The 72089-nt window shown below is 38.7% G+C and overlaps 1 long non-coding RNA gene across 5 annotated transcripts; it reads left to right on the top strand.

Annotated features, from left to right (window-relative positions):
• Positions 1-32000: 32000 nt before the first annotated feature.
• On the top strand, positions 32001-70624 carry LOC141372994 (uncharacterized). 5 transcript variants are annotated; one of them, XR_012378579.1, is made up of 4 exons: positions 32001-32173; positions 54090-54240; positions 69603-69717; positions 70390-70624. It is a non-coding gene; the product is annotated as an uncharacterized lncRNA (long non-coding RNA). The 5 variants fall into 5 exon arrangements; XR_012378580.1 differs by lacking the exon at positions 32001-32173 and adding an exon at positions 32181-32341; XR_012378582.1 differs by lacking the exon at positions 54090-54240.
• Positions 70625-72089: the final 1465 nt, after the last annotated feature.

Genomic DNA, 72089 nt, shown 5'->3' with positions numbered 1-72089 from the left:
TATTAATGAAAACTATTGATTTTTTTCTTAGCATTAAAAGAAACAATGCTCTGGAATGAGTCTGACACCAATCATGTAACTGTAGGTAAGTGTCCAGCAAAAAAAGGCTCACTGAGTTGAACTATGTGGATTTTAAGAGAGAAGAGAACGTATCATTAAGGCCAACCGATATTTTAAGCTCAGTGTCAACCTCTGAGAGGCTTCTGCCCTAATATTAAGAAAATAGATATATGAAACCCTCAGAATTAAAAGTGTTTACTGACAGCATTGGGAATACGTATGCTAGACTCCTAATAGGAAAACGAAATGTTGAACATATTTTGCCTTGTTTAAAAGTCATGGAAGAATGCAGTAGGTTATGTTTTAGGATGTGTCTCATCCAAAATACACTTCCTTAGGACCATACCTCACCAACAGGCCCTTCTGAAGCTGAGGGCTTAGGTGACTACATTTCTGTAGTGTAGTCTGTAGGCTATTGCTAATGGAACTGTGGCAGGCACCTAGGTCAGCTTGGTGGGGGATACTGACTACGGTAAGACCCAGATGGCTCTTTGGGGGGAAACTGGATCTCAAGGTGGCAGAGGAAAGGGGCTGCAGCTGTGTATGGCAAGCTAAAGCCAAGGGCAAATCCGGAATCAGAGGGAAGCAGTAACCACAAGTAGTAATAACAGCAACAGCAACAATAATAATCATGGCTAATGCTTAGGAAATGCTTCTGTGCCAAGCACCAGACTCGTCCTAGCAGCTGGGAAATATCACTGTCTTGATGATAAAAGAGGAAACCAAGACTTGAATGTGATCACTTTCCTAGGGTCACGCAGCTGGTGAGTGGCACAGCCAGGATGTAACTCAGGTAAGGCAATTCTCAAGCTAGTTCCTGAAGTCTCCAGGAGTGCTCTTCTGCCTCTTAGGAAGTCCAGGGAGCAGCTGCAGTGAGGAGAGTGGGAGGGATGTGCAGAAGCTGACCAATGAGGCACAGGGGAGCAAGGAGAAAGGGCGGAGCAATGGCCCCATTCTTGAGAACTTGTGGGCTTCCAGCTGCAGTCTGCATGTGACTTTTCTGTGTTTGGTGGAAGATCTAAATTTTACATAATCCTGTCCTCCCTGCCTTTATGAAGAACTAGTTTCACAGGGATCCTCTGTTCCTTGAAATCAAAGAATGCTAAACTAGAATGAAGAAGTATCTTAAGGGAGGATGAGGTCGGGAGGACATCTCTTATGTAGAGGTTAGGGCAGAGAGAATTTTCATGACTCTCTGGTTGTGATACTATTTTTCAGGCATCTCAGGTTTAGGAAGATGAGTACCTGCAGTTCATTAAGGAAATATCTTATCAAGGAAAACTCCACAAGAGGATACTAGGCTGCTGAGCAAGCTTAGACATTCTCAGCAATATACTCAGTGTCTTGAATTACAGCTGTTGAATCTGGTTCCTTAAAATGTTTTCTTTTAGGACCTTTGCCCCAATTATTTTAATGGAATTATTTGTCCATTTTTCAAAGGTTTTACCCGCCACGAGGTCCCTCATGCCACTCATCTCCTTTCTTTGATGTGAAACACGATTTATAAGGGCTGGGTGATATTGTGACTCAGAGTAAGAAATATATATTTGATCTTTGTCCTAAGTGATGAGAGCAAAAAAGATGTCTTTTGTTATGTTAAATAGGTGACTTTTTTGGCAAACACCTAAGGATAGAGACTGGTTGCTCGGGAAACAACCTTGTGATTCTGAGGGTTGGAATATTCAGTCCCCCCCGCCCAATCCCAACCTCAAGGGAGAGGAGGGGGCTGGTGATCGAGTTCAATCTCCAATGGTCAACAATTTAATCAATCATGCTTGTATAATTAGATCTGCATAAAGAAAATCAAAAGGTTGGGGTTCTGAGCGTTTCTGGGTTGGTGAACACATGGAGATGTGAGGAGAGTGACCTATTAGGAGAAGATATGGAAGCTCCACACCCTTTCCCCATAACCTGCCCTGTGCATCTCTCCATCTGGTTGTTTTTGAATTATATCCTTTTATAATAAACCAGTGATCTAGTAAGTAAAATATTTCTCTGAGTGCTATGAGCCACTCTAGCAAATCAATAGAACCCAAGGAGGGGGTTATCTGAACCCCCAATCTACAACCAGTTGGTTAGAAGCACAGGTGACAACCCGGACTTGTGATTGGTGTCGAAGTCTGTGTGTGTGTGTGTGTGTGAAAGAGAGAGAGAGAGAGAGAGAGAGCAGTCTTGTGGACCGAGCCCTTAACCTGTGGGATCTAATGCTATCTCCAGGTGGATAGTGTCAGAATTGAGTTGAATTATAAAAATCCACACATTGTAATTGGACCAGACTGCCACTCTCCTTAAGAATAAAAAATTGGACTCCTAAACAACGTGCTTGGAATCCTAAACTTTTATGAGGCAGCTGTCCTATTGTGGAAACAAAATGAGCTGGCAACCTCGGTTAGTCATTTGTGTTTTCCGGGGAGGAGCAGACTAGGGGATCATCCAGGAGCCCAAGAGCAGACACACTAGGAGTGAGCTTTTCTCTCTGATGCTACGATGGAGGTCAGCCCGACAGACACAGAAGCACCCAGGAGGGGAGGTGCTCAAACGAGATGGGAAGCCGGCCACTGTGCAAATTTCAGAGTTGTGGGCACATGGGGGTCAGTCTTTAGTTTTCAGGGACTTGAGAGATGGCTCCGTTTTTGTTTTTTCAATTATACTGAAACACACCAGCAAGGGAAAAATCCACTCTGGCTCACCTATTTGTTTATTCTGCTCTCTTGTGATTTCCCAAAGGGCTTTATTATTACTGTATGATTTTAGCTCTTTGATCCCCTGAAGAAGGTTCGGGAACTGACAACCTTTCCTTCTAATCTTACCTTAGCATTCTTTCTGAGTTGAGCCACTGAAGACTTTCTGTGTGAGGCTGAAAAATATTTAAGCAAGCAAAATATTTAAGTTCCAGCCAGTTTAACATGGCATCAGATCTGTTGCTAGGCAGGGCATTTTAATACACGAGCATCAGCCTGGGTTGCCAGGTTGGCACCAAGTCATAGGTTATCTCACCTGTCCTCCTAGTTAATCTTGTTCTGTTAATGGGTGCGATTTCCCCACGGTAGAGACTCAATGTTCTTGGCACCTGGACAGCGCCCTATGGCTTGACTCAGAGGTGTATAAGAACTTGTCAAGAACTTGGTTGTTGCCAGTCGAGGCTGCAGGCACTCCCTGACCAGTGAGTGGTCCCAGATCCACTGGAATGTGCACACAAGTGGACTGTGAAAGACTCACTCCAGGAAAGCAGCCTTGGAAGAAAGGGAGGGACTTCGGGAATTCCATTGGTCCTCAGAACATACCTCACAGCTTTTATGGCATCTTTATGGTTCTTTTCCTTTCCCAGGGGAAGCATGCGTTTTCACATTTGCCTGGTGCCCTGGATGTGACATCCCAGCTTAAGCACTACTACGTTCCTGCCCATCTGAAGAAGCTTGCTTCTGTAACGGGAACTTGATTCATAGCAGACTTCCGGAACACCTAGTCTAACCAGTACATTGGTTATGTGAGAGGGCTGGAGAGCCAGATTTACGGCCCCCCATAATTATGTGGATGGAGCAGCTCCTAATTACGCTAACGTGTATTTACGAATTTTCTTGTTGCCTTGATGGGTAATCTTTACCTTTGGAGGGTGGTGGGCCTCACCTAGCAATTCCACACTGCTGGAAAGCCTGGGGATTTGCTGTTACCTCTTCTAGAGGTGGTCTGCCAGTGTTGGAAAAATCCATTATTATTATTCTTGGCCTCATTTATAATCCACAACGTGCCTCGCAGAAAACTCACCTGTTAATAAAGTTTTATTTTTTGATTTAGGGTAAAAAAAGAATATAGAAAGTTTGAAGCCTGTTTTTGAATTGTGTTGAAAAGTCAGATCATTGCTAAAACTTTGAAAAGAGTTTTTATCAGATGGGGGGGCGGATAGAAACTGGAAACTGACCAGCCCAGCCTGGCACACAGTAGGCCAAGAGAGTGGTCCTGCCCAGTCTTTTCTGTTGGAAGTTTTTAGCCATTCTTCTAAAGGAGGCATTGCAGAATCAGAATCAGTTTCTAGATCTTTCCATAGAAACCACTAAAAGTAAGACCTTTCAACGCTTTACATTAGGAGTACTTAAACCTAACATAATAAAACTCCTTTTTTTTTTCTTTTTTACATATTTTGCCTATTATGGCAAAAGTTATGGGAACTGTATCAGGATAAAGGCATACACTCAAAGACCCGGAATTTGTTGTTTCTCAAAATATCTTCGAGGAGGGAGTTTATGGGAAGCCTGCACATGGTCACAGACTCATGACGTCACAGAACAAGAATCATGGTCATTCTGGGCCACTCCCCAGTTGGGAAAGGCATCACTCCTGTCACATTTGAGTGACAGCTATTTGACTAGAGCACAGATGATCAATATATTCATACCTATGGAAATGTGCATGTCCATTAAAATCTTTGGGTGTACTTATTTTTGTTTAAAAACTTTTTTAGTTTACTTTTTTAAAAAACAAAAGGTGTTTTTCTCTGTGTCCCCTAGGCTAACTATACGTCCCCTTCAAGTACCGTGATTGACTCAGGACTAACCCCAATTCTAATGTATCTCCCACTAGGTTCTGCACTGATCAAGAGCACTGGGTTTAACTCTTCAGTTACTTCTTTTATTAGATGTGCAAGCTTGAGCATTATTCAGCCACCTTAGCCTTTGTTTCTTTTCTTCATCTATAAAATGGTGACAATATTTGTATTCATTCTCTGTTGTAGGTTTTTTTGGTGAAGCTTTAAATGACAGTAGAGAGCTTAGTATGGTGCCTGGCATATAGAGAGAGTCCTAAAATTATTACTGTTATTATTATTGTAATGCCAGTATCTAGCGTGGTTGTTGACTCACATGAGACTCAAAATGCTTTTAAAAATTGATTTATTGTGGTTACACTGAGTCGTGCTTATCTAGCTCTCTGCTCACTCTGTGCTTTGATCTACAGGGCTGAATGTGGCTGGAGAAGAGTAACAACTGTGTTGACTGGCTTCACTTTACATTCCTGACCCTTAATCTCAAGTGGGCACTTCACACTGCCCGGCACTCATACTGGGACTCTAACTCAGTCATCCTCTTACTCACGGAGGTGAGTAGTTCATACTTTCTTCTCCAGCGTCAAACGTCCCCCATTACCACTCTTAGCCGATAATCATGCTTCTATTTCGATGGGAAAGGAAAAAAAAAAAAAAGATGCTCCCATCAACCCCACACCTTCTCCCCTTCTAGAAGCCTATATGTTCTATATTCTGCCCTATAACCATGGAGGGTGCTGTGTCCTTGGCTGAAACCACCCCCTTCACTAAGCACTATAATCTGCCCCCCTTGCTCACTCGAGCACATTGCTCTAGCATTCTCCTCTCTCGGCATCATTGATTTTTCTCTTTCTACTGATTATTGTCATTATAGTACAGATATTTTATTTTTTCTCCCACCCTTAAATATCTTATTTTGACTTTCTTCTGACCTTCTTTTCTCTTTCAATTATAACCCCATCTCTCTCATTCCCTTTAGTGCGAAGCTCCATGAAAGAGTTGACCATATAAGCTGTCTTCAGTTTCTCTTCTCAGTCTCCTCTTGCTGATTCCCCAACCTCTAGATGTTAGAGAACCTCAGGATTCAGACTACACATCTCTTTTCTTCGCTATCTACACTCACCTCTTATGTCCTTCCTAGTCAACCCTGGGAACCAGCAAAGTCAACTTCACCTGGTAAGTTGTTAGAAATGTCCCACCCCAGACTTGCTGAATCAGAGTCTGAATTTAACAAGATCCAAAAGTGATCTGTTGCACTTTATTTAATATCTAGGATCACCCCAAGTGAGCCTGTCTAATGGCTTTAAATGGCATGTATTTGATAAGTTGACTCCCCAATTTGTATCTCGAGCAAAGAATCTCCAGTGAAATTCAAACTCATTCACCCAACTGCCTATCAACTTTTCCTCATGGGTGTTTTATAGTCATTACCAACTTAACCTGTCCAAAACTGAGCTCTGATCTTCCCACTAAAGCTGCTTCTCCAGTCTATTCCCTCTCTTCATTAATCATGACTCCATTCTTTTCATTGCTCAGGTCGAAATCCTTGGAACTGTTCTTGCCTCTTTCCCATATCTGGTCTGTCAGCAATCCCATCAACTCTACATTTTCAATGTAGTCAGAATGTAATCATTCTCATCGCCCCGCTATCTTGGACCAACCCTGCTTATACTCCTTCCACTAGGCTATGCTGAATAGGACAGCCAGAACACATTTTAATAGATTATGCCCCTTCCAACATTCCCACCTTACCTTAAGGTATGACCCATGAGACCCCACGTGGTCTGTTTCCCCCACTACCTCTACTATATTCTTCTACTATTTTTCTCTTTATTTGACTAAGCTCCAACCTCATGGCCTTTTTCCCTGTTCCTCAAACTCAGCGGGCACACTCATGCCTCAGGGCCTTTTTGTACTTTCAGTTCTCTCTGCCTGAATGCTCTTCCTCCAGATATCAGTGTAGCTCCCACCCTCCCTCCCTCCCTCCCTCCCTTCAAGCCTCTACTCAAAAGTCACCTTCTCCTGAAGCTTTTCCTGGCCTTGCTACCTACAGTCTTAGCCTCAACCCCCTCTCTCCACTAGACCCCCTTTCCCTTACTTATGTACTCATTTATCTATTAGCAAATCTAACATTCTTTCCTCTCTCTCTTTCTCTCTGTATTAAAGTTCTCCAGAGGAACAGTACCAGTAGGATTTGTATGGATATAGAGGAAAAGATTTATTATGAGTGGTTGGCTCACGGTTATGGAGCTTAAGTAGTTCCTTGGTCTGCCATCTGCAAGCTGGAGGCCCAGGGAAGCTGGTGGTGTAAGCCCAGTCTAAGCCCAAAGGTCTGAGAACCAGAGGAATCAATGGTGTAAACCCCAGTCTGAGTCTGAAGGTCCAGGAACCAGGAGCTCTGATTCCTGAGACGAGAAGATGGATGGCCCAGCTCAAGCAAAGAGAAAGCAGATTTACCCTTCCTCTGCCATTTTGTTTTATTCAGGCCCTCATTGGATTGGATGATGCCCACTCACACTGATGTGGGTGATCTTTACTCAGTCTATGGATTCAAATGCTAATCTCTTCTGGAGACATCCTCACAGACACACCCAAAATTAACATTTTATCATCTATCTGGATATCCCTTAACCCAGTCAAATTAACACATAAAATTAACCATCTCTCTCTTTCTCTCTAGATACAGATACAGATACACATATAAAGTTTCTGGGCTTTTATCATGTTCCACTGGTTTTGTCAGTATTTGTGAAAATATGTTGTTTTTATTACTACAGGTTTATGGTAACTCTGTTCTTCTTTGACATTGGAATTAGCTTTTCTTTCTTTCTTTCTTTTCTTTTTTTTTTAATTTATGTCAGAGAGAGAGAGAGAGAGCACAAGCAGGGGGAGCGGCAGGCAGAGAGAGAAGCAGGATCCCGGCTCCGCAGGGAGCCCGATGCGGGATTCCTAATCCCAGGACCCTGGGATCATGACCTAAGTGGAAGGCAGATGCTTAACCAACTGAGCCACCCAAGTGCCTTGGAAGTAGCTTTTCTTGTCCCTTTGCTGTTTCATACACATTTTAGAATCTGTTTCTTGAGGTCCATGAAAAATTTTGCCAGCATTTGGGTTGAAATTACATTGAACGGATTTATTAACTTAGGGAGAATTAACATCCTTATTACATTCAAATTTCGTGTGCGTGAAATGGAATTTCTGTTTATTTAGGTCTCCTTTAATATTGTTTAATAAAAGCTTTATATTCTCTCTTAATGTCATGCAGTTTTGTTATGTTTATTTCTATGTAGTATATTTTTTAATGTAGACGTTACATATGAATTCTTTAATGATATTTTTTCTTTGGGGGTGATTTTTAGATTTACAGAAAAGTTGTAAAGATAGTACAGAAAATTCTCATATACTCCTTACTCAGTTTCAGTTTCTACTAAGTGTTATCACCTCTCATTATTGTGGAATGTTTGTCCAAGCTAATAAATCAACATTGGTAAAATATTATTAACTATACTCCAAACTTTATTTGAATTTCCCCAGTTCTTCTACTCATGTCCTTTTTCTGTTCCAGAGTCATCCAGGATTCCACATCACATTCACTTGTCATGTTCCCTTAGTCTCCTTTGAGCTGAGACAATTTCTCAGTCTTTCCTTATTTTTCATGACATTGACAGTTTTAAGGAATATTAGATATTTTGTAGAGCATCTTTCAGTGTGGGTGTGGCTATTTTTCTCATAATGAAACTGGGGTTATGGATTTAGGGAAGACTAGCACAGAGGTTACATGAGCTTTCTCATTGCATCATAGCACGGCATGCCTGCTAACCACGTGACATTGCTGGTGCTTTTCACCTGATCTCTTGGTTAACATATACATTTTATTCAGTTTTTTAAAGATTTATTTATTTGACAGAGAGAGAGAGAACAAGCAGGGGGATCATCAGGCGGAGGGAGAGGGAAAAGCAGGCTCCTCTCTGAGCAGAGAGCCCGAAATGGGGCTCGAGGATCATGACCCAAGTGGAAGGCAGACACTTAACTGACTGAGCCACCAAGGCACTTCCATTTTATTAATTTTATCTTGGCTTTTTGTTTGTGGGTTTTGTTTTTTGTCTTTTTTTTATCTTTTTAGAAAGTGAAGTCCATAATTTCAATCTTTTTTGTTCACTGATGATTCTCTGGTACTAGAACAGAGTCTGATGGATAGTAGGCATTCAGTAAATATTTGCTGGATTTTTTCTTTTCCTGTTTTGTATTTATGATTCGTAATATTCAATAAAATGTCAAACATTTCACATGAATATAAGACATAGGAAGTCATCATAACTGATAGTTGATCAATTGCTCCAATATGTTAATAGAAGTGGGTTAAATTAAACAAAAACAAACCAAAATGCCAATGGACAGCACACCAAAATCTCAAGACACAAATTAGAATATTATTAAGATAAACTAGGTATATTTTAAATATCTTATTTTCATAGAAGTACAATGAAGCTATTCTCATTCTTGACATCTTGAGATTAAAAAAAAATAATAAAAAAGAAAGTCTATTGAATGACTCAGACAATACCCTAAGTGTGTTATTCAAAAGCCAAGCATGACTATATAGTTTAAATTGGATACCACTAGTTTCATTTCTCAGCCTTCTCTCCCCTCTGGCTGCGCTCCTGGCCTATGTACACAAGTGTTCTTCCCTTAGTGTGCCTTTCCTTATCTTCTCCCTTTTGTTTTCAATCCTCCAACCCTCTTCTTGAACACGCCTCTTCCCATCCTCATTTCTTCACATGACTGATACCTACTCAGACGAATGGCACTTCCTCCAAGATGACTTCCCTAAAACCCCTAGACAAGGTCAGGCGCCTCCTGAATTCACTTGCTTAGGGTCATCACTAGATTGGAATCTTGTTCACTGTTTAACTGTTGAACAAATGATTTGCTTATTATCTTGAGTAAGGATCTTGTATGTTGTGCCAAATACCAAATGTCAAGTAAATTGCCAGGACCCCAAAGATTTATTTATAATAAGTAAGCTTATGCGTTGTTTGGATTAAAACCAATTGTCTCACCATGCCACCTGATAGCAGCTTTGATATTATGTATAATTTTTTATTTTTTAAAGATTTTATTTATTTATTTGACAGAGAGAGACACAGCAAGAGAGGGAACACAAGCAGGGGTAGTGAGGGAAGGAGAAGCAGTCTTCCCACCAAGCAGAGCCCGATGTGGGGCTTGATCCCAGGACACTGGGATCATGACCTGAGCTGAAGGCAGACGCTTAACGACTGAGCCACCCAGGCACCCCATGTATAATTTTTTAAAGCAGCATCTAATTTTGTAATGAAAAAAGACTTCAGGGATCAAGATGTGTATGTGGTCAAATTGTATCTTCATACTTAGCTCATTGGATCTAGTCTCTTGGTGTCTGGAAACATTCTTATCCAGATCCTTTTTCATTATCCAGTACATTTATGGCTATAATGTAAAATTGGTCAATATTTTCTGTCTTAAACAATCTAACAACTTAGGCAAAAAGATTTTTATCCAGGATCAAATATTTTTTACCTCAGTCTCTGCATAATGCATATGTTACACTATGACTGTTCAAAAGAGTGTTATAATATATTGTTATGAACTGAATGTCTGTGGCCCCCCAAAATGCATATATTGAAGACCTAACCATCAGTGTGATGGTTTGGAGGCAAGGGCTTTGGGAGGTAATTTGGTTAAGATGAAGTCATGGGGATGGGCCCTTCGTGTTGGGATTGGTACCCTTATAAGAAGAGGAAGGCAGAGATCTCTCTGCACATGCACAGAAAGCTATGTGAACACACAGCTGGATAGCAGCTCTCTCCAAGCCAGATAGCTCTTGCCAGAACCCAGTCCTGACAGCACCTTAATCTTGGACTTCCCAGCCTGCAGAACTGTGAGAAATAAACGTCTCTTGTTTAAGCCAACCAGTCTATGGTATTTTTTATAGTAGCCTGAGATGACTAAGACACATATTATATGTTCTTCAAGGTGCTGAAGAATGTCCTTCAATATTTCTAGAAAAATGTAGCTGATGTAATTATTTGAAGAATAATATGGGCATACTGAAGATTCTGTCAGTAACTGGGGAAAGTTTTATTTACTTGAGTGTTCCATTATTTATCATTTTTGCCCACATACATAATTCCCTTAGATGGCAATAGGTCAGAAGGTGAAGTGTTGAAAGGATGGCCTCACCATGCCACCTGATAGCAGCTTTTATTTATTTATTTTTTATTTTTAGATTTATTTATTTATTTGACAGAGAGAGAGAGACAGCGAGAGAGGGAACACAAGCAGGGGGAGTGGGAGAGGGAGAAGCAGGCTCCCCGCTGAACAGGGAGCCCAATGCGGGGTTCGATCCCAGTACCGTGGGATCATGACCTGAGCCAAAGGCAGCCGCTTAACCAACTGAGCCACCCAGGCACCCCAGCAGCTTTTATTTTTAAAAATTCCTATGCATGTAGTATTATATGGAAACTCTTGGGAAAATTTATTTTAATGTAAATTACTAGTCAATATTTTTCAGGGTCAGTATTGCCCAAAGTTACCCAGATTAGTAAGAAATTGACAACAACAACTTACTATAAAAGGGTAATGTTTAATAAATAATAGAGATAAAAAAGAATTACATTAAAGTTATTTTCTTATAACTTTTCCCATACCTCGGCCCTACCACCACCAAGGAACCAAATGTTTCACTATGTCCTTCAAGCAATCTTGCACATTTAGATGGTATCTTGAAGATTTTATTTCCTCTTGATAGCTCAAAAGATGTTCAAAAGTGGTTTCAAGTGTCCTGTGTATTTGGCATATGTTTTAAAATTGAAACGGAAAGAAATAATTTTAAACCAACTATTGATGTCCCTTTTGTTGAGGAAGAAGTCTCCAGCTTCCACCTGGGATTAGTATGTGAGACTTGGAGAGTATATTCATCCACAGTGCTTAGTTAACTTAGGTATTCGAGATCAACGTTCAGATATTACTCAGTTCACACAAGGGGAGACATACTCTTGAGGAGACTTACTCTTATATTACCTGGAATTTTTTTTTTTTTTTTTTTTTTTGCAGTTGTATCAGTTAGGTTGGGCTGGGTAATGTTATGATAGCAGCAAAAAAGATTCAATGACTTTACATAACAAAAATTCATTCTTCCCCATATTCATTCTTAATGTATGTCTGCACCCTATGGTTATTCAGGGACCAAGAATCATGGTAAAGGGAAAAGAACTTGGTAAATGATGCAATTGCTCCTAATGCTTTCATGCAAAATTTATATGTGCCACTTCTCTTCACATTTTATTGACCAAAGCAAGAAAAATGACCATCTTTTAGGTTAAAGGATACAGAAGCATGGAAGTTCAATTGTATCATGTATCCAGAAGGGCAACGGGAATGTTTGCAAAAGTTCATATATGGCATTACAACAATGTCTGAGAAAAACTCTCTTGTGTTCCTTCTCTACACTCACAGCAATATATATAGGTGTTCTCTTTTCCAAATGTACGGGGGTTTTCCCCACACCAAGCAATTCTTAAATTTTCCAGACAGAAACCCTGGGTGTCTTATAACTCAATTCTGACACTGTCTACATGAAGATAGGGTCAGATCCCACAGGGTAAGGGCTCAGTCCCACAGGACTGCCATCTCTTGTACCCACTTCAGATGCCAATTGCAAATCCAGGTTGTTACTTGTGTTTCTGACCAATCAGCTCTCAGTTGGAGGTTCGACAACCCACTCCCGGGATTCCATTAATTTGCTATAGAGGCTCACAGCACTCAGGAAAACATTTTACTTACTAGATTAGCAGTTTATTATGAAAGAATATAACTTCAGAGCAGCCAGATGGAAGAGATTCACAGGGTAATGTATGGAGAAAAGAAGTGGAGCTTTCGTGCCTTTTCCAGGCATGTTACTGTCCCAGCAACTCCATGTGTTCACCAGCCTGGACACTCTCTGAACCTGTAGTTCAGGGATTTTTATGAAGGCTTCATCATGTAGGCAGGATTTATTGAATTGTTGCCCCTTCCTGATCAAGTCGATCTCCAGCCCCTCTCCCCTTCCCGAAGGTTGGGAGGTGGGGCTGAAAGTTTCAACCTCATCATAGGGTTGGTTTCCCTTGACAACAAACTCCAATCCTTAGGGGCTTTTCTAAAGTCACCTCATTAACATAAACGCAGGTGTGGTTGAAAGGAACTTGTTATGAATAACAAAATGACACCTGTCTCACTGTTATTGCTCAGGAGCTATTTCAGGAATAGAGGACAAAAACTAAATATAACAAAAGGTGCCCCTGTTGCTCTAATTACTTAGGAGATTCCAAGGGTTTGGGGAGCTGTGAGTCAGGAACAGGAATGAAAACCAAATATATATTTCTTATAAATTATAATATCACAAAAAATAACAGAAAATTAGAACTGGTATAGGGGAAGGAGACAATGTATCAGGTTGTTTTTTTTGAAAAACCTCTTTTTGTTGAATCCCAGGAGATAAAGCTTAGATAAATCTTAGACCCACTGCAGAGCATCTGCAGTTAAGGAAAGCTGAGTAGTGGATTGAGGTAGAATTCTGTGGGACACCAATGTTTGGATGAGCAAAGGAAGCAATGAGGGAGACTGAAGAGAACATATATGAAAACTGGAAAACCAGAAGAGTTTGAGCCAATATAATAGAAAATTTGCAGAAATAAGGAGTAGTTGGTGTCAAATGCAACAGAACACTTCAGGAAACTAAGGTCTGAAAGAAACCATTAGCGTAGGCACCATGGAGGTCTTTGGTGGAATAACCACATAGGACCTCAGTGGACCTCAAATTCTGCCACAATTCTGAGTTAATTGTTCTTCTCTCCAATCATACTCTTCCTCTTGCATTTTCTATTTTAATTTTTGGCATCTGGCCACCAAAGCTAGAAAGCCAAGAATAATTATATGCTTCTAGAACACCCACATCCACTCAATTTCATGCACATTTATATTCCTGAATATTTCTCAGATCCTGCTCTTCTATCCATCTGCACCCCACAGCCCAAATTAAGGCCCTCATTAGCATTTGCCTGGACTATTTTATGATCTCCTATGCAGTCTCTTTGCCTCTGGTCCTGTTCCTGTACATCCATCTGTATTGGTTATCTATAGCTGCATATCAAATTATCCTAAAGTTTGTGACTTAAAACAACAGTAAACATTTATCTCTCACAGCTCCTGTGGGTCAGGAATTCAGGAGAAGCTTAGCTGTGTAGTTCTGTCAGGGGGGTCTCTTACGAAGTTGTAGTCAGGGTGTTGTCTGGGGTTGCAGTTTTCTGAAAGCTTGACTGGGGCTGGAGGATCCACTTGCAAGGTAGCTCTTGCACATGGTTTACTGGTATGGGTTGCTGGTGGGAGACCTCAGTTTCTCTCTGGTAGTCCTCCCCATAGAGTGGCTTGAATCACCTCATGGCCTAGCAATTCACCTTCCACCAGGGCAAGTAATACAGGCAGAGGCTGTAATTATTTTTATGATCTGGCCTCAAAAGTCACATGTTTTCGTGTGCACCGTACTCTGTTGATTACGCAAAATCTGTTGGAGAGAGGAGACCACACAGGCCATGACAATCAGAAGGTGTGGAGAGTTTAGGTAACTACCCCATGTTATTGCTGCCTTGGTATCCATTTTGTGGCCAAGAGACCTGCAGGGATCTTAAACTGACACCAGCAATTCCCATGAGCACATGTCCTAGACAGCAACCCCAGAGTCACAAGCAAATCTAAGTTCCTGATAGGACTTCCCCAACAGCCCTCATGATCAGCAGTCTCCCCCCTTCCTTTCAGTGTTTGTATATCTTATGTACCACTTAGATAAGACCCTCATGGGACTTAACAAAACTCCACTCTTTTGGTTTAAATTAAACAATCTGGTCCTAGCCTGGAAACCCCAAGAACTCCACCCATGGATCCTAATAAAGCCATCTGCCCCAGGTCCTGCTTTTCTCTCTGTCTGCACTCTGCCTTGACCTCCCCATGTGGTTCCTTAAGGCATGCAGTGTACTTTCTCCAGCACCTGAGATGAATAAACTTCTCTATTTCAATTTCTCCTGTGGTCTGTTGTTGAATTTTGGCTCACCATCCTCTACCCTGTGCTTTACTTAACAAATGTTAACTTAACAGCATCCTAACAGAAGGCCAGGATCATCCAGATCATCTTGGAGGCTGCCTACCTCCCCACATCCTCCTCATTGCTATCAGAGTGTGATCACTTAAATCTGTACATGACAACTGAAAGTGGAAGTGGTACAGGTGCAGTGGGGGTAGGGACACTACTCAGAATGGTGGAGGTTTGGCCCAGTTGCAGGGAATGGGAAAAGAGGCACTCAGATTACTGTGAACAAGCAAGAAGTTTATTGAATGGCATTGAGAGTTCAGCTGAAGACCATTGAGATTCTAGCTGTAGTAGCTACAATCTGATTATTCAGACATTTTCTTTAGCAATGCTAAACATTCTAGCTGTGGAAGTATGGAACACAGATTTTGGGTGTGTTGTGGTATTGGAACTTTAGCAGGCACATGCTGTATAAGAAGGGTAGGTAGCTGGGAGTTGGATTGTTGATGTAGAATTCAAGTCATCTGCTCTGGTGCCAAGACTAGGTATGGAAATAAGTGAATTGAAGAAGAAACTGAGAAGTTGAGAGAAAATGGAGTTATCAGGAAGAACTGGGGTAACTGGGGGACCTAAAAGAGACACAGAGAACTAAAAGTAGATTTAAAGGCATCAGTGAATGTGAAATACTTCAAAAGATAGGGGAGAAATCAGAGTCGGCATTGGAGTTTAAGGTGCCACATTAGGATGATCTGGCTTATATAACATGTCCATGATATGGCCATGGATGTAGGATGTAGAAGGTAGAGTGTTGAAAAAGTCATCTCTGTGGACATTGATGGATGTCAGTGTTATTCAGTATGATAGAAGAACATGGAATAGAGAAGTAAGCTATAAGTAGGGTACCAGGATATAAGTTAAACATCAAGTGGCTGGTAGGGGCCAGCAATTAGGAACATAGAAGGCAGAGTAGTCAGATGCCATGGAGGTTTGTATGCAAAGTTGGAGGAACAAGAGTTTAGAAGAAGCACTGAGCAGCTGTGAGAATCCTAATACCATCTTGTGGCCACATGGTTGACTGATGGCATTGATATTTGGCCAGGCTCTGTTAATGTAGAGCAAGGAAAAATTAACATCTTTCACTTCAGGTTTTCTGGGAAGAGAGATTGTAACTTTGTGAAGTCTACCCTTACTTAAGAAAAGAAGTCATTCTGAGCAGGTGTGTTTAGGTTGTGTGTGTGCTTGTAGGAGAATTTAATTACCATGAAACAGGAATTTCAGAAAGTGTAGTTGAAAAATGTTGAAGAAAGAAAAGGGGTGGGAAGGTGGGCTGGTGAAAAGGATATAGCACTGAGATATCTGAAGGTGAGAGCATGGGAAAACAGAGGAGAAAAAGCTTGCATTTCAGACAGTGACATGCAGGGGCAGGATTTCACACAAGGTGGAAATAACTGTCCTTGTGGTTTCAAATGAAATCTGGCATGACATTTTGGCAGAGACGCAGCAGAACTGACTTTGAGATTGTGAATTTGTGACAACAGCATTTAAGTGGAATATCTCTGATGGGTGGGGTGGGGAGAGGAGGGTCTGAAAATTTCCAGGTGAGTCCTAGAGGACTCAGCTTCAGGTTTCCAAGAGAGGAGAAACTCTCTCCTATCTAGAAAGGTACTGGAAGGTCAGGGAGCTGAGGAAAATTTCAATCAATGGGCAAGGAGTGTGGGTTTAAATCTGAATATGGCCTGCAGTCCAGTTAACTAGATTGTACAATGTTAATTTCCTGGTTTTGATATTGTGCTATAGTTACATAAGATTTTTACCATTGGAGGAAGCTGAGTGAAGGGTACACAGGACTCTCTGTATTATTTTTTATAACTGTGAATTGATAATTATTTCAAAATAAAAAAGTTAACAAAAAAGGAGGAGGTAAGGCATAGTCTGAGGAGATCTAAGCCCCACAAGGGAGGAAATGTAGAGCAATAGACATTGTGGGACCCAGTGGAAGGCTATGGGTGATTGAGGGAGATGTCGTCGTGATTTTTTCCCAAATGACTGGAGACTAGAGGAATCTCATTCAAATGTCTGAAGATAGGACACATAGGAAGCTGATTCTAAATTCATTAAATGTAGAACCGAAGGTCCTTGGGGACAGTGACTTTTTGCCTACTTGGGCAACTGCTGAATTTCGAACACTTAAGACAGTGGGTATTTGGTGCATATAGGTGCTCTTTGGTTGAATGACTGAATTATATCTCAGGAACTAAGATACTGTGGTCTAGGTTCTGGAGGGTTATTTATGTATTTACGCATGTTTTCCAAAAACTTAAATTTACCTAACATGACCATTATTCTTTTAAGAGAGATGAATAAATGACTTTTGGAACCCATCCTCAATATTTTAGAGAAATAACTGAAAAGAATTCATGTGGGCAATAAGATTTTTCTTAAAAAGTAAAGGAGATGCCCTCTCTTTATGGGGCTTTAGTGTTTCTAACAAGGTCGTTAATAAAACTTCAACTTCTCATTTAAAAGAGAAAACCCACACAATTCTATCTAGAAACCTATGCCCTAACAACCTCTTAGCTCTTTAATGGGAGGATAAAAATAACAGCTGCTATTTATTGAGCACTTGTACGGCCTGGCATTGTGATAAACAATTACATACATCATTTTATTTAATTTTCTCAGCAACCCTCTGCAGTTATTAGCTTTGTTTTAAAGTTAAGAAAATGAGACACAGAAAGGTTGTATAGCCTTTACGTAGCTGAAATGTGGAGGAGCTGGGGTTTAGATACAGTCTGATTCCAAAGCCAGGGCTTTGAAAAAAATTTTTTCCTATTAAGGTATAATTTACATACAGAATAACTCATCACTTTAAGTGTCCAGTTCTGTGAGTTTTGACTAATGCATACAGTAGGGTAATTACCATCGCAATCAAGATGTAGATATTTCCACCACTCCAAAAAGTTTTCTCAAGCCCCTTTGTAGGCAACCTCTCCTTCCACATCCAACCCCTAGAAACCACTGATCTATTCTGTCTCTATAGTTTTGCTTTTTTGGGGGTGTCGCATAAATGAAGTCATAGAGTACATAGCTTTTTAAGTCTGGCTTCTTTCACTTAACATAAGGCATATGTAAGCTTTCTCCATGTTGAGTCAATAATTGTTTCTTTCCATTGCTGAATTTCCATTGCTGAATCCACTGTATGAATGTATCATGGTTTACGCATCTGTTCACTAGTTGAAGGACAGTTGAGTTACTTCTAGTTTTCAGCCCTTACAAACAAAGCTGTAATAAACACTCATGTTTAGGATTTGTGTGAACATAGTTTTCATTTCTCTAAGGTAGGATTGGGAGTGGATTGCTGGCTCATATGGTCAGTGTGTGTTTAATTTCATAAGAAAGCCTGCACTTATGACCACCACAGTGATTCAAGTCATTCTTCTATAACTGTTCTGGAAAGAGCTAATCAGATCAGTATTAGACAGGTTGGAGGCAGAAGGATTAAAGACTGAACTCCAGAAACCTGGTATAAATCTTGTATCTTATTATATTGTGCCTCATTCTAAGGAGTAATATTAGAAGAATCAATACCCCATGGGTGTTTCATAAAATTAAATAGAAAATATATTGATGAAGCTTCCTGAATGATGCATCTCTGCTGACCCCAGTTCCCCTGCTTGAAGGGTGGTCTGCTTAGTGAATAAATTTACATGATGTAACTGCTCATGAAGGGGTTGTCTGGCACAGGACATGAGGAAAAAGTGTCATTCCTGCAGAACATTTCTTTTCATGACATGCGACAAGACTATGTTTATAGTTGTTCTCTTTTCAATGATATTTCCTTTCTGCCCTTTAACAAATTAAATAAAAATAATAAATTAGATGTGATTATATAAAACAAAAAATCCAAAGAAAATTAAAATGAAAATGATTATGAAAGAAATGATTATGAAGAGTGATTATGGAAAAAGGAAAGGGGAAATAATATAAAGTGATAGAAAACTAGAAAAAATAAAACAAGAAAGAAAACAAACAATTCAAGAGTACAATGAATATATGTTATTGTTTTAAGCAGAAAAAGATTGATAGGTTATTTTTAGGGACTCTAGGAGGTTCAGGAACAAGGCCAGATTTTATTTTTATTGCAATAATGAAACAGAGCAAGCTGAAAGTTTACTATGTCTGTATTATTTTGACCTTTTGCCATACTTACCTTCTTCAAGACTTGAGAATTCTTGCAGGTACTCTCAGGGTAGAGCTCCTCCAGTCTGAGCACCAGGCAAAGAAAAGACTCCTGACTTCTTCTAGAATATTCTATTCACCTTTACTATTTCTCCCATTTTAAGGTGTCTGTGTTGCAGACATAATGTGTCCACTTAGAATTTGTTAAACTAGGCCTCACATCCTACCTACTTTGGCCTCTTTGCATTTTCACATTCACCTGAGAATATAATCACAAGGTATCAGAATAAACATACTGCTTCTTGATCTGAATGGAAGGTTGTGGCAGTCCACAGATTTTTGAGTCAGATAAATGTGGATTTAATGTCTAGCTCCTCCAGTTAAATACACTGTAGTTTTGATTTAGGCCTTGGTAATATGGAGTAGAGATCCACCCAGGCTAGCTCAAACCCAGAGAGTTTATAGTAGAGATTTGCAGGGAGTCAAATCTCAGGAGAAAGCCAGAGGCAAACTCCACATGGTGCTGGGTCTTGTTGAGGCTGGCACTGAAGCTGTGTTGGATTTGGACCAGCTCAAGAGACCCTCTGGTTTGTGAACCTACCATTTTGTGATTAATGTGGCTCTGGTCCATTCCCCAGGTCTATTCTAATTACCTCTCTGATTTCTCATTGATTAAAATTGTCTTTGTTCCCATTTCAATTTTTCTAAAAAGAATGATCAGGTTGGCCCAAGTCATTTCGTTTTTAATACCAGTCCCTAAGTCAGGTTGCTTTCCTTTTATCCATCCTTGGTCTAATCATCTATGGCCAGACAAAAAGGGCCAGGGAGGAAACGGATCATGTGACACAAAATATGGCCGTATAGACTGCAGTGGCTCTAAGGGTGTTTGATAGAAAAGTTGTGGCAAATATATTTGTTACCCTGAGTCTCAGTTTTCTCATCTGTAAAATAAACATATTGACTTCTGGTTTCTGTTATGGCTTATAATCAACTTGAAAGTTACCACGTGGTCATAACAAATAGAAAGCTGAACAAACTGAAAAATTAACAACTCCTTTCAGTTCTGTAAAAAAAAAAGGGGGGGTCACATGGCAAACTGCTGCCCCTAAAATTGGACAGGCAGATACAGAGAATCACACCTAATCAGAGTAGACAAGTCACAGACTGGCAGAAAACATTTGCAGAAAATATATCAAAAACATACAAAGAACTCTTAAAACTCAACAAAAAGAAAACAATCTGGTTAAAAATTAGGGGAAAACTTTAATATGTACTCCACTGAAGAAGATATACAGATGGCAAATAAGCATATGAAAAATGTTCCATGTCATATGTCATGAAAAAGAAAAGCAATTAAAACAGCAACAAGAAACCACCACACACTTATTAGAATGGCCAGAATCCAGAACTCTGACGGCACCAAATGTTGATGAGGATATGGAGTAACAGGAACTCTCATTCGTTGCTCTGAGAATGCAAAATGGTACAGACAGTTTGAAAGACGGTTTGATACTTTTTTACAAAACTGAACATACTCTTACCATATGATCCAGAAATCACTCTCCTTGGTATTTACCAAAAGGAGTTGAAAACCAATGTCCACACAGAAACCTGCACATGGGTATTTATCGCAGCTTTATTTACAATTGCTAAAACTCGGAAGCAACCAAGATATCCTTTGATAGGTGAATGGGTAAATAAACTGTGGCACATCCAGACAATGGACTATTACTCTGTTTTACAGAGAGAAAGAAAGAGAGAAAGAGAGAAAACAAGCTATCAAGCCATGAAAAGACTGGAGGAAACTTAAATGCACACTACTAAGTGAAAGAGGCCAGTCTGAAAAAGCTACATACTGTATGATTCCAACTATATGACATTCTGGAAAAGGCAAAATTATGGGGACAGTACAAAGATCAGTGGTTGCCAGGGGTTAAGGAGGAGGGAGGGATGAATAGGTAGAGCATGAAGATTTTTAGAGCAATAAAACCACTCTGTATGATACCAGAAGGACACGTACATACATGTCCTTATACATTTGTACAAACCCATAGAATGTACACACCAAAAGTAAACACTAATGTAAACTATGGACTTAGGTAATAATGATCTGTCAATGTAAGTTCATCAGTTGTAACAAATGTACCACTCTGGTGGGGGATGTTGATAATGGGAGAGGCTGTGCATGTGTGGGCGCAAGGGGTAGATGGGGAATTTCTGTCTTCTCTTCAATTTTGCTGTGAACTAAAACTGCTCTAAAAAATAAAGTCTATTAAAAAAATTCCTAAGCAAATCGAAAACAAACAAACATACTATCCCACTATGTATGGCTGCAAAATGACGAGCACTTTCCTAACTTCTCTGTTCCTCAACTTCTTCATTTATAAACATTACTTAAAGTATTGATGATGGTTACTATTGAGTAAATATCTGTCAACAACTTGGAGTTGTGCCATTTAAAGTTTACCTGTTATTGTTATTTCTTTTCAGGATTGTTGTGAAAATTAAATGAGATAAATTAAGCAAAAGCACCGAGTATACAGTACATGCACCATTGATGTATGCTTCCAAATGCACTGCCTGCCTGCAAACCTGGGTCTTACACTCTGCTTTCAAGGGAACTCAGGCACCTAGTATGTGCCATCACTGTGCCTTCATGGAAGAGAAATTGAAGAAATGAAAACCCAAGAGAAATGCATAGTGCTCTACTCCAGACAGAGACACTGGTGACAGAATGAAATGTTGTAGTCTTAGTTATAGCTTTGTTTCTTTTTTAAATACAAGACTTCTTCATCTTCAAGACTTGACCTTAGGATTAATAGCTCATAACTCTAGGTGCCAACAAGTATAATGGCTTCTACTATTAACAGAGTACAGTCTCCTTTGGTGCAAATATTGGAAGAGTCCCCAGTAGAGCTTATATGAATAGATTTCAATATACTGGCAAAGAGAAGAAATGTCCACACATGAAAGGTATATGGTGGGCAAAGTGGGGCTGGGAGAATGAGAAAATTCTAACTTCTCTCCTAATAAGTTAAAGTTAAAAAAAAATCTTAGAATTTTGCCAAGTCCCCAAATCAGTGATACTCACTTAGTAAACTCTGTTGATTTGAAATTGATCTGAGAGTGTTCCTGTTTCTGCACAGCCAGTGGTGAATCCATGTGTTACTCTAAACAGTCAGTAGAAGTATCTGTCAAAGACCCCTATATCAAATGACTCAGAAATAGCCAAGGGCTTAGGACAAGCTCTAAATACAGAGGCCTATGTTAGAATGTCAGGCTCTGGCAGGCAGTACATCACAGAGTCATCGGGTTCCTTCTCACTCAGTGCCACAGTCACAGTTGGGAGAAGTCCTTGGGGGCTTGAGTTGGGTGCTGCAAGATGAATTATCATCAGAGGCCCTCTGGCTTCCCAAACAAACTGACCTGTGCGTAAGGCTTAAGGCATGCATCAGAATCTAAGCAGGACGTTTCACTGCTAGAATACATCCCTCCTTGAGGGCCATACTGGAAGCTGCCCTTCCAATGTTAGCAATCCCACTGCCTTCTTATTTAATGTGGGATGTTCCCATTCCCAAGCAGGTCAATCATGCCTGTTCTTGGGCTCCCAACCAGAAGAAGACAGCAATGAAAACTGGAAAACCAGCCCTTCAGTAAAAGAAAACTCACGTCTTATCCTGCCCCCACTGACATCTCTTCTTCCTGACCCACACGGGTTGAGGCCTCTGTGTCCCAGTAGAACTAAGAGTCTCATGTATTTGCCTCCAATTCTGATCTTGGGACCATTTGGTAATTTATTTATTTTTCTTAAAGATTTTATTTATTTATTTGACAGAGCGAACACAAGTAGGCAGAGCGGCAGGCAGAGGGAGAGGGAGAAGCAGGTTCCCTGCTGAGCAGAGAGCCTGACATGGGGCTCCATCCCAGGACCCCAGGATCATGACCTGAGTCAAAGGCAGATGCTTAACTGACTGAGCCACCCAGGTCCTCCACCATTTGGTAATTTAGAAGTCAGAGTCCTCGTTCAGCAGACTCGGGAGTATCTCCCTCTGATAGCTCCTTTTGGGTGGACTCATCCATTAAATGAAACTCAAAGTACCTGAGTAAGCTGAGCAGGGTCCCCAGTCTGAGCAGCTGGTGTCTGCCATCACTGTCTCACTGTCCCCTACCTGGCCTTCTCCTCCTTCATCAGCTGGAGCAATGTCCCCTTACTGCTTACAGGACATTCTACCCACAGGCCTGGCAGGTCTTTGGATGCGTGTTGTTGAACTCTATGGGAAGAGGTCTTGCAGAGAGGACACATGGGGCCATAAACCAGCCGCTGCTTTCCCAGCCAAGATTGTTTCCACTTGGCAAGGTGATCACCTTCCCAAAGCTTTACAGCCAGAGCATTGTTTATGGTTTCAGAGAACACCTATACCTCTGCTTTGCCTGGCCTGCCAAGCCCTGCCCTTCCCACCCCAGCCCCTAGTCCCAGCCCAGGCAGCCAGAGAGTCAGGTCTGTGGTAGGAGCACCAGACTCCTCCATAACTACCCCAGCATGGGAGAAAAGGGTGTCATGAGAACCCACCTTCAAGAAACTTGTTTTGAATTTCTATTTTTAGCCAAATTCGTATTTTAACTGTGTCCCATTTTCTTTTCTTTCTTTCTTCTTTTTTTTTTAAACCTTAATCAACACTGTATTTATTCACTACTACTGAATTCCTGTTATAGACAAAGATCTCAGCTAGGCCCTATGGATAATATAAATATGGACAAGGTAGATATAGTGCCCTAGGAACTCGTTAACTGACGTTTCTGAAAAATTAAATAAAAATGCAACTTTTTCCACATTGATAAACCTGATTTGGAGCCTGATTTATTAGGCTGGACTAGAGTTTGAGGTTGACTATGAATCAAGCATGTTCTTGAACACCAAAATTAATCTTCTATGAGGAAAGAGAAGTTTTGGCACTACAAGGCCAACTGAATTATACAAAATAAATTATAAGTTGTCTGATTTTTATTCATTTAAACAGAAAAATATTACCAGAATTTTGGAAAGGGAGAAATAATGCATAAACAGGAAAATATTAAGGGGACAAAAAAATTATAGTGGGGAAAAGGGATGCATGGAATTTTCAAGACTTTGAACTCTCCGATGATAGATTAAGGTCTCTTGACATAAAAAGGAATCTTACCTAGAGCAAACTAAGCCAATTTAACAATGAAAAAGATAATTACAATGTCTAAGTAGAAAAGGCTTCTTTGTACTGTCCAGTCCCCTCACGTTTTCCCAGCGTGTGCAGGCCTGACCCAGTGCATTCAGACCCAAGGTAGTGGTCTGTCCTTCCACACTTACTCCCACCTGCATCTTGGCTTACAGTCACCAAGGTGGGTCAGAACTGACTGATGTGGCATTCTCCTTGTCAGATTCCCCCTACTCTTCTGTGTTTTTCTAGATTCTTCCATTCCCTCTTGGGATGAGCCGTGGGCTCTATGTATTGATTCCTATTCACAAAGAAAGGAACCGCCTGTGTCTCCCTGCTGAGACTGACCTCACAAATGTTTACTCATGAGGCTGCATGGGCAGGACTCCAGCATCCTTCTATTGCTTGTTTGTATGGGATAGTCCAGAATGTCCTTTTTTGACAAGAACATTACTCATGCTTTTCATCTCCCTGACGTAAATTCTGCCAATTTAACGATCACTTGTATGAGTTGGTACTGAGCACTCCTACACATTTTGGTCCCAGCCCCTAGTCTCTTGTGCCTTTTGCCATAGAACATTTTTTTTAAAGTAGTGGTAAGTGTACTTCTCCTCCTGTCTCTATCTGTAGCAAAACTGAACTTGAGCTTGACTTGTGAAGTTGGAAAGAATAACAAGTCTCATTTAATCACTTGTGATTTAAACACACACACACACACACACACACACACACACACACAGAAAAGAAGCCAAATGTATCGTGCATTTATCTCTCTGGGGTTGACAGGTTGCAGTGATGATCTCAGCATGATGACATTTTACAAATAACACATGACCTCCATTTCCTGAGACACTGCAGCTTTGTGATTTATTATCCAGCACGGTCTCTCTCACCTGTTATTACTCTCTCTTTTGAGAAGAAATTTCATTTTTAAGACATGTGATGCATAAAATTAAGAGCAGCAACTTTCATTTTTTCTTTTATGTGTCGGTTAGAGGTCTTTAGATGCCTGAGGCATCATGATTTCAGAGTGTGGCATCAGGAGAGCCGGAAGGGGAAGGATGAAGCCCAGCATGGTGCCTGGAGCTCCACTTTCCACTCCTCAGTGTGAAAACTGCTGAGCAGGGCTCTGCACACCTCCTCCCCAGGCCTTAGCAGGAGATGCAGGTCAAGAGTTCAGATGCCAGGAGCGCCTGGGTGGCTCAGTCGGTTGAGCGTCAGACTCTTGGTCTCAGCTCAGGTCATGATCTCAGGGTCATGAGATTTGCGCTCAAGGTCATGAGATTGAGCCCAGGAGTCGGGAGTTGGGCTCCATGCTCAGCAGGGAGTCTGCTTGGGATTCTCTTGTCTCCTTCTCTCTCTACCCCTCCCCCTGCTCTTTCTCTCAATAAATAAAATCTTAAAAAAAAAAAGGGTTCAGGCACTGAATGTTTTTCCAAGGAATAAACACACTACTGTTATCACCTCAACTTTCGACTGGGTAACACAGAAGAGTAGGGGGAATCTGACTCTTCTGTGGAGGAAATGGTAACTGGAAATCTTAGCAACAGGGGATTGTTCAACTAGATGTGGTATCTTTGCTTGGTGGACTATTATGCAAGCTTTTAAAGGGAAAATTTGAAGACTATGAAGTAACCTGGGAAATATTAGTAATAAAATTTTAGTATAAAAGTCAGAATGCCCAATTTTATCAAACTATGATTGCAGCAAGTGGGAAGGCATATGGGGTAAAAAAGGAAAAATGGGCAATTTGTTATATATCTGGAACTGGGCATTTTGTTTCTTTTCATATACTTGTAATATTTGGTATAGTACAATTGCTTTGCTTTTTAAAATGGAGCCTAGGCATGAATGAGTGTATCATTACATACTTGATTTTTTTTAAAGCAGTGTTTTTGATAGAAGGGCAAAATCCCTGAACAATGTAATCCCTTTCCACTTCTTATTTCCCTCTTTTTTTTTTTTAATCTCCAGAACCTGTGAGCAAGTATGATGCATTGTAACTCCACATAATTTATAAGAGAATCTTTTAAGTGCAACCATAACAGATCAAAACTACTATATTAAATTTTTTCATTAAAACAAACAAAAAGAATGTTTCATGTTCCTTTAAATAGTATTGATTTTTTAAAAATAGATTTTACTTTTTTAGAGCAGCTTCAGATTTATAGAATAATTGTGAAGATAGTATAGAGAGTTCTGATGTATCCTATAACCAGTTTTCCCTATTATTAACATCGTACATTAACATGGTTACAATTATAACAATGTTACAATTATCAAACTAATATTGATACATTATTATTAACTGTAGTTCATATTTCCTTAGTTCATACTCCTTTAGTTTTATTCATATTTCCTTCGTTTTATTCTTACTTCCTTTGTTTTTACCTAGTATCCTTTTTCTGTTCCAGGATCCCATCCAGGATATCACATTATATTTAGTTAGCTTGTCTCCTTAGGCTGTCATGGCTGTGACAGTGACCTTGATTTTTTTTTTTTTTTTTTAGGATATTGGCCAGGTATTTTTTAGAATGTTCCTCAAAGGTGATTTGTCTGATGTCTGTCTAGTGATTACTCTGGGATTATGCGTTTTTTGGGGAAAGACCACAAAGGTAAAGTGTCATTTTTACCACATCATATCAAGGGTATGTACTATCAACATGACTTATACTGTTGTTGGTAACCTTGATCACCTGGCTGAGACAGTGAAAGATCTTTTTAAAGCATTGAGTGTCTGCCAAGAAAAAAGAGTTAAAATAAACTTGGCAAAAAAATACATAAATAAACAAATATGGCAAGACTCTACTCTGTGACTCCCAGACATTATTAAATAAGAAAACATCGTTCTTCACGTGGGTCTCCCTTCCTACCTTCCCCGTATACACTGCCTCCATCACCTCAGCTCTCCTTGCTGTGGCACCTTTCTTTTCTTTTATTTATGCCTCAGTGAGATACTTATATTTATATCCTTTCAGAGAAGACAATACCATACTCCTCCAGAACGATTTGGAGGCTCCAATCTTGAATTTTGTGCTGTGAGGACACAAACCCAGTTTTTATGTAAAGGTGGAGATTATGCATACAAAGTCATCTTTCCTTCACCCTGGCAGAACAAATAAATTTCATAGACTTGTCAAATCAAAACCATGCTTTCAGTGATGAGTGCCAACCATGGGCGCCTCCACAGGTCTACAGGGGATGAGGCGTATGGTGAAAGGGGTCACTGGGAACAGGTGCTTTTAAGCAGCCTCAAACTGTCATTTCTCCCCATATCTGTCTGACCCACTGAGAATACTTAATAAAATGTTAAATAAATAACTGCATATTTTCACAATGAGTCAAGATGATATTAGAAATGAAGTGTCCTAGAGTTATTGGTCACTGTCAGTCCTGCTGCAGGCCTTTCTAAGGAAGGTGCTCCCTTTTATAATCCTTGCTCTGTGAAGTCTTAAGTCATTCTAGGAGCTGCACCCCACACACGCTCGGAGATTGGATGAGCTTGACCCAAGGAGAGCTCGTTCATAGATTTACCATCAGGGGCTGGCATGCAGAGATGAGCTGGACCAACTGGAGTCCTCCCCTTGGAAATATGGAGTAAGAAACGAGGAATGAATTCCTAGGAAGCAATTTTACTGGGGTTGTCGAGTCGCCACAGGCCTGAGGAAGTCAAAGGCGTGTGCAAGATGAAGTTATGAAGCGTCATAGAGAAGAGAGAAAAAGGGGGTAGAGGAAGAATGACCTTGAGAGAGACTGACTCAAAGAGAAGCCCTGAGAGGGTATGACTTTGATCCATTCTGATTTGTTTGAATACTTTCAGGTAATACCATCCTTCTTCCCGGATGTCAAGTGAGCCTCTGTTTTTTGAAGTTCGAAGAGCACTACCCAAGACAGTAAAGTTCTATAGACCTCTGCTCACCAACAAATTTCTGAAAGATATTTTCAAATTTGAATAATTCTCCTTGCAAAAAAATATTTTTAATGTCTTATGACTGTGTATCCTGCCGTCAAAATTTTCATTTACTGTTTCTCGAGAGGCTTTTTAGACACAGTGCAGGACAGAAGAAAAAATGGAAACCGAACAGTATTCACATCCCACCTTCCCCAAGGCTAACCTGGGGCTCTTTTTCCAGGTCACACTCATACTCTTCTGCCTCCTGGAGGGAGCCCATTGCAAAAGCTCTGAAGTCCATTCTTACAAACGCACATAATGATACATAAATCTCCTTTTTCCTGGACGCTACTGGGCTGCTACCCGTAGTCATAGTATAGGCATGCATCTTTCCCATCACTAATGATGTTTTTATAAGATCAGTTATGTTATGTGCTTGTTGAGAAATAACACTGTATTTGTTTTTTTATAACTGCAAAAACGTGACCAAGGAATGTATTAAAACACGCCACAAGTAGAATGCTATGCATAGCAACAGATTTATAAAACACTAATTAAAAGATGATTGCTAGTCTGACCAACAAAATATTTACAAATACTATTTGAATAATTATGCTTTCTTTGAACATCATCTCGGTTTCTTTTTCATAGTAATTTATTTGTTCCTTTTAAAGTAAACTTACTGATACTTTTTTGGCATTCAATTTTCTCATTTGGGAAAAAATTTTAAAAATCAACTTATTTAAAAGTATAATTGTGGAGTCTTCAATGAATTTTAAAAAAACAACTCTTCTTTTTAGTAATGGACAAAGGTTGACACTTCTTGTGCTTCATGAATTTATTGAGTATGAAATTTGAAAATATTTTATTAGGTCATAGCTTCGCCTGCGAAGTAGAATTATATAATTGTATTAGAATTAGATTTATATAATTATAGTAATTGTATAATTGCATGGAATTAGAGTTTTTCTTAAGATCAATAACATATAAACAAATAGGGGCGAAGTGTGGTTGGCATTGAAATGGATTTTTAATTCAATTTTGCTTTTAAGTAAAGCCTGACAAAGGACCAGACCAAGATGTCAAACAGATGGAGGGAGAAACTGGTAAAAGTAGATTATTAAGGGGCACCTGGGTGGCTCAGTTGTTAGGCATCCGCCTTCGGCTCGGGTCATGATCCCAGGGTCCTGGAATTGAGCCCCACATCTGGCTCTCTGCTCCGCGGGAAGCCTGCTTCTCCCTCTCCCTCTCCCCCTGCTTGTGTTCTCTCTCTCGCTGTGTCTCTATCAAATAAATAAACAAAATCTTAAAAAAAAAAAAAGTAGATTATTAAGGTGAATTTTTTTCCATGTTTGAGGTCGAGGCTTTACTTAAACTGAAAACAAACTTCATATTTTAACCACTAAAGTCTAAAAGAGTATTATTACATCTAAAAGCACAAAACATTTATATATTTTACTAGGATGAGTCCTGGGATGGCTGGTAGTGTTGAGTGAAACATTTACTTAACATTGCACATGGATTAAGAAATGTAGGGGGAGTAGAATAGCAGCAAAGGAAGGTAGGGCTAGGTGTGTGAAATTTACAAACCATCAAAAGCAACAGCCATTATGTATTCACTGCTTTAATTATGTATTCAATAGTTCCCTTATAGAGAGATTGTAAACATTTAACTTGAGTTATTCTTGTGACTCCAATAACAGGGTCTGATAACAGCTCAAACTCCTTTCATCCAGAGAATGCCTTAGTCTATATTTGCTTTGCTACACAAAGACTGACAGACATTTTATTTATAGGGGTGTGTGTAAGCCTACCTATTTCAATTGGTGAGGGTTACACCTGCTGGATATTGAAGTACTAAGTGAATAGAACCAAGCTCTATAGTTCCTTCCTTACATATATAAATAATCATATTACCAAAACAAACCTCTGTCCTCAGCTGTTATGCACACCCATTGTATTTCCAGGCATTGTAATTTATGTTCATTTCATCTGTGCCATTTTCTTGGAAGCTGCTAATGGGTTAAAAGTATGTCTTCTTTCCTTGGAAGCTGCCCGCAGTGCTCGAGATAATATTGCGCCCACAGAGATGGTTCAGTGAGCACTGTGGTCCCTTGAGAGATGATTAAGCTGTTTCTAGCCTTATAAGAATATGAGAAGAATGATAATTTTTTAAAACTTGTTTCAGATCAAGAGGTTGGTAGGTTGCTTTTGTTCCTACTTTGTGTAAGATGCATTATTTATGGCTCTTACCTCAGCAGCTTCTTTCCTATTTGCAACATTTAATTCTTGTAGCCATTCCTTCAAATTATAAAAGTGATGAAAATCATTATGAATATTTCCGTGAAAAACAAGATAAAAAGTCTTGCAAAACTTTACTTATGCACAAATAGCACTTGTGTTTTCTTCTTTAGTGCTTCTTAGACTTTTCCACCCAAGTAGCCCCAAATGGCAGGAGGTCATGAACACAAACCCAGAAACCCTCAATCTTTATGTAGAACTTGAAGCAAGCTGCTATAAGCTCAACACTTCTCGGACATCTTCTATTTTATCTTATTGATTTTTCTTTCTGCTTTATAATAAATATTCACATTTGATTTAATATAATTTCCTTCAAATCTTCACATAAATGTGGATACTCCCACGAGGTATATTTTGTACTTCTTGTGAACTGTTGGCTGAAGTTTCATGTTGGTGTGCATATCCAGTTTAAGGACAGCAGAAGACGGACTCTTTCGCCACGTTTTAAAGAATAAGTTATTTTACTTATGCTTTAAAGCATTAACTACATGTGGTTTTAAATATATAAACAATAATCAAGTTTATGGCATCCTATAATAAAAGCTTATGACTGAATTTTTGTTGAGAAATACGTGATTTGTTTTTATAAGCTTTGCCTAGAAGTTTATTAGAAATAACAATAATTTAAAAAATCATCATAAGAGCAGCACTATGAGTGACTAAGGGCGGGCTCTGGGGGCAGGTTTGAGTCCTGGCTTTACCATTTACCTATCATGTGACCTGCACATGTCACTTCACCTCTTGTGCTTAGTTTCCTCACCTATAAAATGGGATCAACAATACTACTTACAATGTCAGGTCGTAAGAATGACTCAATGGGTAAATATATGTAAGGCACTTTGAATGTTGTCTAGTGCTGTAAAACCATTGGAAAAAATTTATATGTATAAGTGAAGTTGATAATATATTGAGATTTGTTTTATAAAAGGTGTGGCATCAATGCAAGGTTAACTTCGGAGGACTGGTGGGTGGAACTCGGGCCCTGCCCTCCCGTATGAGTTAGAACACCAAAAGTTGACCTGTTGTACCCCTCCTCCCACCATCGAACTGCCACAACAGCTCACAGCAGGCTACCTCCCCTAACTCTGGCTCAAAAGATAAGCCATGAAGCCATTGGAAAGAGGCCATCCATCATGACATCACTTGATATAATTATTCTTTAGAAACTCGGTCCTCTGCCTGAGGTGGAAGTGTGCTGGGCAGGGCTGTCAGGAAACACAGCTGAACTGGCTTTGTCTTTCTGGCGCTGTCTTGTCTCTGCAGATTATTGTTTCAGGGTATACATTTTTTTGTTTGTTCCCACATTTGGACTAGGAACCTTTAACCTTTTCAAAAAGACAATGATGAAGATGCTCGTTGACATTGACCTCAGAGACCACCTCTCAGTGGAACCACTGGCAATTGCTTTTTTTTTTTTTTTTCCATCACCTTGGTCCTTTATGATAAACCTTATGTGAATATTTTTCATTGTGTTGAGAGCCTAGCAACCAGGCTTTGGATTTTGCATGTTTTACACTGTTTACACCAAGCCCAGTTTTCAGTTCAATCTGCTTGCTCTATGGCCCTGGGATAATACTTCAGAATGGAAAGGGCCTCATTGTGGCTGTAAGAACATACAACAGAAATAGGTTTCATAAACAAGAGCAAAATATAGGTATTGTGTATGGAAAAGAACAATGAGAACAAAGCTCTCTTGATGATGTTTACACACTTGAATCTCTAAAGAGTGAGAAGAATTGTGATCATTCAGAGTTTGCAGAGCTCATTGGCACAAGAATGGGTTTCCCATCTGAGCAGAAGATCACTGTGCTGTTTTTGACCACTGACGGATTATCTGCCTGAGCTCCAGAAACTGGAAGGCAAAAGGGTCCATCTCTTAGAGGGCTTGAGGTACTTCTTTTCCCATTGAGCCCAGAGAGGTAAAGCCATAACAAAGAATTTATAAAATGGTGCTTGAACGACCCATTCATGAAAAAGAGAGCTGAGCAGTCTTTCACTGCAGAGGATCAATGTTTGTTAACATTAACAAACACATGAATTTATACTGAGCTGCTTGAAGTGTTAGATCGCTATTGTTCAAAGTTAAGGTATGTTGGGGGAAATGAGAAAGAAGAGAGCTGACAGAAACTATTGGAATTTAAGGACTGAAGAAGCAGGTGTTTCAAGAGTGTTGAAACTAATATGTGGCAATGAGTAAGACTGTAGGCTTCATTCCCAAACAGACCAGAGTTCAAATCCTAGCTCTGCTACTTAACATGTAAGACTTACGAAGTTTCTTCCAGTCTTGGTGTTCTCCTGTACAAAATGATGAACTTTATAAGGCTGTTGTAATGTTTTAAAAAATGATGTATATAAGGTTCCTGCATGATAGATTTTGAATAAATGATGGTTATTAATTAGCTATTAATTGAAGAGGACAAATAATAATTTACATTGTGATTTGATAGTAACTATAGATATAGGTTATATTTGGCAGAACTCTCCTTAATCAATTAATTTAAGTAAGCATTTCTAAAACCTCCACTATGTACTACATCCTTTGCTAGATATTGCGGTAGAGACAGGAAGAAGCCACAACAGGCCAAGTTAAAACTTGGCATGTGTTCTCTTGGGGTTGTATCTGTTTTATTTTCATAGTTACAGTTCCTAACATGTAGAGGACAAGTAATGAATATTTGTGGTAAGTAAATTAGTGAATGGATAAATGAATTTATAATTTCAGATATGGTTTTTGCTCTGAAAGCAGCATATAGTTCTGGAGAAAGAAATACGTGTACATAAGTAATAATAGGGAGAAAAACAAGAAGGGGATTTTACCCCACCTCCAAGATTCTAACCCAAATGGTGTTTTAAAAGCTTTAACTCAGTGGAGTGATGATGCTTGTGAATCCTTAAGAGAAGGCCAGCTAAAATATCAAATCAAGATAGTCTTAGCTGTGCCTATTACATCCTAAGCCCAGGGCTAGGCAGAAGAAACACAGAAGTGACGACTACTTAATTGGGATTCTTGAGGAACTCACAGTGTACTGGGATGGTATTGCTAACATCTTTATGCTGCTGCACTGGGTTCAACCTAAGCCTTACTGGATAGAGGGCTCGCTTTGTATTTTACCAAATATAAACAAAGTCATGTCATATGCCAAAAGATGTTTAATGACTATGGTTGATAAAAACTAATTTTAGGAATGCACCGTATCAGGATGTTACTCAAAGAAATATATGATGATGGAGTTATGTTTAATAAAATTGAAATTATACCTTTTCTCATTTTAAATCACAGTGAACTCTGCATATTCAAAGTTAAATAAAAAGAGACACTTCGAGTCTTTTTTCCTAATAATTCTTTTCATTTTTAATTATTGGTAACTATCACAACCATTCCCCATGATTCAGAGCTCATCCATGTAGAATCTTCATTTTGGTCATTTCACTGGGGTCTAGCACCTTCAGGACAAATTTATAGTAAAGGGGGTGGAAGAGAAACTCAAATCAGTAATTTGTCATATCCATTAGCTGTTAACCTTAAAGGTTATATACAGGGAAGAAAAGTGAAATTGTTAATCACTTTGGTTGTATTTTTTTTAAAAGATCTTATTTATTCATTTGAGACACAGAGATACAGAGAGAGAGAGAGAGCATGAGCAGGGGGAGAGGGAGAAGCAGGCTCCCCCCTGAGCCAGGAGCCTGACGTGGGGCTCGATCCTAGAACCCTGGGATCATGACCTGAGCCGAAGGCAGATGCTTAACCATCTGAGCCACCCAGGCTCCCCAGTTTGGTTGTATTTTGAATCGTCAAAATGTGACCTTCCTTGACCTTTGGGGATCTATCTATTCCTCTTGTAAGGCCACATGACTCCATACTCACGTCCCACAGCGACCACAAACCCAAGCCTATTGACATATCTTATCCTCCACAGTTATTATTTCAGGGATTGGCCCATGACCCAGGTAAAGCCAAGGAGATTTTTCTAGGAATTCCAGGAAAGACATCCTAGACCTTCCTTACTGGGCGTGGATCTAAGAGGATAAAGCAGAAGACTCCACTGCTGCTATTTCATGGGTTAGCTGAGACTGCAGGAATGTAGCTGAAGGCAGAGGTGAGGTTTCCATGGTATCATTTCAGGCCTGACTGCAGTCATGCTGAAGCCGTCCCCTAAAACTAAAAATTGCAGGAATAATAACAGTTTCTTTTTGCCGAAGCTATTTTAGCCAGGATTTTGTGTCACTTTCAACCAAGAGTCTGCACACATCCTGATTTTCCAGAATAGTTTTTTCTTTGCAATGTAGATGACTAGTTAAGTGTTCACTAACTGTAAAACTCAGTGTGCCTTAATTTTTATACTATTGTAGAAATTTTCATATAAAAGCTTTCCAACAAAATCTCCTCCCACCTTTTTGCATAATTTCATTCTCTTTTTGGTACAGAAAACATTGTTTCTTTATCTGTGGATATCAAAAATGATTCTGTGTTTTTCCATAAGTGGGGATTTTTAAGACATTCAAGAAAAGCAAAAACACTAGATAGGAACTCCCTGAATTTCCCCCTACCAAACTACCAATCACATCACATTTGTATGCATCTCCTCTGTTTTTCCTATTAAAAAGAGGCACGCCCTCCTATGAAAGGCCAATCCCTCTGCCCTTGCTTTGATTCTCATCCTTTCCTTTAACAAAAAGTTACAAAATCAACTTTCTCTTTTTCTCAGCCTCTGCCTCTCAATTTTGTCTAATCTTTCTCCCTGTGGGGAAAAACAAAAAACAGGGAGAAAAAAAAAAAAAGATGACCAAAAAAACCTATAACCATATCTAAATAATAAATGAATAAATGAGTGAATGAATGAATAAAACCTCTCCCTCAGCTCCTCGTACTTCTCTTTTTCAGTCAAACTTATAAAAATAATTTTCTTTACTTATCATCTACATGTCTTAATTTTCCCATTCATTCCTTTGTCCACTCTGAGCTTCTTTCCCTTTCCTTCCATCAGATTCCTCTCATCAAGGTCATTAATGTCCTCACTGTCAAGAAATCCTGTCATTTTTTAGTTCTAGTCTTCATTGTCCTTTCAGCAGCATTCACTTTGGGATCCTCATTCTTTTTGAAATACCCTAGGCTTTTAATGTCCATGTCACATGCACTTAACTTTTCTCTGACATATTTGACCACTTCTTCATTTTCCCCAATAGACTGTCCTTTCTCTACACAGACATCAAATGTCAGAATTCCTCAAAGTTCAAGCCTACAATTAAAAACTTTATATGTGTCACTGTACTCTCTTCTTGGCAGACTCATTGAAACCCATTGCTTCAATTACCACGTATATGTAGATGACTCCATATCTGTATTTCTAACCTTTCACCTTCTCATATATCCAACTACACATTTGACATTGCTCTTGAATATTTTAACTTGACCAAAGTCCAGCTCATTTTCTTTTCCATTCCTCCACATAAACCTTCTCTTTCCCAGTGGTCCCCATTTCAGTGGATATCACAACCATAATCTTTGATAATGTTATTTACCACAAACCCCTTATCCGATTGTCTAATTGTTCTATCAGTCGTGGGGAGAGGGGTGTTGAAGGCTGTAACTATACTTGTGGATTTTTCTATTTCTTCTTTCAGTTCTATCAACTTTTATTTCATGTATTTTGCAGCTTTGTCCTTTAGTGTGTACACATTTAAGATTGCTGTGTCTTCTGGGTGGATTGACTCTTTCATCATTATTTAATGTCCCTCTCTGATCTAGGTAACTTCTCTGCTTTGAAATTTACTGTATCTGATATTAATGTATTCTTTCTTTCTTGGTTATTTCTTTCATGGTATATCTTTTTCCCATCTTTTTTTCTTTCAACCTTCCTACATATAGTTAGGATTTTTAACATCTATTCCACCAATCTCTGTCTTTTACTTAATATATCTAGACAATTTACATTTAATGCAATTACTAATAGGCTAGGGCTTATATCTTTCATTTCATTTTTTTGTTCTCTGTTTCCTTTGTTCTTTCTCTGCTTTATTTTTCCTGCCTTTTTGTGGGTTACTTGAATGTATTTTAGAACTCCATCTCAATTTATCTATAGTGTTTTCAAGTGTATCCCTTTGTATAGATTTTGTTTTAGTGTTTGCTCTTGGTAATTTATTTTATATAGTTTATTACAGTCTACTATTGTCATTTTGCTAGTTTGAATAAAATATAGGAACTTCATCTCCCTTTAAGTACTTTTCTATTCCCCTGTTTCTAATATCCATCCATTTTGCTCATCAAAGTTTAGAGTTAGGGTCATGCTTTCCTGAAGGACTATGTATTAGGCTAGCAAACTGCTCCACGTCCTGTCCTTCTTGCTATTTTTCAGTGGGCAGTTAGTGGAAAACAGTGGTAGTGTCTGGCCAGGAGAACCTGACATCTTGGAATTCTATGTGCTCCGTGGAAGTAACCCCAACTCGCTCAAAGGAGACACTACCCTTGGCCAAGGCCATTACATAAATTTGCCTTTCCATTTTGAATAAAGGAACAATTTGTCATACCAGGGAGTAATATTATGATAGTTAATTTTTAAAAATTAGGAATATTTTGGGTTCTCAAGATAAATTTGTTTTCTGAAGAGCTTCAAGTACTTTCCAGATACTTCTGCCTGCCATAACTTACCCAGAAAAATAAAAAACTGATAGAGTTTGTGCAGAGTCTAGGAAAAAGAAACAGAAAAGGAAAGGAAGAGAGGAGAGAAGTGGGGGAGGAAAAAGGATAGAAACGAGAGAGGAAAAAAAAAAGTTTTCTGATAAACTTTCTTTCCAAAGTTCTCAAACCTTTGCCTGGGTCTCACAAGACTGATCTAAATGAGTAGCTTTTCCTTTCTTTCTCACTCTCTCTCTCTTTTTTAGATTAGATTGATTGATTGATTTGAGAGAGCAAGAGAGAGAGTACACGAGTAGGGGGATAGGAGCAGAAGGAGGGGGAGAGAGAGAATCTCAAGTAGACTCCCCGCTGAGCTCAGGGCTCCATCTCAGGACCCTGAGATTATGACCTGAGCTGAAACCAAGAGTCAGAAGCTCAACAAACTGAGCCACCCAGGTGCCCCCTTTTCTCTCGTTTTTTGACTAGCTCGTGGGCATGCTTAGGATTTGAGAATGATTGTATTTTAAAAGGTTCTTGACAAGGAAGTTTCTGGGAAATGTGTAAATCAAACTGCTGCGGCAATCTAGACAGTCTCTCTTCAGTGTCTCCCATTAATACCATTTCTACAGGTCAATGTAGAAAACCTCAGTGCTGGAATGGGATGGAAAAAAAAAAGATCTCAATCCTTTAATCTATTCCTAGTAGATCACTATCATTATCTACAATCAGTTCTATATATAATTAGAGGGTTTATTTTTGCATTACAAAAACTATCCCTAATTATGTGTTATTTGCAAATTGCTGTGCATCGACATTTATCTTTATGATGAAATGAGGGTCTTGCTCCTCACTGTATTAATATCACTTCTATGCTCTTTTTCTCCTACCCCAAATCTTCAGTTTAGTGACCAGTTAAGTTCAAAATGTTTTTTTAAAACAGTCACCTGTCTTTCCAGCATCCATACAACATCCATCTTTCTGTGTCAAAACACCCTTCTGCACTGATCTGTCCTCTGGCAGAAGCAGATAGAGGTAAGTCATGATGGGTAAAAGCAGACACTGGAACAGGCTTTATACAAATGTTGCATTTGCTACCTTGAGGGTTCTGACATAGAGGCTTACTATAAGCATTTTCTTGTTCCTTTGCTTAAAAATGCCCAGTGAAGTTATAATAAGGGATATCCTTTTGGGGTGGACCTCCTTCTAGGGAAAAGAGATTCTTTTACACTAAACAAATTGGTCAGGTTATCCTGTGGCTGAGTAGAGACAAGATAATGAAAAAGAAGTTGATTATTTCTTCAAACTTTAAGCACATCTGGGGATTCATGGACCCATAAGGTGAAAGAAAATTTTTTTTTGAGAAAGAATAGTTCAGAAAGCTAATGAATGCACAATTGGAACAAATGATTCCATAGTCTTCAAAATTTATTTCAATGATTGACTAAATTATTGCTAGAAAATTGTCCTATAGACTAAATATAAGTCCTTTATTTTGTATCTCCTAACGTGTAAACAACAAAATCCTTCCAGCACCATTAGAGTCTGCTCACTTAAATGTAGAAGGAAAGTCAAGGTGTTAAACTGTGTCCCTATGATTATACAAGGATTGTGGACACCAAGACTTAGTAAGTTTCCAGTATTTGCAAGTATTAAAACCATTTTCATTTTCAAGTCTGAGATCAGACTGAGACATTGAAGATGAATTGTGCAAAAAAGACCAGAATTTAAAATGCGCATTCTGATGCTTATTCTCCTTGGAACTAGCATTAAAGCAGTTCTTCATATGGGAATCCACTATTTAACATTTACCTGTAAATCATATTTATTTTAAAAAATCTCAGTGTCTTCCATTGTCAGTAATGTAAAAAATCCGGAAGAGTTGAAAATATTATGAAGAAACACCGCATTTTGTCATTAAATGATAACTTGGTGAAGTAGTCCTTCAGGATTTAAGTTCCCATCATCAATATTATTGCAAAGAATATTTATTAAGAACTTCTCTGCATTTGCATTCTCTGTGTTAAGAAAACCTGGCACTCCTTAAAGAAACTGGGATGGGTTCAAATACTTGCCAGTCTCATTTAATCCTATACTTTTATCTGCTACTCATGCTTGTTGTTCTCCAGGATTCAGTATTTGGCCCATAGACATGACACCTTCTTGGGCAATCTCACCCCCTTTGCCACTAGTAACTACTCTCAACAACTATTACAGAAATAGGAGGACTAGACTAGCATTATGGTTAAGAACACAGGTTCTGGCCATGAATATAGGCTGCCTGAGTTCAGCCTCCTCTCTGACACTCACAAACCTCTTCAAGGTTCAGTTCTTCAGTCTGTAATAATACCTATTTGATAGAGGTGTGAGGTTTATACATGTTAAGATAGTAAAGTGCTTAGAACAGTTTGTCACACTGCAAGTGGTCCGTGTTGGTTAGTATTATCTTTATGTCATTGATTCTCAAATCTATATTTCCAATCTGTCACCAAAACTTTAGAGCTAAATGAATTCTCTCTCTCAAAAACAAACAAACAAAAATGTCCTAATGGCCTATACTAGTATCACCTGGGATGCTTATTTAAAATGCAGATTCCTGGACTTCATCCCATGTTGCATGAATCAGAATATCTGGGGATTGCACGCAGGAGTCTGTATTTTAACAAATGTCCTAGGCATTCTGATATAAAGTAAAATTTGTAACCACTTTTTCTAGGTTTCTATTTATTGCCTCTGAGTCGTCTGTACCAGGCTGACCCCTGAGCACCCAGAGCTGAACTTAACTCGAACTTGCTTCATTATCTCACCTTCCGAAAGTCATCCTTTCTTAGTCACTGGCATCATCTGTCCCATGCTCACTAAGACATCCTAGAATTATCCTTGACTTCTGACCCTGTCAATTCCACATTTGAGTCCTATGATTTCCATCTCTCCTAAATATATCCTCTTCTCCATTCCTATTGGTATTGACTTTAGTCATCCATTCAACTATTAGAGATTGAGCACCTACTATGTGGTAGGCAAGGGATACAACCATGTGTGTGTTGAGATTTCAATTTATTTTAGCTCAGGCCCTTATCATTGTTCTCCTGTATTATAATAATTGCCTACTAGTTCTTTGTGTCTTTAGTCTTCAGTGCTTTCCAAATAACCCTTCACATTCCTAACTAAAATTAAGTGAGTCATATCAGTCTCTGTCACTTCTAAAATAAGGTTAACCTCGCATTGTCAGAAACAACCTATTCCAAGATGTGTTGACATCTCTGCTCTACTTCATATTACTCTCTCCATGTAGGACTTTTGCTCCAAAAACACTAAAAAATTCATAAGCCTCTCTTCCACAGCATAACTGTGTCAAATGCACATATATTTAGCTTCTACTCTTTTCCAGATGTGTGTACAGAAATTTTTGTGAGATATGAGAGCATCGCTTAGTCTTGCAGAATTTCCTGCTTCATGCCTCAGTGTCTTTTCTGGTAGTGTTCTTTCTTGCAACTTCTACAATCCCCCCGTCCCTCTCACCCCAATTCCCTCATTGTTAGCTTACCTTATTCATCCTTCAATATTCATCCTTCCCGGTCAATCCTTACATCCTCATGCCTGGCTTAAGTGGCCTTCCTGTGGTGTTTTTAAAGAATCCTAAGCCTTGTGTTCACCATGTTGGACTGTTATCTATTTGTGTGCTAGTCTTTCTAACCAGACTGAAAACTCCTTGAGATCATAAAGCTTGATCATCCTTGAATTCCTGGCAGCCCAGCGTCAAGGCAACCATAGGAATAGAGGCACCCTCCCACCCTGACCCTCTGCTTTTCTTATCCCCTAGTTCCCTCATTCTTTGTGAAAGCACATCCAAACTCTGTCCAAAATCCAGACTCCTCCCTTTTAACTGAAATCAGTTACCCCTTGGTTGTCCCTTGGACAAAAGAGCTGACATTCCAGAGATGCTACCCAGACTTTGGATAGTAGTAGACCTCAGAGAGGCTACACTGTCCCTAGAAGAAAGTTCGGGTCATCAGGGCAGGGAATTCCAGGTCCCAAGTGATAAGAGCATGGTCTGATTTGGGGATGGGACCTGGGTAGACATGTTCCCTTTACCTGATGGAGAGGGATGAGGCTGAAGAAGGGGGTTCTCTAAAGCACAGGGTCCTGGGGAGGGACCCTGGTTATTTGGGTCTAAAGGCAGAACTGATCCTATGCTGAATATAGAACAATGTCTGGTGCACAACAGGTGCTCGATACATGTAGTCAAAATGGAACCTTGAATTATCATCTGACATCATTTTCTAACCTGCCAACCCCAATGTCATGACACACTCCCATGTTGCCATCAACTGTGAGGTAATATGTACCAAGAAAATTTTGGATTTTGTTTTCATACACAAATTATCACAAATTCAGAGCTGTCACTCTATTGATGTCACTCCCACCTGCAGCTGGAGTGGCTTTATGTTAGGAGAGAAAATGGTGGTGGTGGTGGTGGTGGGAAGGTTGAGAGCTGCTGGGGTGTTTGCGCTGCTCCACAGCCTCAGCATGAGGACTCGGGAGTGGATTTCAGTTTCTATTTGTGCAGATTATAAATTATCCTTGTACTTTTCTATAATTTTATTTTGGTGGGGGACTTATTCAAAATTTTAGTTTTCTCATGAACTAGATTGCCTACAAAATAAAAGTGCTTAAAAATACCAATGTTTTAAAGTTGCAAATACCTCTAAAGAGAGATGAATTTCTCTTAATTGGAGAAGTACATAGTGAAATGTCATGGACATTGAAGTTTCAGGTATGGATCCCAATTCCAACTCTACCACATATAGGTTGTGTTTTGTTGAAAAAATAGCTCAGCTTTCTGAGATTTAGTCTTTCCATAAAACAATGGACTAATGATACCCACCTCTCAGGTCTATGGTGAGGTACAAAAAACCTCATATATCTAAATTGCTTATACTCTGCCTAACATGGGCTCTGATTGGTATGTAAGGGGTGACGTGTAATAGATTTTTATTTTTAATCTATCTGGTTAGGGGATGAGGAAGCAATAAAAGCAGAACACAGAACTAGGTGGAAAAACAGAAAGTTGACCCACAACAGAACTAAAATCCTGTTAGAGACATTCTTTTGACATTCCTGATAGATAAACACAACAGAAGACAAAACAACAACGAAACTATTCTTCTATCTGCCTTTTCCAGAATTCTTTAGTGAATCAGAGATTAGAGAGAGAGAGAGAGAGAGAACCTGTACCCAGGTGAAGGGGACCGCCAGATGGGAAAGGAGCAGCCCCCAGGGGGCACAATCACTGCAGACGCAGCAAGGCTAGACATTCCTGGCTCAGGTAAGCAGGTGTCACAGCATAGTGACAGGCCCTTTGGAAGCCCAGTCACAAAGACTGTTTAAGAACAGTGGCAAGTCTCAGGGATGGGGAAGGCTCACCTGGAACTTGGAAGAATAACTCAGAGTGGGCGCAACCCAGAGATAGGTGCCTATGAGATCGGAGATCTGCTGCAAAGGGGCCCAGTGTCAGCAATGTCTGAGGTCAGGCCAACCTGGCAGAAAGGAGAACTGAGGCTTGCAAATAAGAGCTGAAATTCACTTTCTGGGTCTCAAGGACTCATTAAGTCCTAAGACCTAAGAGTTTAAGTGGAACTGAAGAGTTTCCTGGGAGCTTGGGGAGGTAGAGAAACAAAGGAGTGAAGCAAAAGGCAGCTGGTAGCTGATGTGCATAAATACTGATGTATATCAGTTTGCTGAATCATTTACCCTTCTTAGCTGTTACTAAACTTAGTCTCCTCCATCTTTTGTGGAGTTAGTTTTCCTAAATTCACTTTTCTGCTGTTCTTCTAGAATCTTTTGGACTCTGACAAGTAAAAATACCAATCATCTGGCACTTTCTTCCTACCCTTACAAAATGGCATCCAAACAGAAACCAGACCAGACCAGGAGAGCAGTTAAAGACCATCTTGTCCACTGACTTGGAAACTTCTTTTAGCCATGGGCAACCACAGTTGGTACAGAGGCACTGTATGTAGAAAAGACACAAGGGGAGCTGCTTTGGGTGCAGAAAGGGAATGTTTGTTGGGCACGGGAGCAGAGACCCTGGAGCTCTTCCAGATGGTTTGTCTCCCTTCCAGCACCCACATCCTGCTCAGAGAGCAGAGTTGAAAAATGCCAATCTAGTCCAGCTCCCAATTCCTTATCCCCTTCTTTAAAATCCATGTCACATAGCTGCCCACGTGCAGGGAAAAAAATCCCTCACTCTCTAAAGCAGCATGTTCTATCTTTGGCTAGTTCTTCCTTTTTTTGTACCACCATGCTTTGTTTTTCTGAAATGTCCACACATCAGCACTCTTTGGTACCACACTAAGACATTTTATCCTGAGATCCCTTGACTTAAATCAAGGATTTCACAAAACTCCCAACTTACATCTTTGGAGTATGTCTGTGTTTCATTTTTATTGCAAACACTATACTGAAAACAGAAAAAGGAATATTATTTTTGGAAAAGGGAGGGTCTGCTGGGAAGCAATCTCAACAGGATGTGGGAAATAAAGAGCATATAAATTAACCACACATATATATATAAACAAAAGCAGAGTCCCTAAGACGAAATATCTACTCGATGTTGGAATGTCAAAATAAAAACAACTGAGTAACAAAACTCCTCAGTAATAAAGTCTTCTTGATTAAAGGGGGGGAAAGGGCAAAGTAAATTTATGTCACAAAAGCATATCAAAGGCATACTTATATAAAAGAAGTAATGCATTGTTGACCTACAAAGAAATAGTATATATAGCAGGCATCATTTTAACGTATAATGCTGAGATTATATGTATCATTTAACCTCAAAAACAACTATTAAAGTGAAGAGTCCTTTACATATCATGACTTATATGTGGCACAGTTTCTGTATTCAGAACCTGTCAATATTAAACTTATGATTGAAAGCGGCTATACCAGGTGACATTAGGCTACACCGAGTTTCATTGTCATAAGGAAAAGAACTCTCTAGTTGTAGCTGACCGGCATGTGAATGCAGCCACCAAAAAGGCTAATATGATTTTAAACTGTAAATAGAAGTATTGGTCTGGACAGCAAAATCTAAGTTTGATATTTAAGACAAAAGGTTGGAGTTGCAATCTGCCTCGGACAGCTGGAACATCTCCAAATGTTGTGTATTCTTTTTTTAAAGATTTTTATTCATTTATTTGACAGAGACACAATGAGAGAGAAGGAACACAAGCAGAGGGAGTGGGAGAGAGAAAAGAAGACTTCCCGCTGAGCAGGGAGCCCGATGAGGGGCTCGATCCCAGGGACGCTGGGATCATGACCTGAGCCAAAGGCAGACGTTTAATGACTGAGCCACCCAGGCGCCCCAAATGTTGTGCATTCTGAGTGCACAAAATGGAAACTACATCATTCAAGGAACAAAGAAAGTGGGCATGTCCAAACTGGAGAAGAGATGACTCCTGAGGAATTTGATGGTCATTTCCAGGATCTGGAAGGCTATCATAGAAATAGCAGAGACATAAACCTATCTCTACACATAGAAATGTTCAGAAATAAAATAGATAGTAATGGAAGAATTCAGAGACCTGTAGGAGGGGTAATTTAAAAAAGCCAGGAATTATTTGGTGGAGATGTTTTAGTTAAATGTTTTTCAAATATGGTTCAAGACCTATTTGAAAGTCATAAAATGAAACCAACTTAGTGGATTATTACATTTTTTTCCTTTAAAGAGAATAAAATAGGAAATATTCATGTTCTGGAACTCCTGAAAATGTGTATAAAGGCGCGTATTATCTTGTTATTATCTCATGAAACTTTTGTTATACACACATATGAGTTGTATTCAAGGTCTCAGTATAAAATAAATTTCTTCTTTCAAGTAAGCTCTATGACCAACTTGGGGCTTGAAGTCTTAACCCTGAGATCGAGAGTGGCATGGTCCACCGACTGAGCCAACCAGGTGTCCCCTAAAATGAATTTCTTCTTGTGAATTGCAGTCAAGAAAAGTACAAAAGTCACCGTATCAGTTATCTTCATAACTCCCAGGAGAAAAATCAGGAGTCAGACACACCTGGAGTAGCATCTTAGTCACAAAACTTATTTAGCCTCTCTGTGGTTAAGTTCCCCATTTAAAAATGGAGGAAACAATGACAGTTACCTCTGAAATTTACATACATATATATTACATGTTAAAAAGATACATCTAAATGCTTTTTATAGATTATGTAAATCATCATTTCTGCCTTTAGCTTCTTCAGAATTACTTTAAAGAAAATCAGAGGTTTTGTTTGTTTTCTTCATGTGCTGGCCCTGACATGCACTAATACAGATGGCCTTGAGAAGAGAAGTCAATAGGACAACATCCTTGGAAGCAGGTTGTGGTGGCAGGGAAGGGTAGCAGAGTGTGTGCCCATCTCCTTAACACAATAACGTGATTCATTCCCAGACACCCAGATGTGGCTCCTTTGCTTTCCACCATGGCCTTGGAGGGAAAGGAAGCCTTTCCATTTTTCTTCAATGGCTCTTTTGCAACTGTTAACTTTGGCTGTTGGTGTCTTCCCAGCTGGGAATGAACATTTATGTTATCAGAGAACTGAACATCTTGGCCCCTCGTGTGTGAGCCCCATTGTCTGACAAGGGCTGTGGTGCAGGGTGCTGTACCAATGGTGTTTATTGCTGTTTGGGTAACAGGAAGAAACCTGGTACTTTTGTACTGTTCAAACACTCATCCTATTCATGGCCACTGTTTATGCCAGAGGAAAATGTTCTCACAGAGAAACCAATAATTTAGCAAATATTTGAGCAGGAGGTTGAATAGTTTCTATTGGTGTCTTTATTAGTGATCTCTATTTCTGAATACAATGCGACTCTGTTATAAAAGTGTTCTCTACTACAGATTTGGTTTAGTGCAAGCCAAATCTTGTTCCCCATGTACAGAGTAAAATCTTTATCACCACAAGACAAAAAGCCTAATATGTGGAATTCTTGTTCCTGACTTCTAGGATAATAGAATGAACTGCAATAATATATATCTATATATTTTTATATATGCATATATATATACAGCGCTCATTTTAGAAGATGAACAAAGTAAATAAAATAAAACATGAGATGTCATTGTAGATATTTTAGAAAGTGTACAAGTGCTACCATTCATTATCATTAAACCTACAAAGTTTTCCGAATTAGTGAATTGGGTAGATCGAAGAGAATTTTTAGACTGAGGAATATCTAGAGGTTTATGAGCTACTGACTCATCTTTCCAACTTTTGATTAGAATAAACCAGCACAACTGAGGAAGACCCAATTTTCTGAAATGTTACTTGTGGCATTTAGTGGGTTAAAAGTCCTCAAAGTCAAGTGTGTAGAAATAATTTTATTTATCTATAAATTGACTTAAGTTTTATTTCTAGCCTGCATTCTTCTTGGTTGTGCATATGTTCTGGGAGGGCCTAGCTCTGGCCAACTCTTCAAGAGCATAGCGGCATCTGGTCCTCAGATCATCTTTTCATGCAGGCATCCCCTGAAATATCCTTGGTCCTACTGACCTTTCATCATTGTTCCATGCAGATCCATGCTGGGTTGTCCTATGTTCCCAAATGCAAAGCCATGGGGCATTCAGCAATCTCATAGATCCTACCAAGTCCCTCTAGGGGGCACAGGAGTCATTCAACTGCTGCTGGGTCATGCTGAGCCGTGGAAAGCTCCCTGAGCCTGCCTGAGGTCAACCCACCTCAGTGCTCACCCTCATCTGCAGAGGAGACCTTTTCAGTCATAAACCACTTGGGGATGTGAAGGTACTATGAGGCTCCCTAAGGCCTGAACTCTTTTTAGATTCTGTTGCTCCACCTGCACTAGACCCAGGATGCCTGGAGGTCTAGGGCTTTCTTTTCCTATGCACACTGTGGATCTGTATCTTCTCTGGTCTTGCTCCTTCCCTGGGGCTATGCCAAAGAAGAAAGCATAGGTTCCTCTAATCTCAGAAACCACACGCCTATTCTGGGGCCTTGCTCTCATTCTTCCCAAAGTTTGGCCTTCAGTAGGGGACAAGGCATAGGATTTATCTTTCTCAGGGATACGCGGTGCCTTCATGGCTCTCCTCTCCTTCTCTCAACCAGAGGTCTTGTCCAGAACCCTAAGAATTGGGAAAACTTTGTTCTTATGCACTAAATATTCTCCCAGATATACTGTCTAATTTTTGAAACCCCAAAGCCAAGAACTGACTCATTTGCTCTCTGCTTTCTGCTGTGTTATCAATTCCTAGAGAAGATCTAACTGATTAAAAGGGAAATGGTCAGGGGTTACAAGAAATAAGGAGAAAAAAAACCATAGTTTTCTCTTTTAAACAATTTCTTTTCACCATAGTAACTGTTTTTATTGGTTTTGTTGGCATAGCCACCATTGTTTGAGGAGCCATAGGGCACTCAGAACTATGAGAATGATGTATGGATTGCCCTAGCCTTGCTCTTTTTCTTCCATTGGAAGCATACTTAGGCAAAGTACAGTGAAAAACTTGGATCATTAGACCAGACAGAGGTATTTTAAAAATATTATCTTGGGTCAATAGCTTATCTACCTTAGTAGTCACTTTTAACAGGAGTACCCAGGATCATATTATAAATATAATTTCTTTCCATGACCTCAAAAAATGAAAGCATCATCTCTAACATCCTTCACAATTTATCACTAAATTCATTCATGAATTTATTTTCTTTTGAAACAAGTTTATATGTCTTATTTATCTATTACTTGAGGCTAACATATTCCAAATTCTTATTGTTATACAAAGTTGAATTTTATTTCCATTTTAGTAAGCTTCAAGATTTACCTTCAGTATGAAGGAATTAGGGAAATAATCCCCTCATTATAATATCTGTAGGAACTGATCATCCCCTTGTCTATTTTTGTGGTTTGGATTTTCTAAGTTTCTGTTATTTTTTTTTATGAAGTATGGATGAAATATAATTCATAATGAGTAGATATTTCAGTACCCTTTCAAATAAAGCCAAAACCAAAATAGATAGATCATTTTGTTTCTAGGAGGATAAAGGACTACACCACACACACACACACACACACACACACACACACACAGAGGTTGTGTTGATTCTAAAATACCTTCCTAGACATGGTCTGAATCTACATGTTGTGAGAACCACTTGGGCAATTTTTGTGACAATCCTGAGTTGAGAGTTTAAAGTACATCTGTGGCTTTTCTGTTTACTCCCACAACTCTGAGATCAGGCGGGGTGTTGTAGAAAGACAATGGGATTTGGACCCAGGGGCCTGAGTTCTAATAAGCTCTCCATCCTTACTGTCTGTGTGATCTGGGAAAATATTTCACTTCTCTGAGTTCTAATTTCTGAGGTATAAAAAAAACAATAATAATACTTAGCTGTCAGGTTTGGTGGTAAAGAATTCTGTGCTGAGTAAAATGTAAACATTAATTGGTGGTGTTATCTGTATTATATTGAAGTCATTGACTTTTGGGGGTAGCCATGGAAAACCAATCCCTTCACCCCTGCTCTAAATGAAGAGTTTCTTTCCACCTAGGTAATATCAAATTGGGTTGGATTTAATGACATATGTTAGTGACACAGAACAGTATCCTCAGTTGCAGAGATCAGGCTGGGTAGTTGGAAGATTTTTACAAGAACCCATGTATGGCTACTGGACTCACAGGAGTTCCACTAATTCATCCACTCACTGGTACATTTATTGAGCACAAACTAAGTACCAAGCATTGCACTAAGCACTGAGGAATAAATCTGAATAAGATACGGTCCTTGCTTTCATGGTCTAGTTGGAGGTGAAGGTGAACAGAAATATAAACATATAATTATAAAAATACATGTTCCACATTAGAGGTATGTCTGAAGAATGAAACACAGAGGAAGGAACTACAAATTCTGCCTGGGGGCCATGAGGGCAAGTTTCACAAACAGTCATCTCAGCTCTTTTGACCAAAGAAGATTGAAAAATGGCATGGGTGTGGTTGTGTGCATGTGTGTGTGATGGGGTTTCAATGTACACTCATTTGTAAAAATAAAATTGACCATATATGATCCTATTTCTATAAAATGCAGTGAGTGCCTCTGATCTCCTAAATCCTTTACACCTTCCCTTTTCCAGAAGATGTATTCATTTTTTTTAACGGGCCATATACTCTTAGAAAGGATTCATCAAGTTGATTAATGGACAGGCTATTTAATGTATTCAGAGGAATAATATGTCAGTAACTTCAATTCCGTTTTTGACATGAATTAATCATTTCCCCCCTTGAGTTCCTCTCCCACATAGTTCAGTTCTCTCCACCCATTCTGGTAAAGATTTTACATCAGTGGTTATCTGAGACTGAGGCAGATTATCTCTGAGGTAGTTTGTCTCTCCAAAGTATCTAAAGGGGACTCAAAATTTCAGAAAGCAAAAAGCATACATTCTCATGTAAAAGATGTGAGAAGGAGAACAAACTGGGATGAGCTGATAACTTAGACATCTCCTTGCTATGCTGAACAAGTAGTGGTTACCCAATGGCTTTGGGACTAGTCTTAAATAGTTTTCACACCTCAATTTCCCAAAGTTCTCTGAAATGAAAACTACCAAAGCAGATTTCTTAGCAGTTAACTCTTTCTGGAATCTATATGAAACACCAAAAGTGGGTTCTAAGAAGTGTATCAGGAATCAAATAAAAATATCTAAATTCACAAATATATTTTTATAAAAATTTCAATTTAATACTCATCTTTTAAAAGTGCAGGAGGATGTAGTAAGCTAAGAATTGCATCCTGAATGCCACAAGCAAATTTATTTTTTAAGAGTATAAAAAAAGAAGACACACAGATATTCAGAAACAGATGAACCAAAAAAAAAAAAAAAAAAAGCCTAATGACTCAACGTTAACTTAACAGTGGGTTGACTTGGTTTTAGTTCCATGCATGGGCAAAGGTTCAAGTTGGATCTCATTTTATTCAAACTGGTTTTCCCACCATCTTTAGTTACATCGTGACAGAACTCCCACTACTATGCCTCAAGTACCAAACACTTTGCCAATACTTTTATTGGATTAAAGAAAAGAGATCTCAAGTAAACATGTTTTGATACCCCCAAAGAGCACGAATATCTTTTTTGCTTAGTGCCCCTTGTTTCTTTTTTTTTTTCTAGATTCTTTCACCACACCTCTCTGCTGCCAGCTATTTTTGTAGAGAAGGAATCTGTAAAGGGCAAATGCACTCTGTTCATTGCCCAGTCAACCTCCAACAAGGCCCAAGCCTGTTTAGCTGCAAATACAGTATCATCATTTTGCACAAAACTTCTAGCCACTGTCCGTTAAAGTGGACTGCAGTTCTTAAAATTTGCATAATCCAAGGAATGCCTCAGTTTATTTGTCATAAAAAGAAAGAAAAATGGCTTCATCTCATCTAAGAGCCCTAAGATATTTTACAAAGGTTACTGGATCCAGCAGGTGGTATTGCTGATAGATTAAAGCCACAAACTGCTCTGATCTCCACAGTAATGACATGTATGACATTCCACGAGGTTTGGCAAACTGCATAAAGCAAACTGGGGTTGTTCCTATTTTCTTAGGCCTATGGGCTCAGTTTTTGATTAGCAAAAGTCCACTTTCAGAGAAAAACGTAAATGTGCGTATTTCCAAAATACTTTGGAAAATATTTACTTTTGCCTCCAGAGTGCCTTAAAGGCACTTCCATTCCCACCTCCGTCACCTACTTCTGTGCTCAGTGTGAACCATTTCTTTAAAATGAGAGGACTTAGATTCTCTTTTCCATTCCATAACATCAATTGACCTGAACAAATCAAGTTTTTTTCTTCTCTCAACAGTAGCTTACCTCCCCCAGGATGCCTTCAAACAGTTACTTAAAAGGTTTGCATGGTTGGATTGGTCTCAGCCTAGAATAATTTAAGAGTCAATGGTAAAGGGCACAGGAATAAAGAGAGCCCCGGGCAGCTGGCACACTTGATTGAAAAGGAGTCCTACTTTAGGCCAGAAATTACTGTTTATGCTTGGCATACAATAGGTACTACAGTAAATTATTAGCAATGTGTCTTATTTAAGACCAAAGGCCAGATCATAATCACAAAAACGTGAAGAGATTTTTAAAAAGAACATGGAATACTTTAGATCTTTTTGATAGTTTATCACCAAGTACTATACTGAATAAAGTGAATCCAGTAAAGAAAACATGAGACATCAGGTTCAATCAATGGTTGGTTATAATTATGTTCTGTGTGTGGCCTTGGAAAGCAAAGAATAGGATTTTGCCAGTAGCATGTCATTTCCTGCCCATTTATGCCCAGAAGGCCAAATGGGTTTGTACATTGGTGGAAGAATACAAAAGTTTGGTCTAATAATAAGCTTTAGTTTGAGAATGGGGACCAATTATATGAAGCAGTTTCCTTCTAAATAAGCATTCTGGAGATTATTACATCACTTAAAAGTGCAATACTGCAATGTGTTTAGTTTCATATTGATGAATTCTGCCAGAAATCTGGAAAGGTTGCACAGTGCTCCTATTGGGCTCTCTATGACCTATAGCTGGTCTCAGCTTCAGTTCTTATCTTGATTAATGGCCACAATGACACATGGATATTAGTTGTCTCTATATTCAATATATAGGATTATACCTTTTGTTAGTTTAACGTACCAGAAAGATACCATGGAAAGGTTATATGGTGGGTGTGCGTAGGAGGCAGAGAGGTGGGAGGAAGGGAGTATTCCCTAGTAAAGCCAGTTTACACCTTAAGTACATAAGAAAACCATCTAAAAAATATTCTGACCATTACTTTAACTCTGACCATTGATTATAGAGTTTTCATCTTCAAGAAATGTGGATGTGCTTACATGGCAATCAGAATGACAGTCATCATTATGTCTACCAATCACATTGTCTTACAATATGACCTTTGTTAATCAGATTGTTAAAAGTAGTATTCAGAGCGGTAATTCAGAAATTGTTCTTATCTCTCTCATAAAAGGAGATAGAACCAAAAATGCTACAATGCCAGTGAATCTTCAAGGAAATATTGGAACGTGTTCTATTGATGCTTTTATAAAGGAAACAAAAGCAGACTATATTGTAGTTGAATAGAAGAAAGGTATTCTAATAAAAAATGTCAATGAATGTCAAGGAATGACATTTCTAATAAGAAATGTCAAATGTCAAGGAATATAATAAACCATAAAGCAGTGTAATTATTTAATGAGATAAATTCATAAAGTAATATAGAAAGCAATTATTAAAAATTTTTAGTAAATAAAAATCTACTTGAAAGCTTTTGAAATTGATTTTATCATAGCACATAAGAATGTTGGAAAAGGAAGGAGTAAATATCAATAGTCAGTAAAAATATGTGAAGAGGTTAACATAGGCATATTCCATTTTCTTTCTCAGCATGAAAGAATCAAAGTAAATGCAATAATTTACCGACAATACAAAGCTTTGAAATTCAAGTTGCTAACAAATCCAGAGAAATTCTTTCTATATTATCCATATTATGAAAGGTTGAAAACTGAGTTGGTCATTTGAAATGACTTAGATATTTAACACCAAATATCTAGGACTGGATGGATACACAGATAAGAACTAAAATTATGCCATTGCATTCATAGGAAAGGTGATTCTGAGTCTCCTTCACTTACTAACATGTATATTCAGGTTTTCTTATTTCTAGATAAATTAATATAAAAAGAGGATTCTACTCCGTATTTTTCAGATTGAAGAAAAAAGGAACATAGGAGTATGGATGAACAATTAGTTTTATCCTTGCTAGTTATTATCTTTCTTTTCACTTAGCCAAGTATTTTTAAATCATATGGAAATTATTGAACTAACATGATCTGAAATAAAAACATCACCACATACATGGCTAAAAAGTAAAGGCACAGGTGAAAAATGTATCTGTCAAAAAAACATTTCAATAAAATCAAGGGCGAAGGTTAACATGACTAAAGGTCAGACTAACCCTCTGGAACCATAGAGACTGCTTAATTGATTTGGAAGACTGTAATTGTATTTACTTGTCTTTTGTTGGAACCATTCCTAAGCCATTCTACAGGGGTAAATTTAGCATTGTCAAGGAAAGAAACCTCAGCACCTTTCTTAGGGTAGTGGCCTGTTAGAGATAGCCTTTGAGCTTTCTTTATGCCCAAAACCATAGTGATGGTTATTGCATCCCAGGTATTGATTGTGATCTTAGAAATGTAAGAAAAATACCCCAAACCTCTCACCTGTAGCCAAAACCTCTCTACCTGCTTTCTGAGTGCAATATCTTAGCTACTGTACAGTGGGAAAATGGGACATCTTTCTAGATGGACTCTTTTTTTTTACGATTTATTTATCGGGGTGCCTGGGTGTTTCAATCAGTTAAGCATCTGCCTTAAGCTCAGGTCATGATCACAGGGTCCTGGGGTAGAGCCCCACGCTGGGCTCTCTGCTCAGTGGGGAGTCTGCTTCTTCCTCTGCCTCAGCCCCTCCCCCCTACTTGTGCACGTGCTCTCTCTCTCTCTCTCTCTGTCAAATAAATAAAATCTTAAAAAGATTTACTTATTTGAGAGAGAGAGAGAGCACATGAGTGGGGGGAGTGGCAGAGGGAGAGAGAGAATCTCAAGCAGACTCTCCACTGAGGGCAGAGCCCAATGTAGGGCTCCATCTCACAACCCCAAGATCACTTGACCTGAGCCGAAATCAAGAGTGGAAGACTTGACTGAGCCACCCAGGGGCCCCAAGAGGTACTCTGTGATACCATATTCCAGAGCACAAAGTCAGGAAGTTAAAAGCCAGGTATTTTTATGTTTCTTCACATACGTGGAAAGGAACACAAACTTTGGTTGATAGATTTTCTGACATTCCCTGTTGCTTGTGAAACAGGACCCCAAAAAATGAATTGGACATTTTTTCTTTAGCTCTATGCCTGTGGTGTCCAATATGGTAGCCATTAGCCACACGTGGCTATTTAAATCTAAGTTACTTAAACTTGTAAAATTAAAAATTCAGTTCCTCAGTTGTACCAGCCATATTTTAAACATGCTCACTAGTCACATATGGTAATGCACATCACATTGAATAAGAAAGTTATAGAATATTTCTATCATTGAAAAAGTTCTACTGGACAGTATTGCTCTACAGTATAAATGATTATTTCTAAAGTCTTACATTTGCATCAAGCAAACTCATCAGTAGGTTTGTACCACCATTTGTACTTTATAGGCAAAAAAGCTGTGATTCCAAGAGGTTAAATGACTTGTCAAGGTGACACAGTGAGTGGGGATTTGCAAAAAGCTGAGACTCACCTAATTTTAAACAGGGACATCTGACTTCTATCAAGTGTACTTTCACAGCAACTTCACACTCAAAACAGGTGAGTTCCCCCAAATAATCGAAATTCCCCACTGAAGATTTCTTTTTTTCTTTCTTTTTTCTTTTTTTTTTTTTCATTTATTTGACAGAGAGGGAAAGAGAGAGAGAGAACACAAGCAGGGGTGCAGCAGGCAGAGGGAGAGGGAGAAGCAGGCTCCCCGCTGAGCAAGGAGCCTGATGTGGGACTCAACATGACCTGAGCCGAAGGCAGATGCTTAACCAACTGAGCCACCCAGGTGCCCCCCCACTTAAGATTTCTTACACAAGATTGTCAAAGGTAAAGGGAGACTATCCTGTGGTTATAGAAATGCATCACATTTCCTTCTCCTTGCTTCTAAATAATGTTGAACTTTACCCCCTGTGTCTTATTTCATATTTTGGATCTTTCCAATTCATGGTCACCAATCCCTAATTTTTCACTTTAATTTATCTTAATAAATATTTTACCCTGATGTTTTAGTCCCATCTCTGGATCTAACTCATATGGAAAAACTTTGAGCCACAGACTTGCAGATTTCTTTCACTCGTAGACTCTAAAGACTGTGGCTGGGGAAAATGGATGCTAATGTCCAGGATCACCTGGCTCAGATTCTGATCTTGCAAGTACTATAGGCAATGAGCAAACCATAAAGTTATAAACATAGATCTTGTGATAGCCACTGAAGGCTCATTATAGTTTGGATTTCTGATGACCAATATGATCACAAAAGTCAACACTGTTAAAAAAAATGGGCAGCAACAAATAGTATAAATGATTTGAATATATTATCTCTATTTTGCTAACTTCTTCATGGTCACAGTTAACACATGTATACTTAATAAAGATATCACTCACCCTAAAAATGTACAATTTTAGGTAAATTTCCTCAGTGACCCAAACTTCTTTATTCTTCCTGATTTTCTATTTGTTTTATCAGTTATTGAGACATTGGTGTCCAAATCTCTGACTATATTGTGGATTTGTCTATTTCTTTTTATAGTTCTATTGGTTTTGCTTCATGTATTTTGAAGGTCTGTTATTAAATGCATAAATGTTTGCAACTCAGTTAATCAGCTATATCCTGATTAATTGAAACCTTGATCAAAATAAAATGAATTTAATTATCCTTGGTAATATTATTTGTTCTCAAATATACTTTTGTGATATTAATATAGTCACTCTAGCTTTTTTTTGGACTAGTTTAGACGGGCATACCTTTTTCCATCCTTCAAATTTTGACTTAACTTGTTTCTTTATATTTAACCAGCTTGGGTTTTGCTTTTTATCCATTATGACACTTGATGCTTTTTAGCTGGTGTGTTTAGACTATTTAGATTCAATGCTATTATTGATATAGTTGAATTTAAATATACCATCTTGTTCTTACTTTGTTATCTAAACTTTTACTTATTTCTCACATATATTTTTCCCCATGTATTTTTTTTTCATCTAAAGTAACTGCTATTAAAACTTCCCTGGAACCTTTGTATGTGTGTATTTTATTCTGTGCCATGTTATTACATGTATAGATTTGTGTGACCACCACTGCAATGAAGATAAAGAAGAGTTTCATCTCAAGGATGCCTCATGCTACCTTTCTACAGCCCCAGCCACCTCTCCAACCTCTGTCAACCATTAATCTAGTCTCCATCTTTATAATTTTGTCATTTCAAGAAAGTCATCCTACGTGAAATAATACAGTGTGCAACCTTTTGAGATCAGCATTTTCACTCAGCATAATTCTCTTGAGATTATTTTAGGTTTTTCCCATATCAGTAGTTCATTCCTTTTAATGCTGACTAGGATTCATGGCATATATGTACCACAGTTTGTTTAACTGTTCTCCCAGTGAAAGATTATTTGGGTTGTGTCCAGAAGAACAAAAACAACAGATTTTTCTCTGCTAAAGATGCTGTGAAGGGAATAAAAAGAAAAGCTACAGACTCGGAAAATATTTGCAAACCACTTATCCAGCAAAGGACTTGCATTTAAAATATATAAAGAACTCTCATAAGCCAACTGTAAAAAACAAACAATTAGAAAATGGGCCAAAGATATGAAGAGACATTTCACTGAAGAAGGTATTCAGAGGCAAATGAATATATAAAAATATATTCAGCATCATTAGTCATTAGGGAAATACAAATTAAAACCATAATGAGATATCACTATACATCTAACAGAACGGCTAAAATAAAAAATGGTAATAATACCAAATGCTGGTGAGGATGTGGAGAAACTGGACCATCTATTCATCACTGATGGGATTGCAAAATGGTACAGCTAGTCTGGAAAGGTTATGCCAGTTATTTACAAAGAAAGACATGTGCTTACCATATGACCTAGCAATAAAAGCTTTGGCTTTTATTCCAGAGAAATAAAAATTTAAGTTCACACAAAAACCTATATGTGAATGTTGATAGCTCTTTATTCATGATAGAGAAAAATAAAGGGAGTTTTTAAAGGGTATAAATTCAAAGGACAAAAAAGCACTTTTGAGATCTAACTAAGGAAGTTTATTTGGGTGTACCTTGAGTTTTGGTTTAGAAAAATATATTTATGTTGCATGCAATCATTTCTGTGAATAGATATATTATCGCAAGCCATCCTAGGTTCTAGGAATATTTTTGCTACTCACTTTACCAACACACTAGGCATCACAATGCAAATATTCAAGGTCAGAGATTGTTTTGTAATAGTATTGTTCCCATGATACCAGTATATCCAAGTAGTGCCGAAGTAATAATTAAAATATACAAAGCCAGAAACTAATGTCTAAAAAATTGTTCCAAACATCAGATATATGAAATTGTAAGTGAATAATTTGGTGTCATATAGACCATATTTTTTTCTGTTTTGATGAGAATTTTACAAACTGTGACTTATAAGATTTCTTGTATTTATAGAACATAGAACAATGTCTTCATATAGTATCAACTCTGTCTGTGTGGAAAGTCACATGTTTTGTGCATCCTGACTCAAAGAAAAAGAAAAAAAGCTTAACCATGCTAGAGAAAAGGTTGAAATACTGTTCTATTTTCTCCAAAGAAAGTGTTGTTACAAAATTGTTCTCATATAAAGAGACAAAGTGTATCTAGTCAGAAAAATTATGGGAGAAAAATATTATAGAGTTGCATCAAGCCACTAATCAATAAAAGTATTCTGTCTTTTAAAATTTTGTGATATCTGTAGTATTTTTAAAAATTTGTTACTTTTAGGTCTTATTTTCTGATTCAAAATAAATATTCACTTTCAAATCAAATTTTGTATTCATAATTTTATCTTCATTTTCTTAAAGAGTATATTCAAAACTGTACAAACTTTGGTACAATTTTTTACAAAATTGAAACCTAGATCTGTCCCAAGAGAAGAGAAGAGGAGAGGATCAGGAATGAAATTTGGAAGCTGGAAAGCAGATGGATGAGTAACTTAGCCAACCAGCAAGGGCCCATGTAAACAGTAAGGGTTCTTAAAGCTTAAGCTAAAACCTAAGCTAGTGGTAGTAGAAGCATAGAAGCATATATAGAACCTCAGAAAGGCTCAGATAATCCAAACACAGAGGAGCATATCAGGATGAAACCAGGAAGACCAAGTAAAATCTGCTTAAGAACTAAGTGTTCATAACATTATATAATCACTGAATATTAATTTTATGAGCAATTATTACATTCCCTCAATTCATTGAGAAAAAGAGGAAACTACATATGTATGAGCAGTGAGATAGGGGTGTAAGCGAGTTAAGTTTTCATCATCCATAGTACTCGATTAATGAAGCTATCTAAATTGGAAAAATCAAGAAAGAAAAGCATAAACATTTTATTTAAAAATATGGAAGGAAATATCAAAAAAGTTATGAAAGGGTTGAAAATGGTTTTGTCTCAGGAACAGAGTAAGAGATAGAGAGGGAAAGGGACATGGAGGTAGTATTTTTTTGTTAAAAGCTTTGTCCAAACATTTAAATTTAAAATTAAAATTTGTGAATGTGCTTGCCTTTGCATTTCATTTGCTATGCCTTGGAGTTCTTCCTATAGCAGTACATACAGGTATGTTTATTTTTTCTTAATGACTGCAGAATCATCTGTTTTATTGCTATAATGTAATTTACTTAACCAAGCTTATATTGATGGACTTTTTTTTTTTTTAGATTATTTATATTTATTTATTTGACAGAGAGAGACAGAGCGAGAGAGGGAACACAAGCAGGGGGAGTGAGAGAGGGAGAAGCAGGCTTCCCGCTGAGCAGGGAGCCCGATGTGGGGCTTGATCCCAGGACCCTGGGATCATGACCCGAGCGGAAGGCAGACACTTAACGAGCCACCCAGGCACTCCATATTGATGGACATTTAATTTGGAGTCAGATCTTTTAAATTACAAAGCCTTAGGGGGAAATCTCTCATGGCATATTTTTGCTTATAAACATATAGGATAAATTCCTAGCAGTGTATTTTTTAAAATTATTTGAAAGAGGGTTTTGTTTTATCTTTTGCATTTTTACAAAGTAACCTTTTTAGACTCGTTTCTTAAAAAAATGTGGATATAGTACAGAGAGTTTTCATATACTCATTATTAATATCTTACATTAGTATGGTACATTTTAAATTAGTGAACCAATATTGATAAATTTTTATTAACTAAACTGCAAGCTTTATTCAGACTTTTTCAGTTTTTAACTCATGTCATTTTTCTAATTCAGGATCCCATTCAGGATACCACATTAAATTTAGTCATCGTGTCTTCTTAGGCTTCCCTTGGCTGCAACATTGTCCCAGACTTTCCTTGTTTTTGGTGACATTGGCAGTCTTGAGAAATAGTGGCTAGGTATTTTGTAGAATGGCCCTCAAACGGGATTTTTCTCTTGGTTAGGATGGAGTTATGTCTTTTTGGAAGGAAAACCACTAAGGGAAAGTGTCATTTTCACCACATTATATCAACGGTGCATGCAATCAACACGACTTCTCACTGTTGATGCTAACCTTGAAGCTCTATTTGTCAGATTACTCCACTGTAAAATTATTCTTATTTTTTCACCCCTTTTCTACTACCCTTTTAACATTTCTTGCAAGGAAGGTCTGCTGTCAGTGAATCCTCCCAGTTTTTGCCCGTAAAAAACAAACAAAAAACAAACAAAAAAAACTTTATTGCTTCTTGACTTTTGAAAGGTAATTTCACTGGACATAGAATTCTAGGCAGGTTTTTAGTTGTTGTTGTCATTGTTCAACATTTTAAGTATTTCAATCTCTCTCTTGTAGTTTGCATTGGTTCTGAGGAGAAGTCCACAGTAATACTTCTTCTTCCTCTGTAGATAAGGTGATTCTTTTTTACTCTGACTTTTCTCAAGAACTTCTCTTTGGTTTTGATTTTTCTGCTGTTTGAATATGCTATTCCCAAGTGTGTGTTTTTTGGTATTTGTACTGCTTGGTGTTTTCTGAGCTTCCTAGATCTGTGGCTTAGTGTTAGCTATTAATTTTGGAAAATTATTGGCCATTATTACTTCAAATCTTTCTTCTGACCCATTCTTTCTTCCCCTTTCTAGTATTCTAATTATGTGTATGTTACACTTTTCGAAATTATCCTACAGTTCTTGGATGTTATGTTTTGTTTTTTTCTTTCATTTGTTTATTTGCATTTCAGTTTGGGACATTCTATTGACTTAACGTTAATCTCATTGGTTCTTCTCTCAGACATTTCCAGTCTACTGATAAGTCTCTCAAAGACAATCTTTATTTCTACTACCACATTTTTTGGTGGTTGTTTTTTGGGGATTTTGTTTTTTAGCACCTAATATTTATTTTTCTTAGACTTTACAACTCTCCAGTTAATTGTCCATCTCCTCTTGCATACTTTTCTATATTCCCTCAAATATTAATCATAGTTTTTTAAAATTCCCTGTCAGATCATTCTAACATCTGTGTTGCATTCAAGTCTGGTTCTGATGTTTGCTTTGTCTCTCCAGAATGTGTTTTTTCTTGTATTTGGCTTGTCTTAGAATTTTTTGTTGGAAGCTATACATGTTGTATTGGGTAAAAGGAACTGAGGTAAATGGGCCTCTAGAGTGAGGTTTTATGTTAATTTGCTGGGAGTGGATCTCTGTTTAATGTTTGAAGTAGCAATAGGTGACAGTGGCCTTGCATTCCTCAAGTTTCTTTGTTTTTGACTCCCCTCCTGAGTTTTGTCACTCTTAACTACTCCCCTTGGAGAGAATTTACATCTTTCAGCTCTAAGTCTGCAACCCCAACCAGTATCTCTTTCTCAGGCTAGACCATAGTCAGCCTCTAGCAATTTGTCAAAGTTGCCATCTAAGTGTTTCTACCGGTTTGGCTCCACAGGCATCTGCTTCTGGTAAGCAGATCTCAACTTTGACTCTCTGGATTCCAGATTTGGGGGTGCCAATTTGTCCTGTGACTTCAGTTCTCTGATGAGTCCAAGAAAAGTCATTGATTTTCAGTTTGTTCAGTTTTATGTTGTTGTAAGAATAGGAGTGACCCAGAACTGAAATTAGAAGTGTCCTAGCAGCAGAGATACTTTGATAAATATTGGCAAGTTGTCCTCCAAAAATTTTTCACCAGCTTATGTTTCCATGATAATGTGTGCAATGACTTCAATATATTCTTATTTTTAAATATCTTGACATCCACACTTGCTAATATTTGACCTTGAGACTGAGATGAACTTTAAAAGAGAGTAGATATTAGAGAAAATCTTAAAGAGAACTTATTTTCAAAATGCAAATGCATTTTTGTTATGTATTCACATGTCATTACATTTTATTATAATGGTGGTAGCTGTCTATTTTGATTTCCAAAGGGACTTATTAGCTTGACCTAAAGAAAGAGGAAGTTGGGATGGGGTACATTGGATTCTAATAAGAATTCCTCCAGTTATGCTCTTTTTTAATTAAAAGAAATTAATAGGCAGGAACACTGATTTTGCTGAGAAATTGGTAGATTTGCATGCATTTGGATTAACACATACAAAATGTATCAGAATTTTTGTAAGTTAGGAATCAAAATTGAATTTTCTGACCTTGGTCTGGCTCTAGGAGGGAGCATAGCTCAATCTATTATTTGCGTGCAGCTGACTTCTACACTAATCCTTGATAGTTTCAAACCCTGCCTCTTCTTTCTTTTTTAAAACAAAAATATTCTGTTAGAATTTCTCTTAGTTTCCTTGATTATTGCCAGGAAAGTAATGAGTGCTTTCCCCCTATCTCTCCTTCCATGTAGAGATGATGAAGCAGAATGAGTAGATTTTTTTTTCTTTTTTCCACACGAATGTTATTTTTCCGTAAATGCTTTTTCTGTAACTGGAAAATACACTTCAAAATCCAGTAAATGCTTTTTTAGTCGGCAAAGAGCAAAATCCTAGCAAGCCAATGATCTTTCTGTTGGACATAACTCTTCAATCATTATTTTACCTCGCTGAAAAATTTATCCTGAAAATAGTTAACCTTTAGTGTTAGGTAGAACGGATGAAAAGAAAGGTCTGATATTTCAGGGCCAAAATGCAAAAAAGAAAGAAAAGAAAAAGAAAAAAAAGTCAAAGAATTTTGAATGATCAAGCCATCTTAATTCAAGCTTATTTTACTTCCAAAGTAAAAAACATGGAGACTGTTTTAAATGGGTTATTTAATTATTGTGAAGAAGCACAGTGTCATTTCTTCACTTGCTGATATAAATGTCTATTCATGGTAAATAAATTCTATATTCTAAGGAATGTTAAAATGCTCCCCATCCCTGTAAACAATATGCTATGTAAGGGAAATGAAATATGAAACAAAGCCAAAACTCTTATTGCAGCTTTGTTTTGTTAACTTCTGTGTTCGTAAGATATTGTCAGTCGTGATGAAATGTAGGACTTTACTAAATGTTATCATTTAATGACATGGAGTATGAAAAAATAAAACAAGTCACACTTGATGTTTTGGTTGGGACAAACTGAAAAAGTTATTTCCACATTTATATGACAATATTGCTATAAGCAGTGTTGCAAACTGGCCAATATTCAAGTTTTTAAAAAAAATAATTCAGGTTCTACCCCCTCTGACCATAGAAGTATATGTATCTCGTAGTTTAAAGCATCACAAAACAAAAGTTAAAGCTTTCATCTGGATACTGATCTCATTCTTTTAGACACTGTATTTTACCAAAAGCAATTTTCGGGCCTAAGGATTTGAAGTAAATGTGAATTATTTTTAAGAGATTATGCAGCCAGGGGCACCTGGGTGGCTCAATCGTTAAGCGTCTGCCTTCGGTTCAGGTCATGATCCCAGGGTCCTGGGATGGAGCCCTGCATCGGGCTCCCTGCTTGGCGGGAAGCCTGCTTCTCCCTCTCCCACTCCCCCTGCTTGTGTTCCTGCTCTCGCTAACTCTCTCTCTGTCAAATAAATAAACAAATAATCTTAAAAAGAGAGAGAGAGAGAGATTTTGCAGCCAATAAAAGTGAATTTAATTACCCAAATGAAAACTTACTATATGAACATAAGGCCTTTCACTCCCAAATCCCTCTGCTTCTGTTTTAACAGAGTTTCTGAGTGGGAGAATGTTCTGAAATCGCCCACTTTACAGCTCACTTTCTAAACCAGAAGCCCAGGATTAGAGGGATTTTATCTATGTACAGATAAGCAACAGTAGTTAAAATATCTTCTACATTTAGCCAGAATCACCTTTGTTCTGTTGTCCTTCCTCAAGTCAAAAAGAAGTTTCTCAAAAGGTTCTCATGCTACTAAATGTTATACTTCAGTTTTTGTTTATCCCATCAAGACTGTGGCACCTAGAATTTATGTGTCTTCTCTTTTTCTTGACTTGAATAGAAAATATCATTCCAGAGAGAGCTCTCAATCCTAAAAACTTAAAAAAATCTTTTGTATCATGAGAAAAATAATACTAGGAATAATGGTGCCATTTAGATGTACAGTCCTGCCAAATGAACTCTAACCCGAAGTTTATCAAGAGGCATATTGATGAGAATCTGTCAATTTCACGATAATTTGGGGGCTGACATTTTGTTGGTGAATTTATAGACTAAAGATTAACTACTTTCAATAAGTGATACATTAACTCTTTATATGTGAGCAGACTAGGAACAAGGGTAGGGAATGAGAAGAAACAGGGAAAGAGAAGTGAGAAATATAGCTGATTTTTTACTCTTGGGAAGATGGGCATTTCATATTGACAATCCACTCTCAGATGCAGTAGTGAGGAGGTATCTGAAGTAACAACCAACCCATGTAGCAGAAAAGGTCTGCTGCCTTCTCAAGTACATGTGTAGTAATTACCAACTCTTTCTGGAGACCCATTGCCTCTCCTCTTTTTTCTTGAGCAGTCTGACTGCATTTCAGTTCCTCCAAGGATGGGTCACTGTTCAGAACTAATTGTTTCTTTTGCCCCCCTCCCTTTTTTTTTTTACTGATTTTCCCTTTTTGAACTCCTGTAGTGGCATACTGTAACAGTCTGAACCTAGAGAAGCCTATACAGTTCAGCAGTCTGTGCGTTGAAAATACATCATTCCTAGCCTGTTTGATGCTATCAAATATAACATTGTCTGGTGTAATGAAATAGGGTTCAGTGTAGAATAATGAACTCCAGTGTAAGAAAGCAAGGGGTATGTCCCATCTCTACCACTTTATGGGTGAATGTCCTTAGCAAAGTATGTTTATTCGCTGAGTCCTTATTTTCTCATTGGCAAGTGAGTGTAATAATAGCACTTGCTTCATGGGTTTTAAGTCATTATTACATGAGCTCCTGCCTCAATAGTGCTTAGCATAGAGCATGGGATATTAACAGACACTCAATGAATGTTACTGCACAAAAGAGGTTGAAGAAAAAACATTGCAAATCTAACTAGAAGGTAATTGAGTACAGTACCCACGCCTTGTTTAAAGCAATTCCTTGGAAATGTGGTGAAGTGTTTAAGATTAGTTGATACACATCTTAGAACTCAAGTGTCGAGTGTGCAGCTTTCTGGATTCAAGCCACAGACTGGAGGGCACAGAACAGTGGCTGACTCTGATTCTAATAGCTGACAGAGCCTAACCATAATCCATTAGGCCTAAGGCATCAGATAAACTTGTGGTATTCTTAACATCAGTCATTATTAATTAATTTAAATATTAAAGCAGGGGTGCATCCCAAGGGGAGTTCCTGCCATTCAAGGAAGGGCTTATGGCTTTTATCAAACAAGGTCCAAAAACAGATGATCCATTTTGTGAAGCTCTTCCTTACAGGTTGACTTAATGAAACAGAACTTTCAAAAACTTCCCTTCTAGAATTATTGAGATTTGGCCTTTTAACTACACATCATGACTCAGAAAAAGAAAGAAAGGAAAAAAAAAAAAAAGGCTAAAGAATCAATAATTACTTTCTAGCCAATTAGTCCTTGCTAATTTCGAGTGGACTTGTGTTTCTATAATAAAGTATGACTTGGAATTTAAAAGATGTATGATGCTATGTAATATAAATATTGCTCTAGTTATTAGGCTCAGTGCCCCAGTTTTGTTCTTTGTGATCTCCTCTAGTTGTATGACATAGTCGTGGAGGGGTCAAAGTAGGTTAGTCATTTTTCATAGCAGTAGTTCATTCATCTGTTATTTTTTATTTGCTTTGGGTTACTCAACAATGCTCTTTCCCAGTCTTTGACATTTATTCCTGCGGGTCAGCAGATGGCATAAAAAGAAATTAAGTACTAAGTTGTAAACTGACTCTTTGTTATGCAGTCTGGTGGAAATTTTGATAGAAAAGCGGCGGTTAAAAACAACTGTTTAAAATAAAGTTTGTGAATGATGCATGGTTTCCAATAATCTATTCCTTCCTTTTTCTCCTGTACCACTGATTATCAAGATTTCAATAACTATAAATAAACTCTCCAGATGCAGAGGCTAAAACTGCCAATCAAAATTCTCTGCAGTCTTTTATGAGTTCCTGGCTGAGTGCCTTCCTATTTTTTCCTGGTAGGAAATGGGTCCAGCATGCCTTATGCTGGATACTTCAATATTAACTCTTTCCTCAGGATCTTCTACTTGAACATCTACAAAGTCACAAATGCTAGCTAGCTGACATATACAAAAAAGCTATATTGATACCATTGCCAAGAAATTTCTTTAAAGCGAGTCACATTCCAAGGCAGTGTTTGCCAAAATGGTGCCATTGAAATTCAAAGGAAGTAAAAGACACACTCTTTAAATACCTCTGTGATTCCTATGAAAAGCCCTTCAGTGTCCTAGTGTCTTTTAGTTTGTTTTTAAGTAGGCTCCATTCCGGGCTTGAATTCAGGATCCTGAGATCAAGACCTGAGCTGAGATCAAGAGTCAGATGCTTAACCAATTGAACCCTCCAAGTGCCCCCAGTAGCCGAGTGTCTTATACCCCACATTGAAGTATCCAAGGGTAACATTTAACCTAGTCCCTCTTGCACTGTCCTTTCCATCTTGCTCCCTTGTTGACAGGAGAGCCCTCTGGGCTTGAACTTTGCTTACCCGAAATGGCAAGGTAGACAGTGGACGAGCTACATGGATCATTGTTACAGGATCTTGAGTGAGTGAGGTTAAATTCATAATAGTCATTAGGATGTTAGCTCAAATCATTTCAATCTTCATTTTTAATATAATAAAAAGTTTTTGACTCAGGCAGCTAAATGATTTCTCCAGGTGCGGTTCCCTGCCATTGGTTAGTCTTACTGCCTTAGTTTCTATGAGGTTGAGTTATAAATTGCACTGGTATTAGTCTTATTGCCTTGTTTCTGTGAGGCTGAGTTATAAATCGGGGAAGGCTTTGCTAATCCCAGAAGGCTTTCTGAAATAGCTTTGTAGTCAAAATAAGAAACAATTATTGGGAAGAAGCAGTTTCTTTAGACAATAGTTAGGAATATTGGTCCATTGCTCCCAGGGCTGGCTTCATGAGCATACAAATCTCTAGGGGCCCACCGGAGGACCTCAAGCTTGGTTTACGCACTGCTACTGCTGACGAGGGAGCAGAAGGCTAGCTGAGGACAAAGCACAAGCTGACACCTCGCACCCTCCCCGCACCCAACAATCCCGGATGGGATTTGCGTGACATTCTTCCAGGAAGCATCCAACTATCTTAATGTTAATGCATTGCTAGAGGGAAAAACAACCTTTAACTTGACAATGGCAAGGGCTCCAGTATCCTGTGAGTCTTCTTTAACATATGAAAATCCTTTTGAAACCTCCCTTTTCTTTACCTCACCCAACTCCCAAGTATATAATCAGCCACCGCTCACAACCCCGGTGCGGCTGCTCTTTCTGCCCACGGCTCCTGTCCCCATGCTTTAATCAAACCACCATTTTGCACCAAAGACGTCTCAAGAATTCTTTCTTGGTCGTCGGCTCCGGACCTCACCCCACCAAACCTCACCTATATTCCAAAACCACATTACTGCCATCTTAAGATTCTTAATAATTTTATCCTTGAACTCATGGTTTTAAGTGAAGTGAAATAGGGCAATGGAACGAACACGTATTTGAACAGATAAGATACATACGATGTGCATGATGGCTGTGATTCCTTGTTGCCCCGTTCTCCTATAATGGTCACAGTGACCCCTGAGCACAGCACTCAGGTGCACCCATGATGCACAGGAGTTCACTGCGACGTGAAGCAAATCAAGGCAATATTATTAGGTTTATGACTAAGTGGGAGAAGGGCAGTCTGACAACCCTGAGAGGCCCCTTTTTCTTTTTGAAAGGGAACTTGCTTCATAAGCAGATAAAAGATAATGGAGTTCTAAGAAACACAAAACAACTAAGGAACTCTGTCATATCTTTCCTTACTCATGTTACTTCCCTGTATTAGCCAATCACATATGCTAGAAATCATGATCCAAAGGAAAGAGAGTGATCCATGGTTACCTTTTCTGTTAGTCTTTCTTTCCCCACCCGTAAGTTGAAGGTAGTGTTAATAGAATGTACTTGCATAGGAAGTGGAAATAAAAACAGTTGAGTCAGTATTCTGCAGCATTTCTGCCCTTCTGATAGGAATAAAATACATATGCAATGTATGAGCTATAAAATGCAAATTGTGTGATTTTGATGATGCTACATACGAGTTAAAGGACTTTGTTTAAGACTAGCATGTATCAATATAAAAATGAATGGTAAAACTCATGCTTATAAGTTAAATTTTTATTTTTTTCTTTATTTATAATGCATTAAGTAAAAATAAAAAAGACACCATGACAAGTCAAGAGAAAGACTGGAAGAAAGGGAAAAGTGTTAATTTTAATACCTCTAGTAGCATGCTATTTTCTGCTTTTTGAATAAGAGGTTCTACATTTTCATTTTCTTCTGGGCCCTGCTAATGATACAGCTGGCCCTCATGGCTCCAGAGTTGTTTGGGTTTTGACCTTGCGCCGTCAGTAAGGGATGGAGTTTGGGACAAAAGAAGGGGAGGTGAGACGCTAACAACTCAAGCCCCTTGCTTCCAGAGGAGGCCCTGTGGACTCTCCTCTTTATTGTTTTAATGGAGGTCTTTCTTGTCGTTTTGAGAATTATCTTAGTAATAGTAGGTTCTAATGGCTCCCTAACCAAAGAATGGTCTCAGTATTTCTCCTTGTTTCTGATTTTCTAAATACACAGAAGCTTAAGTGAGGTTTGCTATTGTTACTTCCTAGAGGGCAAGTTCAAATGCTTGTGTTCAATCATTTACTTTCAAAACCATTTCCTTTTCATTCCATTAATCCCATAATTTGAGGTCACTAAAAGCATTTTACACATATCCTGCGGAGTTTGATTCTCTCCCTTGCCCTTTATTCTTCTGTTCTGATTTCATTTTCCATTTATTCTTAGGTGCACAGCACTGCAGTCAGGATCCAGGCCTTTGTAGATATCCTGTTGGTTGCTGCTAAAGGAAAAAAAAGAGAGAGAGAGAGAGAGAGTCACATTGCTAATGCTCTTTAAAATTCTCCTAGGAGGGACATCTGGGTGGCTCAGTCAGTTGAGTGTCTGATCTTGATTTTGGCTCAGGTTGTGATCTTAGGGTTATGAGATGGAGCCCACCGTTGGGCTCCACACTTAGCAGGGAGTCTTTGGGATTCTCTCTCTCGCTCTCTCTCTCAAACAAAAAGTATAAATAAATAAATAAATAAAATTCTCCTAAGTGGCCATAACCAACTGAGCAAGATGTCAATCATGCTTTATCCCCGCCTTCAACTCTAGAGTCCTTTCATGACCTTTAAGTAAATCTTTTGATTTCACCATAACCTCTTTTGCCTTTTCAGTTTCTCTGATACCCAACCTCACGTTGTCTAATTCCTAGAGTCTTAGTATCAGAGAGTGCTAAGGTGTAAATTCCGTTCTGATTTCTTTCATCTGTGTCCTAACAGAAGCTTCAAAGTTTCAGGACAGACAGACTTTGTGCCTGGCCCCCACAGATGTGCCCTGCCCTTACCTGCCTTACTCTGGACAGTTCAGAAACACCAAGCTACTTGTAGTTCTTCGAAGGTGCCCTCTGTCTCAGACCCCCTTACTTGCCTCATGTGAGTCTTCCTGTCTAGAATCTTCTCCTCTGTCTTCCTCACCTAGATAATTACTTTTCAAGCTCTAAGTACCATCTCTGGCACTACCCCCTCTAGAAGCCCTTCCTGTTCCTTCACAAGGTGAATTAAGAACCATAGGGCCTGTGTTACCCTGGCTGTCACTCTACTCAGCCAATACTATATTACACCAAAATCATCTAATTATATGATAGCCTTCAGACCACACTGCAATGTGTCTTTTTATTTGCTGCAAGTTCTGTAGTCCTGGGCACACAGCAGGTATTTAGCACATATATATATATATATTTTTGGCCTAAAAGGTGGACTGAATTAGATGTATTCTAATCTAATATGTGATATCTTTTCTGGATATTATTTATGTGGTTCTAACCCAGAGATCACCAATATATGTGTAGAAATTATGTACATCAGTTGGGGTACCTAAGTGGCTCAGTCAGTTAAACATCTGACTCTTGATTTTGGCTCAGGTCATGTCTCAGGGTTGTGAGATTGAGCCCCAAAACAGGCTGCACGCTGGGCATGGAGCCTGCTTAAGATTCTCTTTCTTCCTCTCCCTTTGCCCCTTTCTCCCCCCACCATCACACTCTCTTAAAAAAAATTAAATTAAAATAAACAAAATAACTTAAATGCATCAGCATTATTCTTCTAGGACTTTTAAAGTCATAGGACCTTAAAATTAGAAGGACCCCCAGAATCTCCTACTTGTTGCCGGGATCACCTTTACATAGCTTTAGTCACTCGTTATCCATTTTATTTTATCATTTAATTTAATTTAAATTTTATAACCAAAGTTGGGGGAAGAGGATGATTGAGGAAGAGAGTTTCTTGGATCCTTTCTATCCAAAGCTAATCCCTAATATAAATTCTCTTTTCCAGAGCCTATTCCAATCAGAGATGAACTACTCATATCAGACATAGGGGAAAAGTCACCAGAAACTTGGGCAAATCCTTTCGTAAGAATATCCAACAGAAGACTCCACAAAATTTCCAGGTATTCGAGAGTTCTATTATTAGCTCAGCTAAGAAAAGCCTTTAGAAAACAGTTTTGCATCCTCTTCATGGGGTTTAGTCGGAATTTTAACTTTTAAGGACTTTTTCAAATCTTTCCTCCTGGATAAAGTTAATTGCCTTTGGTTGTCATTTTCGTCTGTATCCTGCGTCACTTATAAGACTGACGTCTGTTTTTCTCAGACTAGAAGAAGTACACTGGATTCCAAGAAACAACGTCCATGTTTTTCAAGTTCTCCAGTGTCACTATCTCCTTATATATCTGTCATACCTGGCTTCACACAAACACACAGACTTTAGGCTTCTGGTGGTGAGAAAAGCTCGTCTCGCTGCTCAGATTGGAGACTGATCATTTGTCCACATATCTAGGGGCCCAGCCTAAGGAAGAGGGCCTGGGCCAGAAATCTCACACGTGGACTTCTCCTTCATGTACTCATGCTGGCTTTTTATGAGGCTCAAGGGTTTCTTACCTTGTTCTCTCTGCCTAGTCCCTCTACTGCCGAGATAGACACTGCCTTCCTAACTTGGCCAGCTTATTTTGAGAGGTGAGGGAAAAAAGTATACACGGAGTCAGAAGTGCTGTAGAAATGAAAATAAGGTGTTCACTCTCCTATCCATAACGAGAGTTCATTTTTTATCTTCCTTTGCATTACAGACTGGTCAGTCCAGATGGGGTGGAGCAGAGAAGGAAGGGCCGGGAGAGATGAGAGGAGGCGTCCAGCAAGAAGAGAAGATAGACTAGCCTGTGTTGACTTGTTTCTCCATGTACTGATTTAGACCTCTTATTAATCAGAAGACTCCTGGATACAGAATGTTTTTCTCTGAAAAGAAAATGAATTGCCAAATTATAAAACTAAGACAATGAGATGGAGAGATTTCTTACCTATGATTTGACTGTGGGTTACCTCCTCCTCCCCATGTTTGTCCTTTGAGCGTCAGAATTGCTCTGAAATTTAATAGATACAATAGATAACAGAGCCCAACTGGCTTCTGGACAGTTCTATAGGGCCCATAGCACTCAGCGCCATAGTTCAGTACCACCCTGTGTGGCCTGTGGCATTGCGCCCACTGCAATAACGAAAGCAACCGATACTTCCTGCTCCTAAAGACAAAACATGCGCGTGCCTCAGGTTCGTCGGCGCGCGCTTGTGTTCCTCCCTGAATGTAACTAGTGCTTCATCAGTGAGCCAGGACGGCGGAGGCGGGGATTGTTTTCTATTTTATTTTTAATGTTCCCTCTAGGCTCCAGACTCACTGGAGACATCCTGACACATAATGCTTTGCCCAGCACAATGTGATGCCCTTTACCTAGTAAAAGATGGAGTTTCATAAAGGTGCTGCCTTCCCCTCAGAACAAACAACGGAAATGCATCAGGAGAGCTCAGCTGCAGACAGAATGCACATCGTGGAGTGGGAGCCACCACGGGATTCCTCAGATGAAAGCCGATTTCAATGAACATTGTGCTTCACAGGCTGCTTCCTCTTGCTCAGTAAGAGCTGCAGAAGGAACATCCCACTTGCGTCTGCTGACACAAAAGAATGCTGTGGCTAGGAGATCTTATCAAGTCTTCCTGTGCCATAGTAACAGAGCTCCAGTTGTGTCTTATAAGAATTGCTCATTGTTTCACGGGGACGACTGGCTCCTTGGGGTGGGATCTGATGGCAGGTCAGGGAGTGGAGGTAGGTGGTACGGGGGAGGGGGGGCGGTCAGCCAGCCACGTGACCCAGATTGCTGGCTCTGGGGAAGTCAGCTGGAGAAGCGGGCTGCACCCAGGTCTGCTGAAGAGCTAAATCTTTAAAGTTAAAATACGCACATGCCATCTACTTACTAGTGTCTTCAACAGTGTAAATAGAAGTGATGGTCAGGGTTTCTCCTTGGTATACGCTGTTCCTTCTCTTTTCATCTAGTCATCTAAAGCTGTTTTATTCTGGTAAAATAGAAGAGAATAAAGGAGAATTGTTTTGGAAACAGAAACGTATTCACTTAAAACCATCTCTGGACAACTTCAATGCGAAGTAAACGTTTTAGTGCGTTATGTTATGAACTCAGAAATTTGTACTTGTTTTATGAGGATGAAACTCAGGTTTAACATCATCACATTTATATTTAAGAGTAGAAGTTAATAAATTGAATTAACTAAATTTGGCCAATTTGAGATGTTTTCTTTGCTTAGAAAGTTCATGGCTTTCCAGTTTAGGCCTTTTCTCTTTCTTTCCTTCCTTCCTTCCTTTCTTTCTTTCTTTCTTTCTTTCTTTCTTTCTTTCTTTCTTTCTTTCTTTCTTTCTTTCTTTCTTTCTTTTTAAAGATGAATTGATTGATTGATTGATTTTAGAGAGAAAGAGAGAGAGCAGAGT

This window comes from Callorhinus ursinus, unplaced genomic scaffold (genome assembly GCF_003265705.2).
Source record: "Callorhinus ursinus isolate GAN/ISIS: 27379988/994484 unplaced genomic scaffold, GSC_fseal_2.0 scaffold6, whole genome shotgun sequence".
NCBI classification, from domain to species: Eukaryota; Metazoa; Chordata; class Mammalia; order Carnivora; family Otariidae; genus Callorhinus; species Callorhinus ursinus.
This window is presented reverse-complemented; position numbering and strand designations above follow the sequence as displayed.